This window comes from Papio anubis, chromosome 1 (assembly GCF_008728515.1).
Source record: "Papio anubis isolate 15944 chromosome 1, Panubis1.0, whole genome shotgun sequence".
In the NCBI taxonomy this organism is placed as follows: Eukaryota; Metazoa; Chordata; class Mammalia; order Primates; family Cercopithecidae; genus Papio; species Papio anubis.
In genome coordinates, this window is record NC_044976.1 from 197265745 (window position 1) to 197337833 (window position 72089).

The following is a 72089-nucleotide window of genomic DNA, read 5'->3' on the forward strand; positions in this document are numbered from 1 at the left end:
GTGAGTGAATTAATTAATGAAGCTCAAGGAGCATGCAGCCCAGAGAAACAGTACACTCTTATGCACCAACTGGGCATTTGATAAATATGCCAACTAGCTGACTAGCGAACAGAGCAACTCTGTAAAGATAACAAATTACATCACTTTTCCCTGGCTAGATTGATTACATGTATTACCGCGGCTATTTCTTTCCTGCAACATTTTTCATTATAGGGAATATTAATGAGTTAACAAGGACCCTATCTTTGTTTATCTCCTTTCCCATTTTAACAAGTAATTCTGATGCTAAATGACAAATCTCTGGATTTATAATAGCCTGACCACTGTAAAAATAGTAGTATGGTGCAACTTTTTAAAAATTCTCTGTATGGAAATAATTATTGGAATTACTTGGTAAAATCTGAAAGCACATCAATAACAAATACTATCTATTTGTAGGTAGAAAGTGTTTACAGGTTTCTGGCCACAACTTTTTAAACTATCTGTATGTAGCCTTTAAAATGTGCAATGTACTATACTAAGCATCAGTGGGGACAGAAAAAAATACATAAAATCTTGCTACCTTACCTCATGATACTTACTACTTGTCTGTGATAGAAAGATATGTCCAGGTGAAAAGTTTAGATGTCAGAATAATAATATAGATATTGTTAATGTCAAATTTGTTTAAGTTAATATGTAATAAGCTTGACTTAATTTGTAATACATACAATTTTCTTCAATATATTTTATTTTAGAGAATACGAATGAAACACATTTATGTATGTGTATATGTGTGTGCATGTATATGCATATACAAAAAATATTGTATCAGTATCAGTATAGGAAGATAAATACCAAAATGTGACAGTGATTATCTTTGAATGGTAAGATTCTGAATAATTTGAAAGTCTTCTTTTATGTTTTACTGTATTATCTAAAATTTTACAATTGTACATACAATACCTTTGTTTAGATAAAAATATTGGGCCATGAATTGCAACTACCACATGAAGAATAGAAAAGGTAAATGCTAAGACTTCAAAGGAAGAGAAGATAACTGGGGCTGGAATATTTAGGAAAGGATTGTGGAGGAGCTAGGCTATGAACAATGGTAGAATTTGGGTAGTTGAAGATAATGGAGAAAACTCGCAGCCACACGTAAGTATCACCTTTCGATCAACACAAAGCAATCCCACAGGTTACTTTGGACCATGACAAACGTGAGTCATAGACCCCTCAAGAGCTCTGACACTGTTTTCCCAGTACACATGTTGTTAATCCCCTGCCTTTTTCTATTGCCATCTGGCCTCAATATCTTGCTCTTGTCCCATGTTTGTAATTCTATAAATGGTTTTTGAACTTGACTTTTGCAATTAGTTTTTCCTCTTTGGCTTCTGCTCTTTTTCAAGGGTATGGACTCACATGCTTCCCTCAACCCACATTAAGTAGCAAATCTAACCACAATCAGCCCCTAGGACATATAGCTCTCCTCTAGTGCTAACTAACCCCACAGTGGGGTCCAGACACAGGAAATGGAATGACCAAGTTTGTAATATATAAAGCGTGTTTAGAAATCAGTGTCAGAATTCAGAGGTAGGGTACATCTAGGAAAATTGAGGACAAAAGCAGATTCACACTGTGAAAGACCTGAAAAGCCAGTGTATTAGTTTCCTGTTGCTCCTATAACTAATGACCACAAATGTAATAGCTGAAACAACACAGGCTTGTTCTATAGGTCGCAAGTCTGATATGGATGGGCTAAAATAAAGGTATTAGCAAGTTGTGTTTCTTTTGGGATCTCTAAACAAGATCTATTTCCTTGTTTTTCCAACTTCTAAAGACTGCCCACATTCCTTGGCTCATGGCCCCCTTAAATCTTTAAAGCCAGTGATGACCAGTAGAGTCCCACACCACATAAGTCTGATTGACTTTTCTTCTGCCATTCTCTTTCACTTTTAATGACCCTTGTATTATATTGGGCCCACTGAGGTAATCTGGGATAATCTTCCTATTGTAAAGTCAGCTGACTAAAAACTTTAATTCTATCTGCTCCCTTAATTCTCCCTTGCCATGTAATATAACATACCCACAGATTCCAGGGATTAGGATGTGGACATCTTTGGACATTATTCTTCCTACCACAGACAGATTAAAGATGTGATATTGTCCTCTAAATAACAAGGAAAATATCTAAGAGTATAAAAAAGTGACAATGTAAAAGGAAAATTAGGGTACATAAAATGCAGTTTGGCTTATTTTATTACCAGAAAGTTAAATATTGCCTCTTTAAATGATTAAGTTCTAACTCATATCATCAGAAGATCCATGCCCACTTTTTGCAACTCTGTTTTAACAAAGGAAATTGGGGTCATAGAGATCTAAAAGTGGCAAGTTGCACACTAGGTTGACTAAAACTTAAAGCTACAGAATTATCTGATGAGGACAATGCTCTTCTGTTTTTAACCTCCCAGGCTCAAATATTCTGTGTCTATACACAGAATGATGCTTTCATTTGTAGCAGATGGTGGTAGATTTGACTCAACTTATCTCAATTCTCCATCATACTATTTCTCTCCATCTTCCCATGACTTTCTGCCACCCCCCAAAATTAATTTCAGACAGGCCTTTGTGCTTTGGCTGACATTCAAAACTGTCACCTCCACGTACACATTAACTCCAAGGCCTCTGTCATTCCTCACATTAAAATTCTATCACCAGGAGTCAGCACAGCTTGACTCAGCAAGCTAAGGGGCTGGTTCTGAGCAAGATGCAGTGACAGCAGGCTTCATGTGTGACAACCCCGGTCAATTTGACAGCGATAAGACACCCTCCTTAGAACCAGTTGCAGCTCTTGTTGACCCAAGTGGGAAGGTTATCCTTCTGAGCGATTCTCTTTCCTTCCCATGAGAAAGAAAGGCCAGGGGTTACAAGACAAAGGTTGTGAATACTTTATAGTTAACTAATCACAACAGTGAAGAACAATTAATACATTCCAGAATCTAGGTTTACATACTAATTGTGAAGGATAACCATTTGTTGACATAAGAGCAACTCTTTAAAATGACAGCCCAAGAAATTATAGCCATAGTGTAGGCGATAGGCTATTGGCAATTCTGTGTAGAATCCTTGTATGAAAACTGATTTTGAAGTCCACCCAGGGAGGCTTCCTCAATTTATAAACGACATTGAAAGGTAACGTGTTTTCCCAGTGATTACACTATTAATCACCACCAAAGGAACTTGTTTTCCCAATCCTCTGCATGCCTGCTCTTTCTCAAGCAGTCCCCCATTTCAAAGGGTTGTACAGAAAGTGTCATTATCTGTGATTGGGGAAAACAGTTAATGATAATAGTTTAAGCATTATTCACTCACTCACCTTTTCAGACTAACCTAAAACACCCACAATTTTAAACACGACACAAAACAATTCATTTCAAAATTTACTTCCTCTATGAACTCTTTCATGATCTCTTCCCATGTCCCAGAAGACGCAAGTGTCTCACTCCTATGTGCCATCACTGTAGTCTTTTTTCTTGATTCAATTCAATTTTGTCACATGTAAAACACTTACATAATTTAAAAGTCAAAACCACACAAACGTACACTCAGACAACTTTTCTGTCTATCTTTGTCTCCTTACCCCCAGTCCTCCTGCTTCCTATGGGGAATTATTTCTATCCGTCTCTGGTTTATTCTTGCCCACCATAGTTTTTGGATACCTCAATCCTAAAAGCTGCACTCTTTAGGTACTAATACAGAAGGGCTGGGCTCCCAGCTAAATCCCACCCTTAAGCCTGGAACTGCAGCCTTAAGTGAAAACAGCTTACCTCGCTTTTCCACCCAAATGTTGCCTTTTTGGCCTGCTCCATCCGTACCCTGTGCCCATAAAAGACTCCAGCTGGCGGAGCAACACAAGCAGCTGAGCATCAAGGATACAAGTGGCTGAATGGCAAGCAGAGAAGCAACTGAGCGTCAGAAACTACAGATAGAAGCGGCTAACTGCAGATGGTGTGGCTTCTGAGAGGGGCCCAGCCGGAGACGACCGGGCTTCGTGGAAAGAACATCTTCCCATCCCCTTTCCAGCCTCCCTTTCCCTGAGAGCCGCCCACCTCTCAATAAAGTCTTCTGCATCCGTCACCTTTCATGTGTGACCTGATTCTTCTTGGATGCTGGACAAGAACCCAGGTGCCGAGAGGGCGGGGGCTTGCCACCCTGACCCTCCTCTAAACTGGTTGGCACTTAGCCATCCCCAGACAGCAGGGCTGCAAGTGCGTGGCTGTAACACACCTGGATGCTGCTGTGGGGTCCGCACAGAGCCTGCTCCCCGAGACAGGAGTGACTGGCTGGTTCCAGTGTTAGTTCCCTCTGGTTCCCACACTCGCTGCCTGCTGCGAGGAGTGACCAGTGGAGGGCTGAGTGAAATGAGCCACTCCATTTCCCGCCCGCGAGGGGATTCAAGGGAACCATCCCATCTCAGTACCTTATGAGAGATACGTTTTTCTCTCCCATGAGATTGAAAATCTCCTGATAGTGGGAAGAACATTTTCTTCGTCATTAAAATGATAGTGCCTACAACAAGTTTCGAACACACAAGCTCTCATTAAATGTTTATAGTCTGTTGAATGAAACCACCTGAGGACTATTGCCTTCATAGGCACAAACACATCCTGTTCAGTTGGCTGAGTTTTCATTCTTAAGTGACTGTCATACTAAAACATCACAATGTCTGTCATTTAGGAGGACAGTGGGAGAGAAAGACTCAAGAGGAAAAGAAATTGGGCTTAGACTCAGCAGAAGTGGAGTTGGGTTCTGCCTTTTTGAGGAATGAGTGTGAACTTAGGCCAAAGCACTGAAAATCCCTGAACCTGTTTCACCGTTGGTAAAATGTGGTTGGTAATAAAGCATATCACCAAAGGTCTGTGAAAATTAAATTAGATAATCTATAAAAAGAAGCTCTAAACTTTATTCCCACATTTAGAATGGTTAAGCATTACTCTGTTTTTTACATAATAGGCATGCTACATTTGTTGCAATCAAGTATGGGTTGCTTTGAACTCTTTCTCCTAATGGAATACCCGTCAATCATAAGAACAGGTTGCCTATGATAAACTGTCCACAGAGCTGTCTCTAGCTGCCTTTTAATTTGATTTTCTTTTTCATAGAAATTTTGAGCAGAAGACATCACAAAATCACCATTGAAGGGGAGATGGGGGTAGAGAGTAATGTAAGGGAGAAGGAATTGGGAGGTAAGGAAAAAAGTCACTGAGTTCAAGCACTGTTATCCCAGACCTGATTTTCTCCAGAGTCTGTTCATAGCCATCCCAGATTTCTGGCACTTAATACCACTAAAGTTGCTTTTGGAATACCTGATACCATTCCAAACTTGGTGTATCAGCAGAAGACTAGCCAAATATACAAATAAGTCATAAAGACAATGTTTAGGAGAGACTTCAGTATAAGATAGAGAAAGCAGGTGTAGACTTGAATAATTCCATTTCAACAAGCAAATCTGCTCTGGCACATGGTAGCTAGTTGCCAAAAGAGGGTCACCATAAAAGCAATGAAAGCAGTGAGAAGGTTTCTCTTTTTATGCTAACAATAACTATTTCTGTAACACTTCAAAATTCACAAAGATATTTCACATGCATTATCTCATTTGTGCCTTTATGCAATGTTATTTTCACCCAGTGTTGCAGGTCGGAAAGCTTAAGGGATTTAAAGAAGCTCATATAACCCTTAAGTGGTAGAACCAGGATTCAGATGCAGCCTTTTTGACACTAACTTGAAGTTTTAAATCCAGAACTGCAGTGACAAGGACTAGCAGACCCAGTTGTCTGGTGCTGATTACTTCTCTCTGCCTCATTGTGGACATAGCCTCCTCCCTTTAGGTTTTGTGCTCTGCTGCATCCATTGCCTGGAACCCCCACCTCACCTTTTTGGCCTATATGAATCCTGACTAGTCCAAGATCGCTTTTTAAAAAATACTATGAGTTTTAAAAATTTTATGGCCCAGCGCAGTGGCTCACATCTGTAATCCCAGCGCTTTGGGAGGCCGAGGCAGCTGAATCGCGAGGTCAGGAGATTGAGACCATCCTGGCTAACACGGTGAAACCTCGTCTCTACTAAAAATACAAAAAATTAACCTGGCGTGATGGCAAGCACCTGTAGTCCCAGCTACTCGGAAGGATGAGGCAGGAGAATGGTGTGAACCCAGGAGGCACAGCTTGCAGTGACCCAAGATTGCACCACTGCACTCCAGCCTGGGCAACAGAGCGAGACTCCATCTCAAAAAAAAGAAAAAAAGAAAAATTAGTAAGTTTTCAGAGCAGTTTATCTTTACTGAAAAAATTCATCAGAACACACAGAGAGTTTGTACATGTTCCCTCCCCACCCTTTTCCTATTATTTATAACTTGTATTAATGTGGTACATATGTTAAAATCGATGATTCAACATTGATGCATTATTAGAAACTAAAATACATGGTTTACAATAGTGTTCAATCAATACAACATACCGTAGCATTGTACATTCCATAGGTTTTGACAAATGTATAATGACATGCATCCATTATTACTGCATCACTTAGAATAGTTTCGTTGTCCTAAAATTACCCCAAGCTTCACCTGTTTGTCCCTCTCTCCTGTCTCCTTAAACCCTGGAAAACACTGACCCTTTTAGTCTCAATAGTTTTGCCTTTTCCTTTGTCATATAGTTGAACTTATACAGTATGTAATCTTGACAGATTGGTTTCTTTCACTTAGAAATATGTTTTTATGTTTTCTTCTTCTTTTCATGGCTTAACAGCTCACTTCTTTTTAGCATTGAACGACGTTTCATTGTACCACAGTTTGTTTAGCCAGTCACCTATTGAAGGACTAATGAATTGTTTATTGATTTGGACAATTATGAAGAAAGGTGTTATAAAAATTCACGTACAGGGTTTTATGTGAACATAAACTTTCAGCTCCTTTAGGTATATACCAAGAAGCATGATTACCGCATTGTATGATAAGAATAAGTTTAGTTGTATGAGAAACTGCCAAACTGTCTTCCAAAGTGGCTATACCATTTTGCATTCCCACCATCAATGAATGAGAGTCCTGCTGTTCCAAATCCTCATCAGCATTTGGCATTGTTAACGTTATAAATTTGATCATTCTAATCTGTGTGTAGTGGTATCTTGTTGTTTCAATCTGCATTTCTCTAATGATAAATGACCTTGAACATTTTTCCATTTGCTCATTTTTTATCTGTACATCTTTGATGAAGTGTTTATTCAGATCATGTACTCTTTTTTAAAAAATTGGGTTGTTTGTTTTCTTATTAGGGCCAAGGCCACCTTTTCTTTGGAAAAGGCCATCCCAGCACTCCTTGTGGCTCATGTGGCCTGTATACCAGTTAGAGCTCACATGTTACTGAGCTCACTGTTACCTTACTTGCCATGCCTCATCTGATTTCCCTAACTTGCTGATAAGTTTCTGCAAGGGATCACTTTTGTACATCCTTGAAGTAACCATAATATCTAACAGCATGTTTTGTACAGAGTAGGCTCTCAGAATTTATTTTTAACTAACCAAAAGTTAATGGCCAGGAAAGCAATTCGTTTAAAACTAAGACTGTCTCTTTCATCAGAAAGGATGGAGTTAAGCAGAATAAATGAGGTATCAGGATATTTGTGGTTTAGTTAGTACTCTGAGAGGAACTTATTTTCTGACCTTCAGTTTTTTTGGGTTTTTTTGGTTTTTTTTGTAAAATATCTAGTATCAAGGGCCAATATTATATGGTATTATATGGCTATCAAATCACTTTGGAAGTTTGTGAAAAGAGAACTAACTTTTATCCTCTAAAAATGTTATATCTTTATCATTTCATCCCCAACTCAAAGAAGGCAGAAGCAAGATTAAAGTTTGCTTTATTCAAGGACCATAAATTTGCTGGAGTTAGGACTCCAAACAATTCAATCACCTCTTAATTAACAAAATGTCTTAATTAAGCAGAATATCTTGTGTTTAATAGAGGCCGGTAGAGAATATAGGGTTGGAGGCAACATTATAGACATAAAACAAAAGACTTAAATAGAGTCCACTCTGGTAGTACACTAGGTCCAAGCAACCAATAATCCTATTCATTCATTCAACTGACATTTATTTATTCATTTACTTATTCATTTACTCTGTAAATAAAAAAGTAAAACTCAGTGTTCTTTGTATTTAAGTGTGTATGCTCATGTGAAAAATGAAAATTACCAGAGTCTGCAAATTGGGCTTTGTGAGGTCATGAGGTGAGCCTCAGCCAATGAATTCCAGATGTCTGTCTTCGCAATTTCTTTGGGTGAGGAAGGATTCTGGTAGTCAAGACAAGACCCAAGAGAATAGTACAGCTAAGATAAAGGCTGTGCCAAGGACCTTTTCTGGTATTGGTTACTTAAGTTGTCCAGGGAGTTCATTTTATAAGAATATTTAATGTACCAAAGCCTTTAGATAGTTGTGAATTATGAAATACAGGAGTAGGGAGAGATTGAAGGAGTAGAGAAAAACTAAAAACAAATCTACAAATTCCAAGTGGTACAAAATCTCTTCAATCTTACTAGTCTGTTTCAACACATGAAGCAAATTGGTAGGTAGCTTTGGCAATCTCTTACGTATGGAGAGGCCGGAATGAACTCAGAAACTGTGGTTCTGCCTACGCTGTCCATTAGTGTGTGGCCATGGTTACGCCATTTTATAGTATGGAGTCTGAGCTCACCTCTGGATAAGAAGGCTGTTAAGTCCCCTATTTCTATCTCAAGATTGCTGAGAGAAATCAAATATTATTTATGTTCAAGTGTGTTAATTCAATAAAAGTATATAAAATATGGGCCATTATCACTATTAGCACTGAAAATTGATCTTAGAATCTGGAATCCTATTAATAATTAATTTGTTTATAAGGTTAACCTTAGAAATTCCAACTAATATAAAAGCAGACACTATTCATTTTTATAGTTGTTAAAGGAATAACAAATAGCTTATTCAGCTTTTTAAAACTCTATTCTTTTCTGTCAATATTTTGATTATGTTTTTGTACCAAGTTAATAGAAAGTTTTAACTTTATTTCAGTGTAACTCTGACCTATTTAATTGAAAATAGATATGTTAAATATAAAACGAAAATAATTTTGGAAGGCAAAAATGCACTAAAATGACTGATGCATTTAATAATGTGAAAAATATTTCAGATAACTAAAATGCATTCCAGGCAGGAAAATATGTGCATTAAAATTTTAAATGAGTTGCCTTGATGTCCAGGGTTAGGTGGGTACCTCTTTTCATCCTTCAGTAGGTTCTTTGGGCCCTCAAAATGAGATTACTTATACTTTATCTCATAATTTATCTACATGGTAAGTGTTAATAGTGCAGAGAATGTTTTATATTTAACATCATTTTTCTGAATTAAATATACTGGGATTACCCTTGATTGCAGGAAACACAGATTGTCATGTGTATTCGTCAGCTTTCTCTAGGCTAAAATGCAGTAACAAACAATTCTAAAATTTCAGTGACTTTCAACAACAAAGGCTTGTTTCTAATGCACATTACATATTGGTGGCAGCTTTGTTCCTTTTTCATGTGTCTTGTTTATTCCAGTATCTAGAGTGGAGAGGAGCCTCTCTAAACTCAAGGCAGAGGGAAAGGGCAAAAAGATAAGCTAGAACTTTCTAATGACTCTAAAACTCACATTTCCTTGGCCAAAACAAGTCCTTAGGCCAAGCCTAGTGTCAATAGGGGAAAAACAACTTCTCCAGGAAGGCACTTTGTCCCATGGCAAAAGATAGTATAAGCCCCCTATAGGGAAGGAGCAGAAATAATTGAGAGCAATAATACAATTTGCCATACCACCTCTCATAGTTTTTTAGAAAGATATGTATCCTTTGATATAGGAGAGATTATAGTTGGCATCGCTCCCTTCTTCCCTCTACCTCTTTCCTTCTCTTGTTCTCTTCCTCTCTTGCTCTCTTATTTTCTGTGTCCAAGTACCCAGCTATGGCCCTAAATGATTCATTCTTTGTTCTGAAATACAGATGAGGATGTACCTATGCAAGGGTAGCCAAAGTTGGATACAATTGTGTGGTATTGAGTGGAAGACAGAGACAAACTTTGGTTTGAATATATATTCATCACAGAATTACAGTTCTGTGTGTCTGTAAACACAGAACAAATCCAAAGAGACTAGATGAAGACTTTTCATATTTAATGTTTACAGGAATCACTTGAAGACCTTATTACAGATTCTGATTCCGTAGAACTGAAGGGAAGCCAAGGATTTTACATTTCACAGAAGATTCCTGGTGATGTTGATGCTTCTGGCCCAGGGACTACACTTTGAGTAGCAACGGCCAAGATGATCTCAGAACTTCTTTCAAACCCTGCTACACTCTGAAGTCATTTCTATTTGTTTCCCCCATTACATGGCTTAAATAAACGTACATAAACATTGTACATAATATAAGAAGGTTAAACTTTCATTAAATTGTCTCTTCAGGAAAGAGGGAGAGTTGTACCATCTTTGTGCCCCTAACCCACAGTGTTCTGCCGTATGAATAACTGATACTGCATGGCATTGGATAAATGAATTACTGAGCTTAGATGGAGACTGAGGAAAAGACTGCAGAATAATACAATGAAAACTTCATGAATATCATAGTAAACATTCTTCCTGAAGAGTTGGCCTTGCTCCCTTAGCAGACTCTGTGCCCATTGGAATAGCATGTTTTTTGCTAAACCTTTGCTTACACTTCAACGCACATCCTTGCCTCAGGGACGTCACCTGATTAAGATTTAGTATCTTAATCTTGGGAATGGGCTTCATTTACGAGGAAGGCAAGGCCATTCAATTCCAATTAACTGCACAGTTCTTGTGTAAAAAACAACCTTAAACTTTTAGACTATTTAAAGAATAGCAGAAGCCCCCACCCTTACTTTTTCATAAAACAGAATTGTCCTGACATGGCTTTCCTGTTCTTTTGAGTCAATAGGCTCAAATAACTTAAAAATAGATGTTGGTTTTACATTTATCATTTGAACAAACATGGGAAATACAGAAATAATTGCTATGGAATTCCGGGTATAGTTTTTCCATCTCTACAATTGGCGAGGTGGTTCTTAGAGAACAGTAGACTACGTAAATGCATGTGCTGGGGATGTGCTAGCATCTAGCCTCGTAAGACATAATGTCATCTGAGGCTAATCTCACTCGGAGGGCACACTAGTGATTTCAAAAATGCTGCATAGGAACACAATGATGTTTACTAGCTCAGTGAAACGCTCTCTCCTGGGAACACCAAATGATTCTAAGATGCTCCCAGGACTTCATTTTTACTTACTTATACAATCTTTTTCCTATTCCTATTGTGTGCTGGCGAGAGGTAGGAAGCTGAAGATTAAGGGGTAAACCAGTAGGGAGAAGGAAAGGGTCCTGAAAAGACGACTGAACTAGAAAATTTGGAGATGTAGGTTGTAATTTCACATATACCACTAATTAGCTGTGACTTGGGCAATATATACATGACAAGCCTCAGTTTCCTTATTTGTAAAACAAGATGATTACAAGGGTTTTCTAAAGACCTTTCCAATATTATCCTTCTAAGAGGAAAAACAGTAACAATATCAGGTGCTTTCATTACATGGAAAGCTGTAATGTGTAAGCATTTAGGCTGCATAACATATGCAGGATGGTCCATGTGCATACAGAGATGAACTAAACAGGGAGAAAAAAAAAAGAGAGAGCCTTGTCACAGAGAGAGATTGGAACTGGAAGTCAGGAGACCCATTTTATTCATTTATTCATCATTCATTCATACAACATACATGTATTCAGAAATAGCCTCTGAGAGCCAACTGTTTGCAGTCACTACACTTGGGACTGTAATATGACAGTAAAGAGACAGACTTTTCTGCCCTTTTGGAATTCATATTCTCTGGGGAAAGACAGGTAACAAGTAAATAAAGAAAGAAACAGGATAATTGAAGATTGCTATAAATGTCACAGAGGAAATAAATGTGGTACAGAATCCCCAAGTAGCAAAGTGGCTTGATGTGTTCAAGGAAGAGAAAAGGAGCCAGTGTGTTTAAGAAGGCACTGAGCGCGAGAGAGAATATAGGAGATAAAGTTGCAGTTAAGTAAGGCTCAGGTCATTCAAGGCCTTAGAGGTCATAGCAAAGATTTTAGATTTTAAAAGCCAAGGGAAACCATTGAAGGGTTCTAGGAGAAAAGTGACATCTTGATTTAAATCAATCTTTCTGGCTTTTGTGTGGCAAAAGAAGAAGATATTGGACATAGGAAAAAAGAATCACTATGGACTCCTGGTTTTTTATTTATTCTTTCACAATCAGTTAGAGCCAATTAGAGTCACTTTCTTTTTTATGTTCAAATTTTCTTAAATATGGCCTAGGGTGAGTAGTAGTGAGGGGACGTGCCAAAACGAGTGTTGTGACTTTGGATATGGGCCATTTTCAGCGCCATTTCTCTTTCCCTACGCCCTAAAACAAAATATTCCCTTTATACATTCCCTGATCCAGACCCAGAATCAGCTATTTCTTCAGGATCCCAGCTTCCATTGAGTAGGAGTGATATCAAAAATCTAAAATTTGGGCCCTGAGTGCACTCACTGCTATCAGGTGTCATTGTTTCCAGGTCATTTTACTAAAATTTCAGTATATTCAGAAAGGCTTCTCCTATTCCCAAACTATAAATAAATTTACTCATGTTTTCTGATACTTTTTATAATTTTTTTCCATTTTAGATATCTGATTCATGTGGAATTTTTTCTGACTAATATTGTGATATTTGTCAATTTTATCTTTTACTAAATGGCAATCTAGTTTTCTCAACATTGTTTATTAATAGGTCGTGTTTCCCCAAAGATTAAATATGCTGCCTTTATCATTTGCCAAATTTGAACAATTCTATTTATGGACCTTGCTGTTTCATTGTTCAGTCTGTCTATCCATGTGCCATGCTATCCATGTGCCATGCTAGAATATGTTGTCATATTTGTTAGGGTTAGGCCCCCGTCATTGAGCATTTTTTGCATGGTATTCTAACTTCTCCATATCCCTGCCAACACTTGTTATTTTCTGTTTTGTTTTGTTTTTATAGTAGCCATCCAAATGGGTGTGAACTGATATCTCATTGTGGTTTTGGTTTGCATTTATCTGTTGATTAGGGATGTCTAGCATTTTCACATATGCTTATTGGACATTTGCATATCATCTTTGAAGAAATGTATATTCAAGTCCTTCACTCATTTTTAGAGTAATTTGATTTTTTGTTGTTGTTGAGTTATAGTAGTTCTTTATATATTTTAGATATTAACCCCTTATCTGATACATCATTTGCAAATATTTTCTCCCATGCTGTAAGCTACCTTTCACTCAGTTGATTGTGTCCTTTGATGAATAAAAGTTTTAAATTTGACATAGTCCCTTTTGTCTATTTTTTCTTTTGTTACCTGTGCTTTTGGTGTTATGTGTGAAAATCATGGGCAAATATAATATCATAAAGATTTTTTTCTTATGTCTTCTGGGAGTTTTACATTTTTGGATCTTATATTTAGGCCTTTAATACATTTGAGTTAATTTTTGTATATGGTATAAGATAAGGCTTCAAATTCATTATTGCACATGTGCGTATTCAGTTTTCCCAATACCATTTGTTAAAGAGACTGTTTCCCATTGATTGATCTTGGCACTCTCATTTAGGTTTGTTTCTGGACTCTCTTCTATTTCATTAATCTATATGTCTGCCTTCACATGAGTGTCATACTATTTTGACTTTAATAGCTTTATAATGTTTTCAAATCAGGAAGCATACATCCTCCCACTTTGTTTTACTTTTTCAAGATTATTTTAGCTATTCAAGGTTTCTTGAGATTCCATGTGCATTATAGGATGATTTGTTGCTATTTCTGCAAAAAAATAGACACTTGAGATTTTGATGTGGATTGTGTTGAATCTATAAATTGTTTTAGTTAGTATTGACATCTTAGCAATATTAAGTCTTCCAATCCATAAATGTAGGATGTCTTTCCATTTGTGTCTTCTTTAATTTCTTTCAAAAATGCTTTGTGGTTTTCAATGTATAAGTTTTTCACTTCCTTGGGTAAGTTTATTCCCAAGTATTTTTTGAGGCTGTTGTAAATTATTTCTTAATTTATTTTTTAGATGATTGTTCATTGTTATTGTATGAAAAGACAACTACTTTATGTGTTGATTATATCCTACAACTATGCCGAATTTATCTATTAGTTCTAACAGTTTTTTTCTGAGTATGGGATCTTTAGGGTTTTCTACATATAAGATCATGTTATGTGTGAGAAAAGATAATTTTACTTCTTCCTTTCCAATTTGGTTGCTTTTATTTTTCTTATCTAATTGTTGTGCCTAGAACTTTAAGTATTACATTGACTAGAAATAGTGAAAGTGGGCATCCTTGTCTTGTTCCTGATCTTAGGTATAAAGCTTTCAGTCTTTCACCATTGAGTATAATATTAGTTGTGGACTTTTTATATATCATTGCAGCTTTTTTCATCCCTGTAGTTCATCAGGCAGGAGCATTACAGCTCTTTTGCTCCCACAGTTTGCTGAGTTCTGGGTATTATCTCATGACCAAGAAGAATAAGGTACACAGACGCCAGAGAATGGGGTAAGGCAGAGTAGAATTTATTGAGTGAAAGAAAAGCACTTGACAGGAAGAGGGACCCAATAATGGGTAGCCATCTGTGAGGCTGAGTTTGGGGTTTTTATGGGCTTAGAATGGAGAAATACATGTGGATTGGTTTATAGGTAGGCTTGGAGAAGGCACTATTTGATTGGTTAAAAGGTAGAATTTAGAATGAGCCAGTAGAGAGAGAGTGGGCAAAATGGGGATGGAAGTTCTCACTCCAGTCCATGGATTCTATCAGAACTGGTAGGTTGGTTTTCAGGCTTTAGAGTTTCCTTGGCTTGAAGGTTGAGTTTCACTAGGGACCCGTCCCTGTCTGTCTAGGAATTTGTCTGTCTCCTGTCACTATCAACATGGCTTTTATTACATTGAAATAGTTTCCTTTAATTCCTACTTTGTTGACTGTTTTTATCTTAAAATGTGTCAAATTTTGTTAAATGTTTTCTCTACATCAATTCAGATGATCATATATTGTTGTCCTTAATTCTGTTAATGTGATATAATGAAGACTATTGATTTTTAAACATTAATTTAATATTCTGAAACTGTACTAAAATTTTATTAGCTGTGTTGTATTTCCGTGGATGTTCATGGGTTTTCAAGACATACAACCATATCATATTATCTTCAATTAGGAGTATTTTTAACATAACTTTTCTAATTCTTATGTCTCTAATTTTGTACTTTTGTCAGAATCTGTGTCCTGAAATCTCCAGTTCTATATTGAAGGATAGTGAAGTGGCATTCTTGCCTGGGGCTAGACTTCAGAAAGAATGCGCTCAGTATTTTTCCATTAAATATATACCAACTTTTGGGTAAGATACACACCTTTTATCATATTGAAAAATACCCACTGGTTACTTTTATGATGTGTTTCCATTGGAAATGTGAACTAAGTTTTGCAAATGCTTTTTCAGTATACATGAACATATAGCTTTTCTCCACAGGTCTATTAACATAGTGCAGTATATTTGCAGATTTTTAATTCTTGATCTATCTTGCATTTCTTATATAAACCCTCTTTTGTCCTAATGAATTATTATTTTGCTAATGTGCTGTTGGGCACTGTTAATATTTATTTTAGACTACTGAACCAACATTTGTAAGTGAAAATAGTCTGTAGGTTTGAGGAAAAATATATTTTTTACATTCAGTTTTGTTGTTAATGTTCATTCTTTTTGTCAGAAACGTTTGGAAGATCATTTTTCTATGTTCTTGTACAAATAGAATGACCTGGATTTGGAAATTTCTGTAGAATTCCTCTGTGAAATCATCTTGACCTTCTGATTTTTTTGAGATTGAGAAGTAACAGTTGACTTTCTCTATTTCTTCTATAATACTTGGTCTGTTTTCTTTACTGGAATCAGTTTTGACAAATTAGGTTTTCCATAAAATTCTTCACTTTTTCATTACTTAGATCTTCTCTGTTTCAATGGTTATTTTTCTTTGTCACTTTTTATCTTGTATATTTGTGCTTTCTCCTCTTACCCCTTTCTCATATATAATCTTACCTTTTTTTATTAGATTAGCTAGTGATTGTCCATTATGTTTATTTTTTAAACCAATATTTATTTATGGTATGACTATTTTTCTTTTTCTACTTCATTGTTCTGTTTGTATTCTGATTTCTCTTCTTTGCTCTCTTTATTCTGTTTTCCAAATTTATTGTCATTGTCCATTTTTATTGACATATATATTTAATACTAAGATAGGATAGTTCCCTTGACTCCCTTTGCGGGTAACAACTGAAGTAACTTATTTCACTCAGTCTGCCACTGGCCACTTATTGCAGGTTTAGCTGGGAGCCCAGCCCTTCCATATCAATACCATAAATTTTTTCTGATCACTGCTTTAATTGTATGATTAAAGACATGTGATTCGGAATCACAGCTTTTTATCATTGTTTTTTATAATACCTGTTATATTGGTTTGCATTTCCTCACTTGAGTCCAGTTTTCTCATAATAATCACAAAATTTTATAGTTTATTAGCACTTTTTATAATAAATGTTTATACTTTATTTATAATTCACCACTAACGTGGTGAATTGGTAAATTTTTATAAATGTCCAATATGCATGAGAGAATATTTACTCTCTATTATTAAGAGGGTGAAAATAAATCCATCTTATTTACTATGTTGTTTGTGTCCTCTCTATCCTTATTTATTTTTTATCCACATTACCTTTCTCAGGCTGAGCATGGCATGTCAAGTCACCTGATGTTTATGTGCTTCTTTCTCTGCATTTCTTCTAGTTTCGGCTTTAGGAAGGTGGCTGATAGGGGAACGTTTCTATCTTGTCTTTGCTTTGAATTGTGGCCTTTGCCTTTATAAAGCTTTCTTCTTTGTGTTGTTTATGCCTTTTCTGTTCTGAGTTCTAACTTGTTAGACATCAAGATCATAACCCCCAATTTCATTTTGTTTGCATTTGCTGGTACATTTTGCTCCGTTCTTTATTTTCAGGCCTTCTTCACTTCTTTGTTTTAGGTGCATCTAGTGTACACTGCGCAGAGTTGATTTTGTTTTGTGAGCCAATTTAAAAATATTTTCCTTTTAATATGTGAGTTATGTCATTTACATTCATGAACATGACTTATATGTTCCATTTCGGCTCTATCGGTTATTTTACTGTGTACATGGCACAGCTTCATTATACAGTTACTTCCACTATATGATCTCTTTTTTTGTTTTATTTTTTAATCCTTTAAATAGTTTTTGTTTTTTTGCTTTGTTTTGGCTAACTTTGTTATATATAACAGTTTGTATTCATGACCAAGCTGCTCCCTTTACTAAAGCCTGTATATAACGACTAGATTCTCTCTTTTTCTTGCTCAATTTTGAATATTCTACCTATCAGCTTTAAGTGATATTTTCTGATTCTATCCTTCCTCATTCTCCTTTCTTCTCTGCTTTCCCCACCTAACCCTCTGCTCTGGAGTAAGCTTTGGAGCCAATTCAATAAACATAAGTAGCTTATTTTCCCAATTAGTTACAAATTAAGATCTGTGAAGTTCTTTGCTTTTACTTGTATTGCCAGTCATGATAAGCATGCTTTTATTTGCTCTCCTTGTTCATCTGCAATTTTTTTTGAGGATATGTGCAGAGATTATAATTTAGGCTGCTATCATTATCTTATGGACCTGGAAACTTCTCAGATTTCATGAAAATTAAATGAGCTAATCTTTGTGAAAGTAAAGACCACTATTATTCTTTGCTGAAAAGACTCTAGGGATGTCTTTTCTTGCATTTAGGGGCAACACATTTTTCTAATTACCGTATATTAACTCTTTTCTGTAATGTATTGTGACTCCTTTAACTTCCTATCATGACTTTTGTTCTGATACATAGAAACCTTTTGTCTTGATAGGTAGAAAGGTAGAGGAGCTTGAGGGGACAGAGACATCTCAGTAGGCTTCCCTAAAGAAAGCAAGAAAGGAAGGAGCTAGAATAGCAAACACCTAAGGGAAAGAAAGATTGATGCAAAGAAAAATAAGAAGGAAATTGTTAGTTCTCTTGTAATTCTATTTAGGCTTGTCCCAGACTGGACAAAGAGTCCACTTTACTTAACATTTTCTATGAAATAGATGTTGCACTTGGCCCCTGAAGAATGTTATAATATAAAGCTAATGACTTTAGTAAAGTTTCAAATATATATAAGACAATAAGCATTAATCTAACATTATGTTTACACAGTCCAACAATTTTTAATTTTTATCCTATTTTAAACATGAGGAAAAAAAGTAAGACTCAGATTCAGAGAGGTTGAATGAACGGTTGGAAGTTGCATAACTAAAAACAATAGAGAAGAGACTTAATCCAAAAACGTATTTGCTCAAATCTCACCTACTATAATGAAACGTAAGAGGGTGAAGAAAGGCAAGAGGAGTGGCCATGACAGGTTTGTTCTAGATGCTTAGTTGTGGGGGAAGTAAGTTACTCATGGTCAGAATGGTCTGAGAAGACTTTTCAGAAAATATTAGATTTGACAGTTTCCCCTCCAGTTCAGGACAGTACCTGTGTTCTTAATGCCTGTGTATCTCATGTTGCCTGGCTGGACCTGCTATAGAAAAGAATGACTAGCATTCCCCTTGCTTTGTGACTTAACCAGGAGTGGCTCTTCCTTCTTAAAAAAAGAAACCTTGATTGGGCCTTGTGGCTCACGCCTGTAAGCCGAGGCGGGCAGATCACGAAGTCAAGAGATCAAGACCATCCTGTTCAACATGGTGAAACCTCGTCTTTACTAAAAATACAAAAATTAACTGGACGTGGTGGTGTGTGCCTGTAATCCCAGCTACTCGGGAGGCTGAGGCAGGAGAATCGCTTGAACCCGGGAGGCGGAGGTTGCAGTGAGCAGAGATAACGCCACTGCACTCCAGCCTGGAGACGGAGTGAGACTCTGCCTCAAAAACAGAGAAACCTTCTCTTTGCACAGAGACCTTCAGGCAGGAACTCCTTTTAAATAAGAGATTGTAATTAATATTATCACTGGGTCCTGAGAGAGTACCTTGATTGCATATACAGCAATGGAGAGGGACAAAACACAGATTGCCTGTTATCTCATCAGGATGAAGGTTTGCATTTGAGTTCAGCTAGAGGAACAAAGAAGATCTGTGCACCCATCTTCTGAGTCAGCCAAACCCCAGCAGGGTGTGTAGTGGTCTTGGAATCCTAAGATTGAATCTGTTATGAGAACAGAGAGGTTTATAAGTATCAGAGCAGCAGGGATGGCAAGTGGTTCTAATGGAATTAGGAGATGTTATTGACAGGCCCTGGCTCTGGAAGTGTCTCCTCAATTTCCTATAGGTGATATTTCAGAGTTAAACCCCTTATTTAAGTTAAGACTTAAGTTAAGACTAAGAGAAGAGAACCAAAGAACTACAAAGTGGTCAGCTCAAAATCCAAGCAAGTCTCAAGTAAGTTGCCACTTTGTATTCAGGTATATGACAATATGACAAACTATTAGAGCAGAAAGATTTCAAAGGAAAGTAACTCTCATTTTCATTTCGTAGATGAGGAAGAAAAATTTTTCCTGCTCGACTCCTACCCACCCTCTCCAGATAAATTCTAAACATTTGGTCCAGTGACAGAATTAAACCACACTCCAAAGCTATTAAAATCCATACCTACTTTCAAGACAGTTCTTTGGGGATTGCCCAAATAGGAGGTAGGTGATAGAGAGAAAAGCGCACAGATTGCCACTGATACCTGCATTTGAATCCTACCTTCATTACTTATTTTGAGCTGTGTGCTTGTGGGAAAAATCACTTAGTTATCTTGAGCCTTGATTTTTTTTAATCAATAAAGTCTAAAAAATAATCCTTACTTTAGAGAGAAAGCTAAGAGGAAGGAGCTCTACTTAGAGAAGATCACAGAAAATAAATATTTTAAGCTATTAATCAAAGACTGTTTGAGGCATTGGGAAAGGAGGCAGTAGAAAATGGACATTTTAGGAAAAGAGAAATTCGGAAGCAAAGTCCTGACAGACAGGAAATACAAGGCTTAGGGAGGCAGTAGTCTCTGTGGTTGAAATTTTGGTGTCATAATAAGAAGTTTAGACTGGCCGGGCACGGTGGCTCATGCCTGTAATCCCAGCACTTTGGGAGGCCAAGGCGGGCAGATCACGAGCTCAAGAGATCAAGACCATCCTAGCTAACACGGTGAAACCCCGTCCCTGCTAAAAATACAAAAAATTAGCCAGGCATGGTGGCGGGCACCTGTAGTCCCAGCTACTTGGGAGGCTGAGGCGGGAGAATGGCGTGAACCCGGAAGGCAGAGCTTGCAGTGAGCCGAGATCGTGCCACTGCATTCCAAGCTGGGAGACAGAGAGAGACTCCACCTCAAACAAAACAAAACAAAACAAAAACAAAAACAAAGAAGTTTAGACTTTGGTGGTTGTAGTAGTTGTAGTAATAGGTAGTATTCATTGAGTGTATTCCACAGACAAGGTGATATTCTAAGATTTGACATTTATTGTCACATTTAACTCTTACACTAACACCATCAGGCAGGTACTATGGTTCTAATTTTACAGATGAGAAAACTGAGACACAGAAAAGTTACATTGCTTACCCAAAGTCACATGGATACAGATTTAGCAGCTGAGCTGTGACAGGCAATGGGAAGCAAACAAGACATTCTTAAATAGGGTAGCAGAAGAGCCACGTGTGTATGTGTGTGTGTGTTCATGATATAGATAGAGTGATGGAAACATACATGCATATGCAAGAAGAAGGTATACACTTGAGAAAATAAATCCTGGACCAAGGTAAAGGAGGAAGACCAGTTAGAAGTCTACTATAATATTTCAGTTGAGAGATGACAGTAGTTAGAATGAATTCAGCCAAGGAGAAAACGATGAGGTGAGTGACAGAAGATATAGTTAGGAGATGAATTGGACAGACTTAGTAATGCAAAGTGAGAAGAAGCAAACCATTGAGGATCATTGCGAGATGAGGAAATTAGTTGGATGATGATATAAACCTTATAGGTTGGGGTTCTTTTAAAGTAGTTGTTCCCAAACCTTTAATATGAAAGTGAACCAGCCTTTCTATGACTGAATGACCTCAAGTCCCAGGGGTAAACAATTCTACAAAAACAAACGAGTGACTTTTTTCTACAGAATTAGGACAATGCAAATCTTACAGGTAAGAATCTATGAGGTATCTTCCACTTAAACTCTAATAATCTACCTTTGCAACTCTGGCCCTCTATAACCTTGGTCTCAGGAAGGAATGGCATGCAGTAGTGACAGACAGGCATTTAAGTTCTGGGTTAAAGATAATATATCTCAAGATTATTTCTTTTTGGGAGTATATGTATGCCCAGATTTACATACTGCACTGAGACAGAAGTCAAACAAGAATGTTAAAATTATCACCTCCAGGATATATTTATTATATATGTATATTTTCCCCAGTGAATGCTATCCCTTACACGTTAATCTGCACACAATGTTAAAAAACATGCAGTAAAAAAGTCATTTTGTTTTCTTTATAAAAACATCTAAATTTCAGTTATCAGTGGAATATTGTGCAGTCATTAAAATAATGCTTCTGAAAAAGTAGGTGATGACTTAAAGAAATATTTATTACATTACATGAAGTTAACATATATCAAATGCTATATAGATTCTACAAAATACCTAACCAATACTCCTCAAAACTCTCAAGGTCATCGAAACAAGGAAAGCCTGAGAAAATGTCAGAGTCAAGAGGAGCTTAAAGAAACATGATGACAAAATGTAAAATGGAATCCTAGATAAAATCCTGAACAGAAAAAGGTACCAAGTAAAAGAGCACACTAATATTTAGGTTTATGCAAACTCCTAAATATCAAAAAGTTCAACAAAGGCCTTAATACATACAATGACTACTTAAAATGATATATTTTTACTGTATTACTTGTCAAAGTCTTTAAAAAAAATTGGAGGTCTGTTAAAAAGCTGTGCTAAGTGGCTTCTATTTTATCTTTTATTTTAATGCAGAAGTGGACCCAGCAGTGCCAAGTTACCCCATAGGCAGACAAAGCACAGCCTTGAGATACGAACAGAGCAGAACAGAGCAGGGCATCAAAACCACTTATTTGAAAGAAGAAGATATTTGATATTTCTCTAACTTATGGTTTTGTACTATTTTTTATTTTGAATTAGTTTGAACCATAAGAAATTACTAAAACTTGACTATTTTTACTTGCAGAAGGTAACTTCATATAGTTCAATGTAGGACTCAGAGGAATGAGTAGTCTGATTGTGTTGTTTGGGGCATATGAAGTCTCCATCTGGCTCTGCTGCCAACCCAGTTTTATTGCAGGCTCTTAAGAAGCAGACTCTTAATTTGAGTGGTCAGCTTTGTAAAAAATATCTGCACAGTGTATGTTTTGACCTCCTTCTCTCATCTCACCTAATCTCACCTCTCCTACCCCAGAAAAAGCAACCTAGTCTGGCAAGGCCTGGGAGGCAGAGGAAGCTTGGTTACCTCTCCAACTCATTAAGCACCTGAGCAAAAACGAAGCGGATGTTGTGGGAAGTTTTTTGAAACTCAGGAAAATCTCCATCCTCAGTGGTCCTGCTAGGAATTAGTTTTTGTTTGGGGGAACCAGAGTCTACGATTTTGTGAGATATTTCCTGAAGGAGCTAAGAGTTTCAGGAGAGAGTGAGGAAACATTCTGGAATGAAGATCTGGAAAAAGTATTTGGTTTGTTAAAAGGCTCCCGTGCCCCACGTTTGACCTGCATTGCAGAATCTTCAGTAATAAGGCAGTATTTTATCCTAGCTTCCTCCATCCCTCCCTCCTCCTTCTAAGTCCTCATTTTTTTTTTTTTTTTTTTTTTTTCTGGAGTAGCAGCCACAGAGCACGGGGTGAAAAGTCGCTGGAAGGACAAGTTGACAGATAGCATTTGGGTCGCTGGGTCACTGAAAGGCGTCGTGATCTGCGCTCAGACAGAGCGATTTCCTCGGTGATTTTAATCTTTCGTCTGTTCACACGTCACGCCACCTGGACATAATGCAGAGAAATCTGGAGGCTTAACAAACCCTTCCTCTATCCCCTAAAGCTTACTTGGACAAAAAGAGAGAGAGAGAGAAAAAGAGAGAAAGACAGGAAAAGAGAGTTAACCCTCTCCCTGCCACCCCCATCAACAGCAGAAAAACCTAGGAGTGGAAAGACCTTGCTGGCAATTAATAAGCTCAGGGCTTTGCCTGAGCAACAAGGGCTCTGTCCTTATGGAGCCTGTAAATAATATAACAAGTTGCCCCATTTACTGCCTTAGACACATGTACGTGGCAGCTTTATCCTTTTTCGTTGACCCTCTGTCTACGTTTTGATTTACTTTCAAATATCATCTCATAGATTCTTGGAAAACATTTATTTTGATGGTGGGGGTTGGGGTACGGGCAGATGGAGAAAGGATGTAGAGAAAGAGCTACCCACGAAAGGAAATATTAATATCTTCCCCGTGACTGTGACCAGGCAGTCTGTTTTTCTTATTTCCCCATAAGTTTCTGAGCTATTTCCGGCCAAGGGTGTTAAAGCTTAGAATTAATGGATTTCAACAAAGTGGATGCCGATGTTCCAGAGAAATGCTTCTACTTAACTTGTTAGCAATATGCGTCAGGTCATGCTTGATAGTGCTGGAGAGTGGGGAGGAAAAGGCAGCCAAGGGACTGCCAGGAAGATGCTCCTTCAGGTTTCTTCCCTCTGGACAAATGGTGGAAAGAGAGAGTGACTCTGGTGCTCACCCCTTGCTCCCACAGAACGCTCATCATCTTCTGTTAAAGCACTTATCAAACTTTATCATGGTTATTTGCTTAGATGTCAGCACTAGACTATGAACTCCACAGGGGGACTTTATCCTTCACATCTCTCAAAGTGCCTGGAATATAATGGGACATTTTAAATATTTGCTTGTTCATTTTATCAAACAGGGCTTAAACACCTACTATTGCCAGATAGAGAGTTAGTCAATGGGGATACAATGAGGGATACGTTAGGGTCCCTTTTCTTAAGTTGCTCATAGTCTGGCCAGGGAGACAGACATGCAAAGATAACATTGATAATAACATGCTACAGATGCTTCCCTGGATGTACAGGGCTCCATGGAGGGAATCATTAAAGAGGGGGCCATTCTACTGGGGAGGGGAAAGGTGGATTAGGAAAGACACAAAGTGATTGTAGAGGTACAAGCAAGAAGCTACACAGACCAGTGGAAATGCTACCTCAACAGCCTTTGAGAGAAGTAGCAGGGTCTGATATACTAGCACTATCAGTGGGGATAAGAGAAGATGCATTAAGAGGTAAAAGGAAGGTGGTTCTACAGAACTCAGTGGCCACCAATGATATACGAGTTAAGAAATTGCTTACGCAGATAGTAAGAGTATGGGAGTCCTCAGTAAGGCTTTTCTTTTTAATGAAAAGCGGCCCAAATTATTTTCCTTACTAACAAAGAGCAGCCTGTAAAATCCAGCTGCAGACCTAGATACTGGCAGTTGTGGCAATCATGTTCAAGATGGCGACTCCATCTTCTCTTCTCTTTGCCAGCCATGTGTACAGTAAGAAGCAGACAAGATGGCGCTGATCAACTGGAATGCCTATTTGCATAATAAGATTAGCATGGGGGAAAAGCCTTCCCCACACACTATGTAGATGTCACAACTGATCAAACCAATCTATGAGCCCTATGTAAATCAGACACCGCCTCCCCAAACTGTATTATAAAATGGCGCATTAGCACCAACCGTTACTTTTCTCTGCTAGGAGACCCTCTTTGGAGTTTTCTCAACATGAGGAAGCTTTTTCTCTCTCTTTTCTTCTTTTTCTCTCTCTTTTCTTCTTTTTCTCTCCTCTTCTTCTTTTTCTGTTAAACGTTCTCCTCCAAAACCCACTCCTCATGTGTGTCCGTGTCCTGAATTCCTTCCACACTGAGACCAAGAGCCAGGGTATGTACCCTAGTCAAGGGAGCCCTTTCACCGGAATATAGAGCCAGAAGGAAAAGGAGAAGTTGGAGTTAACCTCCTTCTGGCATTGGTGACTGAGTCACCGAAACAGGGAAAAGGAAAGAAAGAAAGGAGGTCACGATAAAGGCTCTAATGTCATGGCTGTGTTTGTTAATCTCAATAATCAATTTAACTGTGTTTGCTCAGGTTATTACAATTGCCTTGGCTTTGAATAGGTACAACTTACCTTGTTGCAATTAACCCTAGAAGAACTCCATTTACCTGTGCCACAGTACAAAGGAAATATCACAGGCAGCAAATGTGTGAACTTAGATTGAGGTCTGGCTCGGAAACCCTGAGTCCCAGTTTACTCACCTCTATGCCAGAGATAAGCATTCCTTCCCTGTCTGCCTACATTATTAGTGTGTGGTGAGGGTGGAATAAGATTATGTACCTAAAAGCTACACAATACAAGAAGTGAGATATGCAAGCCCTTGTGTCCCAAGAATTTGGAGGGACACTGGCCTTTCCAGCAGAATTGGGGTCACTGACAGAAGGCTAATGAAAATTAAAATCACCAACTGCCTTGAAGTAAACAGATCTGACTCTTGAAGCTAAAACTTCTCTGAAGACGATATTTGCCAAGTGGCACTGCTCAAAGGAAAGTATCCTGTCAAATCCACCCAGCCTGAGCTCCAGATTGCTGAAATTTCGGGAGGCCCATTTATCAGAGGAAAATTACAACTTCCTTGATCAGGTCACCTCGATTTGCACAGGTGGTAACCCTAAATCTTGGCCAATTTCCAGTTTGGGTAATTCTATTTAGCTTTTCATGATTCCAGCTTCGGCTTCACTGGGGACATTGTCCTTCCCTCCTGTCATCCTCCTGGAAATTGCCATGGCTAGGAGAGATCTCACTACATTTTTGTGTGTGCTGAGTAGATTTTCCTCTGCTTTGAAATGAAGATATTTTTCTTGTTAAACCAATTTCCAGGTAACTTATTTTTAGAAACGTAGCCCCAGACCTTTTCTCACTAACCAGGTAAATTAGAGAATGAGAGACTATAATAGCTCTTCCGGAACTTGATTGTTTGTTTGCAGGGTCTGCAAAGGCAAAGAATTGCTAGTGGCCAGGCAGATCACATAAAGTGTGAAAAGGCCAGTGGGGTGCAAGACAAATGGAAGTGATAAGGACTGGGGAGTTCATTTCACATCTACACTCATTTTTTAAGAGTAAAACATTGTAGAGTATAAACAAAACTCATTCCTGAGATTAATTTGGTTTCCAGGTCACCATTTGTTAAACTCTAATAATCTAACCTGTGAATCTTACAGATTAAAAACAAATAACAGAGGCACTGAGAGAGACAATTTACAGAGCCAGTTGAAGGTAAGTCTGTGTTATTGTCACACTTCCTGTCACACAATCCACACAGCTGGGCTTCCATTCCAGGTTGCTTTCGCTTCCAACCTTTAGAAAGTTGCATTATCCTATCACAGTTTCCCTGCTTTCCTAACATTCTTTCTTACTATATCTCTTATGCTAATAGTATGCATTTTTTTTTTAAATTTTGGTAGAAAGAATCCTGGGACTTTGAACGATATGGGTCCAGTCCTGGTTCTATCCCATATTGGCAGGTTAACCTGGGCTGGTTTCTTAACTAATTTTAAGTTTACTCATTAGTGGGCACTATTACAAACTAAAGATTGCTCATCTAATTCAATTTAAAATTTTAATGCCATTCAAATTTTTAAAATTATCTCCAAATAGTGCAGTAGGCCCACACTAGGATACTATTCATTTGAAGATTGAAGTCACCACCTATACTTAGTAAATTGATATTTTCTGTAATTGAGACCCTTCCCACCAAAAATGCTGTCCATTATGCAGTAAGTATCCATTGGGAAATCAGATTCTTATTAACTGGATTAGTTCCCATTAGAATTATTTTAGAAATTGTTTTGGAACATTGTTTTTAGAGAGATTTGGGATTAAAAACTTGTTCTGTCATTTAAAATTTTTGTGACCTTGGATAATTATTAAAGCTTAGTTTCCCAATCTGTAAAATGAGAAAACAATAGCTACTTCATTAGCACAAGATTAAATGAGACTGTGTGCAATGCCCCTGGTACATATGCTAAAGTAATAGTTACATTGCATAGTCCGGTATCTTCGCTAACTCTTTCCCTCCTTTCCTACCTAACTTTTATATGACCAAAACACAGGTTTACTCTAGAGGATCTAACTGCTTTATTTTTAAAAAAGTTTTTTAGAAACACATATTTTTTCTAGTTGAAAGAGTCTGGAAAACTAAAAAATATGACATAATTTGAATGGAAGTAGCATTTGGTTGCTTAACATGAACCTGACAAATAAATAGATTTCCTTAAAGTTTCCCAGTAGGACTGTTATCCCTGTCGGTCTCCTAACTCAAACAACATATTAAAGAAGAATAAAGGATGCATAATTTTTTGAGGTCTGAACTCATTATGTGCTTTTGATTTTCAAAGATATTTGTGTTCCAAGTGAATGACAGGTGAGAAAACCTCCTGCCATACTCTCCCACATTCTCCACAAAGGGAAAATTTTGAGTGACAGTTTTGTACTCATAAGCCAACCTTTAGAGAAGTCTCCAAAGGATTTCTTTGAGCATGTGGAGACTTGGTTTAAGTATAATGGCTTGACTGGAGAATGATGAGGCTTGGACAAGTAAGTGATGGTGTGGGGACTGGGACACGATCAAGTAAGGATGAGATGTAGGGTAGGAAAAATAATCCTGGGGCTCTTCTTGCATTATCCCTTTGCCCCAATCCCTGAGGAATCCTGAAATGCTTCATCTTATGGTGGAAGTGGTATGTTTAGTTTAAAATCTTTCGGCACTCATCTAGGGACTGAGTCCACTACGTCTTTGAATTTTAAAGGAAGCTCCCTCCTCAGAGTTTGCTTCCTGGTTGGTGTTTGAACCAAAATGAGACATACCAGTCCTAGTGATGACCTTTGAATGTACAGCATACCATAATTTCAAGCACTAGAAAAACTCCTGGTAGATGAGTCCTGAATGTAGGAGCAAATAACTCTATAACTTGAACACTTTCCAGCTCAGCCACCATATTTGATAAATAGAGAAAAGAAGGCCCAGAGAAACTAAATCGATCACCTAAACTAGGAGTTGGAGAATTATGGCTCACAAACCAAATCTGGCTCATGGCCTCTTTTTGTAAACAAAGTTTTATTGAAAAACAGCCATACTCATTCATTTACATATTATATCTGGCTGCTTTCATTTTGCAAGAGCAGAGTGTAGTAGTTGCAACAGGGACCATATGACCCTGAAAGCCTAAAATATTTGTGATCTGATCCTTTACAGAAAGTTTGCTGACCTCTGGTCTAAAATCACATAGTCAACTGGTAACAAAGCCAGGACTACAATTATGGTCTTGAACCACACCAGAAGAGACAGAAATAATATGAAAATTTTTTAAAAATGTATATAAATACTTGGGGCCCTGGAAACAAAAGACATTACTGAACTTGATATATTTCTATTATTTGTATTACTGCTATAATAAATATCAGGATACTCTTCTAAATCTATTAGTCCTAAACTAAACTTTAACCAAGGTCAAAAATTAGAGATGAACTACATTAGTTCACTAGAGTCCTCCATGACCCATGCATCCATTTATCCCAGATAACTGTCAATCTGCTCATCAGACATGCTGTTGTTATACAATCTCTTTTTGTGCCTTTTAAAAAAAAAAGTCCTGTTTAAGGATCATTCAGCATCCTAATAAGGATTTCATGAAGATTAAGCAGCAAGGGCATTTAAAGAACAAATCACACCTGACAAACTTCGTAGTCTTTTACAACGTAATTTCAAATTAGCAGATGAAAGGAAGGCAAGGGATCTTATGTCTCTGCCTTTTTGTAAAACACTTGAGACAGGATCTCTCACAAAATGTTAGTGGCAAAGCTATTTTATATCAGCCTTTGCCAATTCAAATGGTCTTCAATGCTTCCACCTAGACTGAAGAGAGAGTGATGATAAATGGCAACCCAAGGAGTTTGGGCATGGATGCAGCACCTCCGAGGTTACTAAGCAATATTACCATTAACCTTGAATAGGGCACACTAAAGTCATGATCATCAAATTTGTGGGTGATATTCAGATATAACATCTCAAGGAAGGTAAAAGAAGAAAAAAAAATTAAATAAAAGTAAATATATGGACATGGACCCAGCCAAAAAATCTGTGCAGATAAATAATAAGCCAATGTCTTATCCTTGAAGTAGCTCTTCCAAATTTGAGACCCAGAAGTGACTGAACACCCAAAATATTGAATTGGAAGTTAGGGTTACTACTACTAGATGTGAAATGTTCTAGTACAGCCTATCCCTATTCAAATTATGAAGATAAAGATTTCTAAGCAGCAAGGCATATTGGTTGTTAAATAATAAAGGAAAACTAACCAATTCATTCATTTGTGTACTCAGTCATTCACTCACTCACTCTAAACTGGGTGCCAGTCATGTGCTTGTCACTGCTTTAAGTACAAAACAAGCATAGATCCTGCCCTTATGGAGTGCTTTCCTCTCTCTCTCTCTCTCTCTCTCTCTCTCTCACACACACACACACACACACACACACACACACACACACACACACGGGTTTTCTTGGGAGCTGCTGCTAAGTACTAGGAAGTAAAATAAAGCAGGATGATATACAATAGCAGAGGAGTGGGGGACAGGCTGTACTGCATTTGATGGTAGGATGAGGGAAGCCCTCTCGATGAAATGGAATTTGAGTAGAGAAAGGATGATCGAGACAAAGGAAACAGAAAGTGCAAAGGTCCCAAAATGAGAGCACATTTGATACTTGGAGAACACACAACAGGAGAATAAAAGGAAAGGTCCTGGGAGCTGAGATCAGAGAGGCAGACAGGTGCAAAGGTAAATATTATCTTGTAGGTTTTGGTAAGATAAAATTTGGTAAGGTAAAATCACTTCATATTTTATGTTCATTGAGATGAAGAGCCACTTTGAGACAGAAACTAACACCTTAAAATGATCACTCGGGTTGCTGTATGGAGAAGAGACAAGGGAGCCAGGTAGGAGGAGGAAGGCAGGTTGAGAGGATAGTACGGTATTTTAAGTGAAAGCTGATAGCAGCTTAGACTTCAGTGGAGGCAAGCAGTGAAGGTGACCAAAAGTGGTTGGATTATGGCTATGTTTTGAAGTTATATTCAATAGGATTTATCACTTGTTTGGATGTGGAAAGAAATAGAATGAAATGAATCACAGATGCCTTTAAGGTTTTTTGGCTTGAACACCAAGATAATGCAAGTTGCCATTTTACTCAAATGGAGACAACTGGGAGAAGAGACAGCTGAGGGGGTAGGAATCAAGATTTCAGTTTATACCAATTCAGTGAGTCAGAGCATTGCACACATCACTTTTCCTTATACCTGATCTTTCTGAGAACCTTCTGGAGTTCTCCATCCTAGGACCCTAAGTGGTCATCATAACTTGAAGTTTATGTCATGGTAACCAACATTAGGGAGCAAGTATTATGCCCAAGATAAAAAAGCAAACAAACAAACAACAATAACAAAAAAAAAACATTAAGAACACACAGAAAAAGCCACAAATCAGAAATATCACTGCCTCTACCAATGAAAAGCCAAAAGTTAAATCTGTTGAAAGGTTAGTAAGAAATAGCAAGGAGCAATTTGGTTTTGGTCATGCGATATTCAAAAACAGATCTTGAGGGGGGTGAATTTAGAGATGGGAAATGAAGAACAAAAAGAGGATTAGGGAAGATGGTAATTTGCATGCTGCCTTTGGAAAGTAGAGTTATGTGTGGGTTAGAATCTATTGTTCTCAAATTCAGAACAAAGATAACAAATAGTGTAAAATTGTGGCTTGTCATGATTAGCTGGTCACATTCAGAAAGTTACTTCTTTTTTGGCGCTTCAGTTTCTTTCTCTGTTAAAGATAAGGTATAAACTAGACAGCTTTTTACAATGCTCCCATCTTCCAAAATTCTAGATTATGGCCACTCCCACTGTATCATTTCTCACCTTATGACATGCACCCCTCCCATGAAGTGTGTGTTAATAGATGAAGAGGAACCGTTTCAAGACATTCATTTAGAAAGATAGTAATAGCATCAGAAAAAAGTAGAACAAAGAAAATGAGATAAAATTCACTCTCTACCACAGAAGGTTATACAAACTTTCCCTTACTCCCCCAGAGTCCACTTACCTTTTGAGCTCTACCCTATATGTTGAAGTGGGAAGTGTCCTACACAATGCAAAATGTTTGACAGCATGCCTAACCTCTTCCCATCAGATTCCAACAACACTCCCAACCTCCTCCTGTTGTATGTAACAACTAAAAAACATCTCCAAACATTGCCAAATGTCCCCTAGGGGGAAAAATTGTCTCTACTGGAGAACCACTGATCCGAGAGAAGCAGGCCTACCAGTTCCATTTTCCTGCTTGAGTGAAACACCACTGTGGGTGGCATACCTTCTGACCACGGCTCATCACACCAGCTTACAGATAAGAATACTTGCCCACCATATAAATTCCCATCCATACAATTAAGTAAGACATGGCTTGTGTATTAGCATATCCAGCTGCTTGTTTGCCTGTCCCTGATATTTCAGTCCAAGTACAGTGGTTTGGCATAAATAATACACAGTCAGCTGAAGCCTGAAAGATACTGTAAATATCCAAGTTCAAAACTACTGTGGTTTTTTCAAGTATACTACAAACAAACCACTCTTAGCTTGAGATGGAAAGGAAAAAATCCAACCCTAATGCCATTACTTAAATAGGCCCATTAAAAATGAGCTGTGGGTGAAATACGCCTTTATTAAACAGATGACATTACATCAGGAATGATGAATCATAAAGTTTCTTTTCGGTATTACAATGGTATACGACCTTTTAAACTTTAATCACTCACCTCATATTCTGCACTACCATCAGGTGTGCAGGCTTCTTGCTGATTACATTAACATGAGGCAGCTGGGGAGCTGTTGGCATCCATTCTCGACAGGCTTTTAGTAGCATGGCTCCACGACACAAAGCCAGAGCTGGGGCAGCCGCAGGCCTGTCTGGAAAGGGAAGCATGGCCTCCAGCTCACTGCCAGAGTCCAACAGTTACAGGAAACGTACTCTGGTGTCTTACATACTACTGTTCTCCCAGAAGTTGGCATAGGATCTAGCACACAGTAAGAACTCTATCAATGCTTATGGAACAAATCTCAAAGGGATTGGAATAATCTGTTACATTTGGACAGGGCTTCCAGTTTAAAAGATCATTATTCAGTTTTCCCAGGGAGCGGGTGAAGAAGGCCCAGGGTCACACTGGTAGTAACTGATGGAACTGGATTACAGTTTGTGTTCTTTCCACTGTGGATAGAAGACAACACTGTGCTGTTGATAAAAGCACAGGCTTAGCTTCCATCCCAGCCCTTCAGTAACTGTGCAACCTTTCACAAGTCATTTAAACCCCCTAAAATATACAATCCTTCTAGTTTGATTGGGAGAACTATTTGAGATGATGCATGTAAAAAGCTTGCCATGATGGGTGGCACATGGTAAGCACCCAATGAATGTTATTTATAATTATTTACAGCTTCATAAAATATCCTATGGACAAACTGAAAACTACAGAATCCTTAATGGAAAGCAAAATTTGATTTGTCAGTTACCTTGTGAACCATCACCCCTAAAATTTGATTGAGGCCCCAGTTAATCTGCATTTACCTTTCTCTCGATCTTTCTTCTTTCTACTTGTTAGGAAGCTGAGTAAGGGACAATTAGTCGTTTGCCCCTTAATAGCCTCAACCCGCAACCTGATACCAAAAGTATCCCATGGCCCCTCTTGAGAAGTTTCATTTCATGAAGTCTTTGTGTCAGTGATAATCTAACTAATATGTAAGTATTTTTAATCGTAGTTCTTCTCACCAACATTTTAAATGGCAGAGAAGAAAATATAAGGAGGTTCAAGAATTATTTTAGTAAAGGTTTTTGATAGATTTGGAAGTTAATAAAAAACAATTTTGAAATAAATCTTTTGAGTTGTAGCCATGTAAGAAAACTAACATTTTCTAAAAAGAATTATCCATTGGTTTCTGTTCAGAAACAATATGCAAGTGTGGACAATATGCAAGTTTAGATAAAACATTATTTTGCCCCAGGATAGCATATACTATGCTCCTTACAAGACTTCATCCAAAATTAGGATTTCATGTATCATTTAGTATACTTTAGCTATAAATTTCATAAACACCAACTAAAGGAACATAAACGGTAAATCACAGAAAGTCAGGAGATATGTTGATATTAGAGTTCATTATCCTGTTAGCCCAACAATGTCAGCAAGTTTCCTTCCATCTTTCATTCAGCATTGTCAGTTGCTGCTTTGGTCTCTTGCCTAGTTTCCTCCAAGGTCTCTAAATGCCATCATACCTTTTCAACATCATCATAACCAGAAGAAAGGGCTACTTCCTTAAAGAAGTCTCTTTTGTTAATAGCAAAGAAATCTTTCTCATATCGTCACCAGTGGGTATTATTTTCCGTTCCATGGGTTGGTTCTGGTTCACATAATTACCCCCCAAACTAATCATTGGCAGAGAGAGTGAAATTATCATGACTGACTTAAAACAATCATGATTCAGCCACTGAATCATGATTTAATACTCTGAACAAAGCTGAGGTTCTGCTTGCAAGTTAGAAGGTGACTGAGCAATGGCTATTGGGTAGGCAAACAATTGTCTGTTATCATCCCATTAGTCATATTCTAGTTCAGTGGTTCCTGAATCACCGTTTAAACATTCTGCTCATATGCTAAGTCAATTATATTACAATCACTGGAGTAGGACACAGCAATCAATACTTTTTGAAGCTCCCTGAGTGATTCTGAAGTGTAGAGATGTTTGGGGATAACCGTCCTAGCTATCAGTTCATGTGAGCCATGTTAGCAAGGGTCTACTGAGAGATTTCCTTTCTGGTCCACAGGGATCCTGCAGGTCCAATTTGGTCCCATTGGACACGGAAATGCCTTATGACTTATGTTGACTTGAACAGAATATGACAATATGTCATCATACCACTACAGAATCAACACAGCAATCCAAATATGAGAGAAAACCAAAAGTTCCCCAAAATTAGCTGAATATTTTAAAGTATTAAATTTTTTATTGTTTTACAAATTTTAAGCCAATTTTTCATTTCAAAATGATGATTAAAATGGGATAAAATAGCTCTGCATCATAACTTACACTAGAGAGTTTCAGAATTATAAAGATCACCTAACACAACCACTGAGAGGTTAGCTTTACATGACATTTTACAAGGCAAGAATTTTTTTACCCATTTGGTCACTGCTGTGTCCTCAGTGCCTAGATGAACATCTCATACCATACCTGGGTTTATGACTCCTTGCTCAATTTCCTCACCTGTTATATGGGGACATGAATACCTTATATGTCCCATAGGAGGAAGGAACAACTGCATTTTGAAGAAGCAAAACTGAGAACCAGTTCTAGCACTACCAGCTGAGCGACATGCTACAGAGTCACTTAATCTCCCTGAGCTTCTGCAGGAAGATAAATTCTATTTTGTACCTCAAAGAGTCTCTATGGGACTCCAGGGTGGTGGTGTATGTGAAAGCGCCTTGCAACATGTACATTCCTATACAGATAGGAGTGATTATTTTAAAGGAGATAAACATAAATGTTCAATTAATGCAAGACAAAATTCAGAGTGCCTTCCATCTGAAATGTGCTTTTCTCTTTCTCCCTCTTCCTCTGTCGCTCTCAAAATGTTAATACGGGTCTCCTCTATAAATAACGATAGTGGCATACTGACATCCAGATTTAAACGCTGCAGCACAGCACCCTGTACAAGGAGAAGGCTGACACAGAGCTTCTATTTTTATATGTTTAGTGATATATCCAAGTGTCACTCAACAACAACAGGAAAGGAGCGACTGAGCCGATATCATTCACTCATATCTTCACCCCTCCCCCGCCTACCACTCCGACACATCCGTGACAAGCGCTGCCTGGCTCCACCTGCTCACCACCTGTCAATATCTGGGTTGAAAAAAAAAAAGACTCCAGCACATGACTCTTAATTTTTATTAGTATAAATATAGATATACTAAATAATAATCTATGCTCAGCACTTACATTGCAAGGCCACAAGAATTCCATTGCACTACTTCTTGAAATGTTCTATCTCTGTATCAGATGATCCCTGCAAAGGCTACTCCAGACTTTCTAAGATGGAAACCAAAATAGATTGTGGCATTCAACTGAGATCACTGGGGAAATACAAGGAAATACCATGGACTCTGATTACAACTTCTGTGAGGACATAGGACCAATTCTCCTGACTTCAGAGAAAGGTGCTCCTATGATTTTATCTCCTAACTGAGCAAACCAATGCTATGACCCCTCCCTTTTCCTCACAAACCTTTCAGAGGCTACACTGGGGCGTATTATCAGGACAGGTAGGGGTAAGAGCTTCATCAGCTGAAAATCAATGTGGCTCATCACAGTCTCAAAACACCTAGGAATGTGTCATACACAAAAAGATCAAAGCCGCCCCAGCAAACAAGTGACACGGAAACCCAACAGTGCTTGTGGCCAGGAGAAGAAGTGAACACACACCTTAATAATTCATTATTTGGTTGTTATTCAATATGCTACATGTGATTTATAAGTTTGCTTGTTGTAGCAATTTGATTGAAGTAGCTAGTCATAGCAAAACAGAGACAGCTATGAAACCAGACAATCATAGGTTCAAATCCTGTCTCTGTAAGTTCCTGGATGTGTGACTTCTGAACATGTTATTTTACTCGTTCACATTTGTTTCCTCATCTGTCATAGATATGGCAATACTTGGAAGATTATTGTGAGGATAAAATGAGAGTATATATGTAATATGTACTACAGTGGCTGGTTTATAGTAAGCTATAGCTAATACAGTTGTCCCTGGTCCTTGGGTATCTGCAGTGATTGGTTCCAGGACTCCCTGAAGATACCAAAATCTGCAGATGAACAAGTCCCTTATATAACGTGGTATATATAGTGTTTGCATGTAACCTACACATTCTCCCATATACTTTAAAATTACTTTAAATCATCTCTAGGTTACTTAGAATACCTTATGCAATATAAATGTTACCCAAGTGTCCATCAACGGATAAATAAAGAAAATGTGGTACATGTACACAATGGAGTGTTATTCAGCCTTGAGAAAAAATGAGATCCAATAATTTGCAAAAACATGGATGGAACTAGAGATCATTGTGCTAAGTGAAATAAACCAGGCACAGAAAGACAAAAATTGCATGTTCTCAATTATTTGTGGGGTACAAAAATCAAGACAAACTCATGGAGATAGAGAGTGGAAGGATAGTTACCAGAGACTGGGAAGGGTAGTGAGAGTGGTAGGGGAGGTGGGGATGGTTAATGGATACAAAGAAAAGTAGAAAGAATGAATGAGACCCACTATTTGATAGCACAGCAGGGTGATTATAGTCAATAATAACTACTTTGTACTTTTTAATATAACAAAAAGAGTGTAATCAGATTGTTTGTAACTCAAGGAATAAATGCTTGAGGGGATGGAGACCTCATTCGCCATGATGTGCTTATTTCACATTACATGCCAGTATCAAAACACCTCATGTACCCCATAAATATATATACCTAATATGTATCTGCAAAAATTAAAAATTAAAAGAATTTTAAAATTTTAAATGGTGTATAGTTTTTGCACTGTATTTTAAAATTTGTATTACTTTTATTGTTTCTTTGACATTTTCAATCCACTGTTTAATCTACAGATGTGAAACCTGTGGATACAAAGGGCTGATTGTACTTCTTTTAACCTGAGTGCATACAAAAATGCTGTTTTAAGCACTTTCTAAGGTATTTCTAAGTGTTTTAGTAGACTTAGTGGTTTCTTTCTCTCTAAAACATTACTTCTACAATTGAATTTTACCCAAGATAACAATGTGGAGCCTAAGACTACTCTCTATTTGTTGTTCCATGACATAAATCTTAAAGAAAAGGCACTGACTTAAAGCTTAATGAGTCTATCCAGAAAGAAGCTATTGTTCCAAATCTAGTACAAGAATTTTGGCTAGCATGGACTATACAAACCACAAACAAAAAAACAGAGGGTGGAACAGGATTGTGCTCAAAAAGGCAGGCGAAGTTCTGGGTGGGAAACTCCACTTCTCTCTCTCTCTCCTGGGAATCACTGTGCCCTGAGTTACTCAGGGCCTGGGGCTTGGTGCTTGGGACTCATAGAAAAGTGCCCCAGGGCAGACCTCTAGCTCTGTATTCAAGATTATTCTTCTGTGCTGGAGTTAGAGCACTAATCTTGCTCTGGCTCCAGCACTGTGCTAGAGGAGTTAGTTGAGAAAGGGTCAAGTAGGGGCTGTGGTGCTGAAAGCAGTATAGCAATAATATTAGCAATACAACCATGTTACCTAAGTGGAGGTACCAGCGTATTGTCATTTTCACCCCCAGAAGACTTAGGTGTTTGGAGGTCTTCTCATCCTATGTTCACTCAACAAGAAACTAACAAAGCAGATAACAGTGTTGGTGCACTTACCAATATGAAAAAAATTTCATTTTTCTAAGTTAAGATCTGGCTTCCTAAAGGAAAGATGATTCATATATATTTCTGGAATGTTATATAATCTAGGCACTAGAAAATTTAAATTTTTTATTTTTATTTAGCCTATGTATTTGGATAATGGTGTTGTCTCAAATGTACTAATGAGACCATTGAGTTTGAAGAATATTAAGTGGTTAAAATCACAGTATTAGCTGCAGATCTGGATTCAAACCGAAGTCTGCCTGACTGTAAAACCCCTAATATAAAACCACTGTCACTGTAATTACTGTGAAGAATAGCATCCCACTATTGAAGACTTTCTAATTTGTCCCTGTTGTCAACTGGGTCATGTTTTACCTTCTCAGCTTTATGTTGAAAATTTGCTACTTTGTCAACAAAGTCTTATTTACAATGAAGCTAACCACCAAAAAAAAAAAAAAAGTCCTTATGAAAATAATTACAGATGCTAGTAAGTACACAGTACCAAAGAGATGCTCAAATATATGCACTACCTTAAATTTGAAAGAATTAGAACTAGCAAAAAATCAAACAAAACAAAACAAAACAAATGAGCAATATCTAGGGTGGGAACTGGGGAGACTAAGAAGGTTTCAACACAATTGAGAGCATATCTTACAAACTAAAACTTCAAATAAGCCTACTTACTTTTTCCCCGGGTTCATAGAACTCAATACAGAGTCATAAATCAGTCATATAGAAAGGCACGTATGTAGCATAAAGCCCTAAGAAGAGATTATACAAGTTCTTAGTGAACATCTCCAGTGATGGACTCACAAAATCCTAAGGTAACTAAGGCCTTTTCCAAAAGCTCCAATTGTTAGCAAAAAAAAGTTGAGTCCCCCTTATTCGGCCAGTACATTATAATTCTTCCCTCTCTGTCTGTCTACACAAATGCCTACTACACCTCCTGAATAGAACATCAAGAATCTACATCTTACTTGAAAGATTAAGTGCCAATGTGTCTACTGATGCATTTGTGTGAATAGTGGTTGCTTCTTTCTGCTGACCATGAATTCCTGCCTCCTAGGGCTACATAACTAAATGTTTTTCCATAGAACAAGCAGAGATCCCTGGAACAAAAAGAATTACAAAGCATAAAAGCTTTCAGCCGAAAAGAGGAACGGAAAAGATGCCAACTTGTATGGAGATGTGGAAGTGAGAAAACCTTTGATCAGTACTTCATTAGAGTATTCAAGAGGAAGAAACTTGGAAGCTGATGGAAAAATCAAGCAGCCTAGCATAATCATAAGCTTTACATGCTCTTTTCAAAGGGTTTATTTATTTATTGAATTTTTTTTCAATTCTCTTGTTTGTTAATTTCTGTTCTGATTCTAAGTCTATTGGTCAATCGGTGCTGAAAATAAAATGGGACCACGTGACCTGAGAATACTCTGCCTTATGAGTATATGGGTACTGTATGACAAAGTCAGGCTTAATGGTGAGGGTGAAGGGATGAGAGAATTGTAGGTGAAGGAGAAGAACACAGGAGTCGAACACTGACAATGATATCAAATCACTACTCGGAAATTATTTTGCTGGAAGATAGTGAGAGTGATTATCCAAAACCCTGTGGATTAGGTATTATACCAGCCTCTACCCTCTGGCCTTCAAGGGTTTCCATAATTTTTACTCTAATAGCCTGAGCTATCACTCCATTTCTGACAAAATTAAAGATTGTTTAGTCAAACGAACTCTAAGGAAAGATAAATTCGACTCTAACTAATAGCATATTTGTGGAAAATAAAATTTTATTACACTTGAATGAATTCACTATTAGGGTGATTTACCAACAGAATGCTGGGATGTTTTGTCTCTGAAAATATATTATTTCTTAAATTTTATAATTGATAGACAAGGTACAATCATAATTAAGTAGCACTATGAACTAAGCATGATGTCTTTCTTAATAATAATAATTGGTCTCCTAAATAGGCTGTTAAAGCCCAGATAATCTTCTTCACATCTTCAATTTTGTAAAGTTCCCCTGACAAAAAAAAAAAAAAAACCTCTACCAAGTTAGTATTCAGGATAATCCTACTTCTCAATTAGAGTTCTTAATATGGAAAAAAGTTTTCCTGTCCCAAGAGGATATTCTTAAACAACTAGTATTGGTGAGTTTGACCCACTTTCCATAAAATAGATTTTTCCTTATATTTATCTTATTCCTCCCACTTTTCTAGTCGTTTTCCCCTCCCTTCTCCTTTTCATATAACTTATTTTCTCAAGCTGTTCTCAGTTAGGCAGTGTCTGCAAAGAGCGCTGATGTTTTCACTCTGAAAAGTCTCCAGTGATTACACCCAGTTTCTTTCATGCTAGAACTACATATTTATCAACCCCAGAGAGCAAAGATGAGGCGGCACCAGGGTAGTGAGTGATGTGAATTGCTGTCACAGCAGAAATTGTGTTCGGGGAGGCTTCTAGATAGGAAAAAAAAAAATCTTCCAATTAGGGAGGGGCAGACAGCACAAAGAAAGACAAAAAATGGATGAGAAAAAAAAAAAAAAGGAGGGGCAGCAAGAAAGCAGTGAGCAATTAGAGAGGGCTCAGTGGTGTGCACAGTTGCCAATCCCTGCTGGAAATGCCCTCCAGTGGCCAGAAGTGGGTCGTAAGTGTAATGAGCCAGGCAGCCTGACATCTGGACTCTTTAGTCCAGCCTCAGATTTCCACCTGGGTATGACAACTTCAGAACTTCAGAGCTCAAAGGTAAGTGGAAGATTTTCTTTGCTTGTTGTCTCCTTCATCAGCCACATATATTCCTATGTGGGGCAGGGCTCATACTTCTTGGCTACATAGATAAAACCAGGGGAAGCTACAACCCAGAATGGGACTCTCACCCCACTCAAGGCTGCACTGATTTAAGGGAAAACTTGCTCTAACCCCTTTCTAAGCACATCACCTACAAGTTCCTAATTAGCAACCACCCCAGGCCTTTTAATTTTTAGAGTTGCAAATAATGCTCATTTCTAATAGTTTATTTCCTCCAACAGCAGTCAACATTTTTGCAAAGACTATTTGGCTTCAAGAAAACTGGACAAGAGTGATGCACTGTTCATCTAAACCATGGCCACTGCTTGGGAAACTTCCAAGAGCACTTTCTTCCTGGCAGTGGATGAATACGGTCATTATCAAACACACATATGGCAACCACATTTTCTGAACACCCAACAGGCATATTGGTCTAACAATAGGACAAAATATTTGACATTGGAGAAATGGAACCCATGTTACTGATGCTTTTTGCAATATTAACTAGTCCATCTTTACTATCTTCTCCATGTCTTTCTTTCAAATTCTGGATGGAGAATAACTTTCCTTGTATATATTTAATTTTTCTTATCCTGAAGCTTTAACCCTTACGCCTCTACCATTACCCTTTGTCTTATTGCCTTACAGACACCACTGACCTCTGTAAAAGGTGAGTGTAAGAAAGTCTAAATGCTTCTTCGTCAATACTACACCATTGCACCAAATATGACACCAAGTGGTACACAATCGAAACAGGAAAAAAGGGCAAGACACACACCAATTCCATCAGATTTGCTTCAGTTTCCTGAAAACATTAGATAACAGAACTCTGGATTAAGAGGTTGGGCCCAAAGCTGCATAAGCTTTCCTCCATTTTCTAACATCTGAGAAACTATAAGAGAACATTTTTGCTTTCAAGAAATTTGTGCAAGGATCCTAGATCACTCTATTGATATAAATTATAAACTGCTTACAGTTTGCCTTTGGCATTTCTGAAAATTTTGTTTCTTTCTAACTGTCCCTTTTCCCCACTATGTCCTTTTCTTTCTCAGTAAATCCAGGGTGGAGTCTGAGAGTCTGCATTTCCAATGAGGCCCCAGGTATTTCAATGCTGCTTGTCATAAACCACACTTTGAGTAGCAAGAAACTGAATAGTCAAGATATAAGACAGGATAAGTGTACAAGGATATGTACATTTTCATAATTTCCTGAAGAGTACCCTTTTAACAAGGACTGAAGAAATGGCTCTCTCATGACTGAGGAGTGGTGAGTGGATAAAACGTGAGATTTGGAGTCAGACAACATGAGTTCTCAAAATAAGATTTGGCATTTGCTGAGTGATCTTGAGTTATGAACTTAATATTTCTGACTCTCAATTTTAATCTGTAAAGTTAGGAATTATAAAAATACCTACTTCTTCTGTTGGCTATAAAAATCAAAAGGGATAAACTATGATATGGACTTAAAGTAATACTCGCTTGTTAATATAGGTGAATCATATGCCTTAAGTAGGCCATCGCAGGAGGTAATTTTAGGCAAAGGGTGTTTCCCATAGCCCACCAAATCACAGCAGCAGGCCCTGTGCTTATTCTGCCACTTTAATGGGCAGTCCTAATTGACTACAAAGAAATCTGTAAAAACAAATATCACAATTAAGACCTATTGATTTATGCAGGTGACTTTATTTTCATCAGTTATCCAGTAGTTATGGAGTTATTTGATATGTGTTTTTATCTTGTACATATGTTTCCCGAGTTGTCTCAGGCCCCATAGCTTCAGTAAAACTAAGATAAATAGCTGAGCATAAATTCTCAAGTCTGTTCATTGCTCTACTGTATCTCAGTCTTTTTACTATTATGTTTGTTTAAAGGCAGGTTAGAAATGCTTACCTGTCCCAGAGGAAGAGTAATGTGCTTGGTGCTTAAAATACCCAGCTGGTTGGGATTGAGAGCGACTCATAATATTCTTTGCATGATTTCCTAATTAAAGGAAGGTGGAAGCCACTTTGTCCCAGAATAGTGAAAATCAAGTGGATGCCATCCCATTTTCACCCTGGACTAACACAAGGAAGGGCCGACTTACAATGTCCTGAATGACCTTGAGGGGCCATCTTACCCTGATATTGGGCTCTCCCGGCTATGTAATAATCCTAAATTTTTACAAAACAAAAATGCTTCCAGAATATGGTGTCCAGCTCTATGCAAGATGAAATCTAGGAGTTCACAGTGTGAGGAAATAGAATTGGCAGGTGTTACCAGATTCAATCCATGAGGCAAGCAGCATGAGAAAAAGCAAAGATCTAGTATCAGAAGTTAATTAGAAGATGATGAGAGCAGAAGCTAGGAGGTCCCAAACACATATCTGACAAAACCACATCAAGGAGAAGTGCCTAGAAAAACCAGTGAGGTGACTGAAGATGGCAAAAAGCAGTCCTAAGCATTTGGCAACTCTGCTCAACTTCCCTCTAACTCAGAGATATTTGTATTAGGCTTAGCACACACCTACTGCTTTTGCTACTGGCATTTTACAGGCACCATCCAACACCTAAGTAAGTGATATATCCCCTTGCCAGGGACCCAAGTTCATCATGCCCCTGTGTATTTTAAGCTATTGGAAATTTTAAGCTATTGGAAAGTAGACTTATATTTCTCTTTTTTAGAGATGAGGTCTCGCTCTGTTGCCCAGGCTGGGGTGTAATGGCAGGATCATGGCCCACTGCAGCCTCAACATCCTGGACTCAAGCAATCCTCCTACATCAGCCTTACCAATTAGCATTTTAAAACAACTTTTTGTAGAGACGAAGTCTCACTATATTGCCCAGGCTGGTCTTGAATTCCTGTCTTCAGTCCTCTTGGCTCAGCCCCTCAAAGTCAGACCTATATTTCTCTTCCACCCCTCAATTTTACGCACAAAGCAGAGATGCAATAAATTATAGGTGCGTGAAAATTCTTGATAAAGCCTCATGCTGAAGGCGTTTGGAATGAGAGTTTCACTGATTTGCTGACCTAGTTGCACCCATCATGTTCAACTTTTTAAAAATCTATTTAGAAACACAGGTCTTATCAGCAAAATACATGGGGATATTGCTGCTACTGGGTTCTTTGCCCCAAAAAGCAAATAATTTTCTGTAACTTTAGACAGTTTCCAAAACTGAACTCTTGGGCAGCTGAAGCACTAGGGCTTTTACAGAAAATTGGACATGCCAGAAAAGAATACATTCTTCTCTGCAGTAGAAATTCTCAATTTCTTGCTTCAGGTTGATCAGAGAATTTCTCAACTACAAACTTCTAACTAGAATTGAGTTTTTCTCTTGCCAATTCAGATTATGATAAATATCTACCATACCGCTATGTCTTATTTGCTGTCAGGAAGGGACTCAGCAAGTTGGTGATGTGAGAGATTCCTTTTTGGTATTTGGCAAAACCTGATTTCATCTCTAGTTGTCTTTATTTATCCCTCCCCACTAGATTTTGGCTGTCGTAGATTCAAATGACATCTTTAAGGGGAGAAACAAAGAATTTGCAATTGTTTCCCAGCAATGTGCAAATTGGCACTTAATCGAGAATTAATGGTGTGCTAACTTCTCACTGCAGCCATTCCCACTGCAAATTGCACTGAGACTGCTTGCACTTTTGACTTTGACATGCTTTTTATAGGGGTACATGAGTAATTTGATCTGTAAAAGAGAGAGAAGATTCCACCTCCTGAAGGAAAAGTACTAATTAGCAGCAAAATCTAACTGCTTTTCTCCGGCGGGGTCTCTCTCTTGCTATGTTTGGCTTAATGCAAACTCCTGCCATGCTGAGTTTCTGCATTGGATTGTCCAATACAGCCTATTTCATTTTAATTTCCTTTAGCAGAGTTGATATTCAATTAGCCACACCAATGAAGGGATGCATTAGCACACATAATAATCTCTTAACTTTGAATAGAGCATTAGCATTTACAAAGCACTTTCACATTTGCTCTTCATAACCTCTGTATTTAGCGACAAATACAAGTCCCATTTTACAGATGGAGAAACTTAAGTTCGAAGATATTAAGGATATGTCTGAGGTCACATAGTAAGCTACAGGGCATAGAGAACCCAGATTACATAGTTTTTAATTTGTTGCTTTTTTATTCTGTCATGCCAAGAAATGGTATGATTAAGCTCATAGCAACACCTTCCTTACGCCTACTTCCACATCATTCGTTTATTCATTTATTTTTTCAACGTAAAGTTTGGCTAAACAACAACACTATATAATACATCCTAAATATTCTTGGAGAATAAGAAAATGCAACATGGGATTCTCAGCTTTCAAAAAATTCTCTAAAATATGGAAAATATATAAAAAATATAAATGATGATGTTAGGCAAAATATCCTTGAGGGTAGAAGCTATATCTAATTCATCATTTTACCCTTTCACCGTTCCTAACATAACACAGGGCCTAGCAGATAGTCGGCACTACATAAATATGTTTCAGAAAGAAATGAACAGCCATGCCCTATCTCCTTGCATTTGCTATGTCCTTTTCTTTATTTTTAATACGAATTTTTACTATCTGTTAATATATCTTTTATTATTTGTCTATTCTCTGTGCCCTCCACTGGAACGTAGGCATCATGAGGATGGGCATTTTGTCAGTTTCATCCATGATCTATGTCAAGCAAGGAAAACAGTGCCTGGCTTTTTTTCACCAGATGGCCCAAAGCAAAATGATATCATTTGAAAGCCGGCTTGGTTGGGTAGAAGAGCTTGGTTGGCTAGAAGAGCTTGTTTCCTTGGCTTTGAAAGCCGTAATCTGACTTTGGAAGCCTCACTCCTCTGAGTGTCTAAGGAGAGAAGTGACCTCGTTCATTAAAACAAAAACTTCTTTCTTGAGAATTTGCTTTTTTTCCCAAGCATGCTAGTACAATGTGGAGAAGAAATGATATTTATACACAGAGCCACAATACTGTCCCTTTCCCCTTGGTGTGACTTCAGATGACCTCCTGCCTGAGATGGACCACTAAACATAGAAAATATCACAATAACTGTCTTCACATTCCAGAACTGGCTCCCTGTGGATTTAGACCCAGCTTCAGAAAGCAAATATACAGTCAAGTAGGTTCAAGGAATTCAGTGCCACACCAAAAAGCTTGGGACCCTGGACCACAGTCTGATCTGTGACAAAAATATCCTTCTCAAGATTCTTCCTACAGTGGGATTGAGGGATTGAGAAGAGGAGAAGAAGCCTTTGCCTCCAGCTGTGATGATGTGAGATCTCCAGCTGTGTCAATTCTCATTAGCACCCAGTGGGGTGGGTGTGGCGACAGGCACATGGAAGACTTGGCTTAGAGCCCAGCCTAAGAAGTCCCTTGAGATGGTCTGTAATAAACCTCCTGGGATGGGTTGGGAAAGTTAATTATGATGTAAAATGTAGTGTGACTACTTCGAATCAGAAGCGGTTAGAGAGTCTGAAACATTATTTTTTCAGAATTCAATTGTTTTATCAAGCAGGGAATTTTCTGTTCATGGGGCTTTACTACAACAAGTGTGGTTAGTATTATAGCATGAAATCTTTGAGAGTAATTGAGACTTTCAGAGCATTGCTGTTTCACAGGACAGGGACCTGTATCTTCTAGATTGTGCTGTCCCATTCAATAGCCACTGCCCTCCTCAAATCTATACGTGGAAAACTACTCCCCAGGGGGCCTGTATTAAAACTACCCCCCAGGGGGCCTAATTACCCCTTGGAGGTAATTAGGTCATGAGAGCACCAATCTCGTGAAGGGAATTAGTGTCCTTACATCCTAGCCACTATACCACCAGGGAAGCCAAAGATTAGTGCCCTTATAAAAGCAGCTTGAGGGAGGCTGTTTGTACCTCCACCATGCAAAAACGCAGAAAGAAGGTGCCATCTATGAAGCAGAGATACCTTCACCAGACACCAAATCTGCTGGTGCCTTGATCTGGGACTTCACAGTCTCTAGAATTAAAAGCAATAAATTTCTGTTGTTTATTAAATTACCAAATCTGAGGTATTTTGTTATAGCAGCCTGAACAGTCTAAGACAGTTTCTAACCACATGTGACTATGTGAGCATTTGAAATGTGGCTCATGTGACTGAGGAACTAACTTTTAATCTTATTTAATAAAAAGTAATTTGTATTTAAAATGGATACTCAATTCAGTTGTTGGAAAAGTTTATAGCATATTTGGAACAACCTGGGTATAAAAATTATTTTTTCAACTGTAAATTTCATTAACTCTAAATATAAGCCAGGCATTTCTGATAAAAATTTAGTGTCTGGATCAAATGTGCTATAAGTGTAAAATATACACAGTATTTGAAAGACGGTACAACAAAAGTTAAACATATCACAAATGATTGTCTATATTGATTAAACATTGAAATACTATTCTGAATATATTGGATTAAACAAAATATATTATTCAAAGTAACTTCATCTGGTATTTTTAAATGTGGCTTCTGCAAATTTTAAAATTATAAATGTGGCTCACATATTTTCACAGGATAATTTTTTCTAGATAACTATAAGGTACTATTATGGGCTGGCTTATGCTTCCTGCATTCATATGTTGAAGTCCTACCCCCTAATATCTCACAAGGTGACTGTATTTGGAGACAGAGCCTTAAAGAAGTAACCTAATTACTTCTTTAGGTTAAATATAGAGTCTTTAAAGAAAACTATGTTAAAATGAGGTTGTATAAGTGGGCTCCAAATCCACCACGACTGGTGTCCCTCCTTAAAAAAGAGGAAATTAGGTCACAGGCACACATGGAAGGAAGGCCATATGAAGACACATTGGGAAGACAACCATGTATAAGCCAAGGAAAGAAGACTCAAAAGAAAGAACCCTACCAACACCTTGATCTTGACCTCTAGCCTTCAAAGCAGTAAGAAAAAAATTTCTGATGTTTAAGCCAGTGGTCCCCAAACTTTTTGGCCCCAGGGACTGGTTTTGTGGATGACAATTTTTCCACAGATCAGAAGGTAGGAGGGGGATGATTTGGGGATGACTCAAGCACATTACATTTATTGTGCACTTTATTTCTATTATTATTACAGTGTAATACATAATGAAATAATTTTACAATTCACCATAATGTAGAATCAGCGGGAGCCCTGAGCTTATTTTCCTGCCACTAGACGGTCCCATCTGGGGGTGATGGAAAACCGTGATAGATCATCAGGCATTAGATTCTTATCAGGAGCACACAATCTAGATCCCACACATGCACAGTTCACAATAGGGTTCACGTTCCTATGAGAACCTAACACCACCACTGAGTTGACAGGAGGTGGAGCTCAGGCAGTAATTTGAGCAACAGGGAGCATCTGTAAATACAGATGAAGCTTTACTCACCCACCCCTCACCTCCTGCTGTGTGGCCTGGTTCCTAACGAGCCATGGACCAGTACCAGTCCCCAGTCTGGGGGTTAGGGATGCCTGGTTTAAGCCACCCAATCTGGGATACGCTGTTACGGCAGCCCTAGCAAACAACTATCACCAAGCAAGTACCAGAATAATAGCTACTAACTTCATGTTACTTGTTCAATGTCTGTCTCTCCCATTATAAGGTCTATGAAGGAAGGAATTGTACCTTTCTTAGGCACTCTGTATTCCCAGCACTTGGCACAGCTCCTGTCCTGTAGTAAATGCTCAATAAACATTTGATAACTGAGAAGGCAATTACCTAACTCATTTAATCCATGTAAACAGCTAATTTGGTTGACTAGGGAAAAAAAAAAAAATAATCTGTGTTTCATTAGCATGGGTTTATAGTCTGAATTTTTTTCAGATAAATTGTTGATCTGTGTTGACCCAAATATTGTATTTCAACAATTGGTACTGGTCAATTGTTTTTAAATCATCAGCTATTATACCAGGGAAAACACTCTTTGAGCCTGTATATATATTCATAATTAGGCAATAGACTAGGCTTTTTATAAGGAAAAACCAATCTATCACATTCGTGATTTTCTCACTAATATTTATCACATGAGGACCCATAATTATGTATTGATTCGTTGAATTAAGGCAAAAGTCTTAGAGCTGGAAGGGTCATTCAGGGTCCAGTTATTCCTTCAATGCAGGGTAACTGTTGCAATTTTTTCTGGCTGCTATAACAAAATACGTTAGATTGATAAAAATGTATTTCTTACAATTCTGGAGGAGGCTGGGAAGTCCAAGACCCTCATGACTCAGTAATCTCTTAATGGTCCTACCTCTTAATACTGTCTCATTGGAGAATAAGTTCCAACATACTAACTTCAGGGGGACATCAATATTCAGATCATAGCAATAATCTACTTCAAAATCTCAGTGGGACACTCAGTTTTGATGGGCACTTTTCTCCTTCAGTTTTCTCATGTTTGTACTTTAGAATTCTGTCTCCAATCCACTTGCCTCAGCAGTGTCATTGTTATATAAATATCGCCTCCTTTTTAGAACTTATATCCCTGTCTCAGTGTAGACTCCCTACCTGTCCAGGTGGAGGCACTGAAGAGCCATCTATTTTTGTCTGGCTTTAGCAGTAATAAGAAACCAACCTGGATTCTGAAATGCCCAAAGAATTTGCATATCTATGGTTGCAGCATGGAGCTGTAACCTTTCTATCTAAGCCCGCTATATTCAGATGTATTTCATTCTGTAAGTAAGTAGCTATTAAGCGCATACAATGTTTCTGGCTCTGGACATACAATTATGTTTTCTATTTTCAAAGAGTTCACATTCTATGGAAGGGTGCTAACAGTAGGTGTGGAGACAAGATGTGGTGAGATGTTTATGGAACAAATAATTCACAAATAAATATATAATATGAAACTGTAAAATGTTATATAAGCATAATTATTACTAGCAAAAATACAAAAATAAAATAAGAACCATGGTTGAAAGATAAATTACTATGAAGAAAAAGTGTATAAGAACATGTAACAAAAGAACCTGACCTAACCTCGGCTGTCAGGGAATGCAAAACTGAGATCTGAAGAATAAGTTTGAGCTAATTATGGTGAAAGGCAGGAAGGAAACTAGAGATAGTGTCATGTGTAAATAGCCTATGAAGGAAAGAAACACGGGGCGTCTGAGTGTTATGAAATGAAGATGGATTGCTTGCTAGGGTTCAGGTTTTGGAGTCCCTGGTAAGTCAATTGGGAATTTTCCTCTTTATCATAAGATGCAACATTTTACCTAAGGTGTAATATGACCATACTTATGTTTTGTAAATGAACGTTTTGGTTTTTGAATAGAAAACTAACACAAGAAGATCGAAAAAAAATGAAGGATGCACATTATCTATACAAGAAAAGCTGCAAAACTTTAATGAAAGAAATCAGAGAAGGACTAAGTAAATGAACGGGTATTTTATTTATTTCATTTTGTTTCATGGTTAAGAAGATTCAATATTGTCATCTTGCCAGTTCTTCCAAATTTGATCTATAGATTTCAATGCAACCCCAATCAAAATCCCAGAAAGTTATTTTGTAGGTAACAGCAAACCTACCTATTCTAAAGTTAATATGGAGAAGCAAAAGACCCCGAATAGCCAACACAATATTGAAGCAGAAGAACAAAGTTGAAGGACCTACATAAAGATAATCAACTGATCTTTGACAAGGAATTAAAGACAATGCAATGGAACAGAGATAGTCTTTTCAACAAATGGTTCTGGAACAATTGAACATCTACATGCAAAACAGTAAATCTAGACACAGGCCTTACACTTTACAAACATTAACTCAAAATGGAAAATAAACCTAAGTGTAAAGTTAAAAACTATATAAACTCCAAGAAGATAACATTGGATAGAGTCTAGATGATCTAGGGTTTGGCAATAACATTTTAGATAAAACACCAGAGGCATGATACATGAAAGAAAAAATTGAGAAGGAAGACTTTATTAAAATTAAGAATTTCTGTTCTGTGAAACTTAAGATAAAAACAGAAACCACAAACTGAGATAAAAATATTTTCAAAATACAAATCTGTTAAAAGACTGTTCTCCAAAATATACAAAGAATACTTAAAACTCAACAATAAGAAAACAAAAATTCTGATTAAAAAATAGGCCAAATATCTTAATAGACACCTCACCAGAGAAGATATTTGAATGATAAATAAGCACATAAAAAGATACTCCACAGCATATGTCATCATTCAAATGCAAATTAAAACAACCATGGGATACTACTATATACCTATTGGAGTTGTCAAAATCTGGAACACTAACAACATCAAATGCTCACAAAGATGTGGAGCACCAGGAACTCTCGTGTATTGCTGGTAGGAAAGCAAAATAGTACAATCAATTTGGAAAAGTTTGGCAGTTTCTTACAAAACTAAATACACTCTTACCTACAATCCAGCGATCACATTTCTTGGTATTTACCCAAAGGAGCTGAGAATTTATGTCCACACAAAAACCTGCACATGGATGTTTTTATCATCTTTATTCATAATTGCCAAAACTTTAAAGCAACTAAGACAAGCTTCAGTAGGTGAATAGATTAATAAACTGCACACATCCAGACAATGGAATATTATTCAGTAATAAAAAGAAATGCACTATGAAGCCATGAAGAGGTATAGAGGAAACTTAAATACATATTATTAAGTGAAAGAGCCAATCTGTAAAGACTACTTCTGTATGACTTCAACTATATGACATTCTGGAAAAGGTAAAACCACAGGGTGAGTAAAAGTATCAGTGGTTGCCCAGGATTAGCAGAAAGTGAGGGAGAGATGAGTAGTCAGACCATGGAGGATTTGTAGGGCAGTGAAACTATGCTGTAGGATACTATAATGATGGATACATTTCATTATTAATTTGTCCAAACACATAAAATGTACAACACCAAGAGTCAACCCTAATGCAAAATATGGACTCCAGGTGATAATAATGTGTCAGCGTCAGTTCATCATTTGTAACAAATGCACCACTCTGGTGGGGGATGCTGATAATAAGGCAGGCTATGGATGTGTGGAGATGAAGGTATAAGGCAATCTTTGTACTTCCTACTCTATGTTGTTATCAACCTAAAATTGCTCTGAAAAATAAACTCTATTAAAAAAATGTGAAAGTGATCAAGTTAGGAAGTTTGCAGTAGTTCATGTGAGAGACAATGGTAACTAACGGACTGGAAGTAAGAATTAAGACAAATGGATAACTTTGAGGGTCTTTTAGTGCAGTGCTTCTTATACTTTAATGTGCAAATGAGTGACTTAAGAATTTTGTCAAAATGTAGATTCCGATTTACTAAGTCTGCAGTGGGCTCTCAGACTCTATTATTCTAATGAGCCTCTAATGAGCAAGGGCAACTACTGTTCCTCAAACCAAACTTTGGATAGCAAGGTTTTCAAAACTATAAAACTCCAAGAAGATAACATTGGATACAATCTAGATTATCTAGGGTTTGGCAATAAGATTTTAGATACAACATCAGATTCATGGTCCATGAAAGAAATAATTGAGAAGCTAGACTTAATTAAAATATAAATTTTTTAGTGGAATCTTGGTGATATAGCGTAAGTGGGGAACAGTAAGGTTTCTGTGGGAATCTGGACTTTATATAAATTACCTGACAGCCAAGGTTAGGTCAGTTTCCTTTGTTACATGTTCTTATATACTTTTTCTTTGTAGTAATTTCTCTTTCAACCATGTCTCTTCTTTTATCTTTATATTTTTATTTGTAATAATTATGCTTATATAACATTTTACAGTTTCATATTATATATTTATTTGTGAATTATTTGTTCCATAAACATCTCACCACATCTTGTCTCCACACCTACTGTTAGCACCCTTCATATAATCTGAACTCTTTGAAAATAGAAAAAATAACTGTATGTCCAGATCCAGAAACATTGTATGACTTTATAGGAATTTTGACCATTTTGCTGATTTTATTTTTGGGAACAGAGTCTCGCTCTGTTGCCCAGGCTGGAGTGCAGTGGTGTGATCTCAGCTCACCACAACCTCCACCTCCTAGGTTCAAGCGATTCTTTTGCCTCAGCCTCCCGAGTAGCTGGGACTACAGGCACATGCCACCATGCCCGGCTAATTTTTGTATTTTTAACAGAGACGAGGTTTCACTATGTTGGCCAGACTGGTCTCTAACTCCTGACCTCGTGATCTGCCCCCTTGGCCTCCCAAAGTGCTGGAATTACAGTCCTGAGCCACCATGCCTGGCCGGGTCTCCGATATTTCTATGAGGAGATGCCTACTGGGAGATATTGAGCTGGATAAACAGAGTTTATACAGAAGAAGTTGTGGGCTCGAGATACAAACTTTTGAATCATCCTTATACAGGTGAAACTAAAGATTTAGATGTATATGCAACAACAAATGAAAAATAGAGTAGGCAGTGAAGAGAGCCTAGAGTCAGCCATAAGGAGAAACCACACATGAAGGAAAAAAAAAAGGCAAAGCAAAAGAAAACTAGACATCTTGTGTTATGGACACCAAGAAGATATTTCCATAATGATAGAGAGATCAAGAATTGAACGTTGCTGGCAGATTAAACAGGATTAAAATCAAGTTATTTTGATTAATTGCTTTCATCTCAGCTGCTTACTGGGACTAGCGTTAAGTGCCACCCTTTTCACTCAGCATCCCTTTGTCCTCTTTCCTGAGACTGGACCCCATTAACATGTACTTCCCCCACTCCCACAGCCTCAGATGGACTAATTGTATTAGTCCATTTTCACACTGTTATAAAGAACTTCCCTGAGACTGGGTAATTTATAAAGGAAAGAGTTTAATTGACTCATAGTTCTGCATGGCTTGGGGGGGCCTCAGGAAACTTACAATAAAGGCAGAAGGGAAAGTAGTCACTTTCTTCACAAGGCGGTAGGAAAAAGAGAGGGTGAGAGAGGGTACTCGAAGAAGGAACTGTCAAACACTTATAAAACCATCTGATCTTGTGAGAACTCACTCATCATCATGAAAACAGCAGGGGGAAAACGCCTCCATGATCCAATCACCTTTCACCAGGTCCCTCCCTCGATATGTAGGGATTATGGGGATTACAATTTGAGATGAGATTTGGGTGGGGACACAGAGCCAAACCATATCACTAACTTAGTGATCTTGAAATTCAACTATTAAAATTAAAGAGTTATAAAAAGGAAGGAACCTGGGATTCTATTACTGCTTAGATAAAGGCCAGTCAGAAATATCCGTCTTACACTTTGTCAAGAATTAATAAGTTTGCAACATATTTGAGTAATTATATATTTTAGTGTTTGTCTTTTATGGCAGCTAGCAATACTTTATCAAATCAATGGAAGAATGCATGCATTTTCAATTATCAGCTTATAATTCAAAATGTATTTTTTTCCCAATACTAGAGGCACAAGGCATTGGTTAATCAAGTTTGTGTGTCTGTGACAGTCTGATAGGGAACTTGGTTTATGTTTCTGAGTCCTCAGTAAATTAATAGTTTAGAAGTTACATATTCTGAGTTTTAAACAACTAATTTAGAATGAACTTTCAGAACCATACCCATTTCTAAGTAGAGAGCTGCCTACATGGCAAAGGATTTGTTGCTGAATGGTCAATTTGATATGCTTGTCATAACTACTAAACTATCCAGGCATGGTCCATTTATTTCAGTCAACATAATGCCTGATTATTATTGAAGAAATTGAATCAATAGATCTTACACATTGACCTCCAAATGGTCACTCTGGACAGTTGTGGAAACTCAACCAATTCAGTTGCCTGAAAAAATAATATTGTCAAACGAATTATTTTATCAGTCATTTTTGTTTTTAGTGGAGAATTACATGGTTTCAACTTAGAATAGGATACGGTCCACTAACCTATGCTGACCAAGATGTAAAATTTGTGAAGTGTTATATCACAAAGCTGATAGGATATAGGAGTTGAAGTAAAGGCACTTTTTAAAACTGAAATAAAATTTATATCAAGTACTATGTATTTAAAACAATGATAGTAGTGATGTACTGGGTGATTATAGCAATGTCACAAGGAATAGGAGGCAGAATTGAAAATACTGTGTTACAAGGTATCACACAACATATACAGTAGCTTAATGTTATTTTAAGGTGAACTTAGATTATTACAGATACATATTATAAACTCTAGGTCAACCACAAATGTTTTAAAGATGTATAATTTGTATGCTAGAGAGAAGATAAAATAGAATTATATCAAACATTCAATTAAAACCACAATAGGCAGGAAAAAAAAGAAGAACAAATGCAATGGATAGGAAACAGTTACAAACATGGTATGTATTAATCCAACTAAATTAATAATCATTTTAAATGTTAATGGTTTAAAAACACTAATATCAAGACAGAGATTGCCTAAGTGGATTTAAAAACAAGACCCTGCTATATGCTGTTAGTAAGAAACTGACTTTAAACATAAAGGTTTGGGTAGGTTAAAAATAAGGAGATGGAGCAACCCAAGTGCCCATCAATTGATGTGTGGATAGATAAACAAAATGTTTTATACACACACACACACACACACACACACAGTGGAATATCATTAAGCCTTAAAGAAGACGAAAATTTAGACACATGCTACAACATGGATTAACCTTAACATTATGCCAAGTAAAACAATTCCGTCACAAAAGGATAAATATTGTATGAACTTATTTACACAAGGTACCTAGAGTAGTCTAATTCATAGACAGAAAGTAGAATAGTGTTATGCCAGGCATGAGAGAGTGAAGAATGAAAAGCTTATATTTAATGGCTACAGGGTTTCGGTTGGGGAATAATAAAAAGTTTTGGAAACAGATAGTAGTGATGGTTGCACCACAATGTAAATGTACTTACCGCCACAGAACTGTACACTTAAATTAGTGTGTATATATATATATATCCATCCACATAAAAAGTAAAAAGTTGAAATAGCTGTATTAATTTCAGACAAAGCTAACTTCAGACAAAGAAGATTATCAGCAATCAAGAGGTGCATTGCATAATGATAAAGAGGCTGATTATCCAAGAAAACGTATCATTCTAAACATGTACTTACTACAAAGTGTCAAAATACATGAAGCAAAATTTGACAGAACTGAAAGGATAAATAGAAAAATCCACATAATAGTTTGAGATTTCAATACTTTTGTCAGTAATTAATAAATCAGGAAAGCAGAAAAGCAGTAAGGATATAGAGGACTTGAATTACTATCAATTAATTTGATTTAATTGACATTTATAGAATTTTTTTTCAACAACAGGAGAATACACATTCTCAAGCTCACATGGAGTATTTAGTAAGATATACCTCATTCTGGATCATAAAACAAACTGTAACACGTTTTAAAGAATAGAACTTACATGAAACATGTTCTTAGAACAGGAATTAAATCAGAAATCAGTAACAAAAAGTTAACTGGAAAGTATTTGGATATAAAATGACACAATTATAAATGACCCATATGTCAAAGAAGTCTCAAGAGAAAGTTAAAACATTTTGAATGAAATTAAAATGAATACACAACTTATCAAAATTTGTGGAATGAGGCAAAAACAGTGGTTAGAGGAAAATTCATAGCTTTAAATATATATATAGGAAAAGAAGAGAGATGTTTGTTTCTTTTTTAAGATGGCTGACTAGAGGCCTTTCCAGCATGCTTCATTGACTTGGAAAAAAACAAAATAATTTCACTTTTTGAAAATTTATCCAAGAAGGAACACAAGAGTTAAACAGAAAAGCAAAAGGAAACACTGCAATCTAGGAAGGAATAAAAGAACAGGCAGCCCATGTGGCCAGGACCAGCTGAAAACAGGGTGTGAATCCTCGAAACGGGAGCAGGTGAATGTGTCTCTGTGGTTCACTTTCCTACAGGGGAATTGTGCAATCCAGGCCATAGGAGTGCACCTTGACCCTCCCTAGCCCTGGATATAACTTGGGAAGTAGCCGGGAGACTGTGAGAAGAAACTATTCTGGAAAGTGTTTCACTCACTCCCCCAGACCTGAGCACCTACAGGAGAATACTATATTTTATCCTAGCTTTTAGCAAGCTGTGCAGGGTCCTGGGAACTAGTCGCAGTGGCAGTTTTTGGCATTAGAGACACTTGGGCTTGAGCATGGAGAACTGAAGCTCTAGCAGAGGAGGGACTTTCACAGCCAGAACTGAAATTTGAGGGCAGTGTGGGCTCCAGCTGCTGGTGCTGGAATTAGGCTCTCCAATATCCCTGGGCCTGGAGCAGAAAGAGTGGCCAGAAAGTCACAGTATTGACACTGGTGGTGACATCTAAGACCTGGGACTGCATTGCAGACTAGAAACTGATGTAACTAACTGAATATCCTTACTACCTGCCACAGCTGAAATAGGGGAGGGAGCCTCATTAGGTCTGGGGCACGAGAGGAAAGTAGATTTCTTTCCCACTGGCGAAGGCCGTGGTACTAGGACCACTCCTTGCTGAGACCCTGGTGCAGCAGCAGTTGCTTCTCACCTAGGGATTTTGCCAGAGACCTGAGGAATGCCTCACTGCACCTGTCAGGACTAGTGCTTGTATCTGCCATTGAGAGACCTGAGTGCAGGCTTCTCTGGTCCAGTTCTGCCTAGCTTTGTACCACCTCCAGAGCATGGGACCCAGGGTCCTGGGTGATCCATGGCCCGACTCACCACCTGAGACAACCAAACTTTTTTTTTTTTTTTTTGGCTAACAGGGGTTAGGCACAAACCCTACTGCTACCACTGCAGTTGGTTCTTACTTGCAAGCATCATCTACTGGAAGTATGGCCACACAGCCCATTACAACTGCTGACACAAGAGCATGGTGCTCAGGAGTGAGAAAATCTCACAACCACTGCTAAACTCACTGCTTACACTATACCAGCTGGTCACAAAACCATAAGCCTGCTCACTTCTACTACAACTTTCATTTGAGAAAGCCATCACAGTAAGGCTATTTATAGCCATGAAAATTACACAGAGTCTTTACCACCACCTGCTCCCAGAAGCAAAGTCAAATCATCCTACCCAACATACAACATAGTCTCAGCATCAAGAAAAATGTCTCCCCCAACAAAAGTAAATTCAAAAATAAGAAGCTATTGCTACTCCAGATGTGCTGAAACCAATAAATATACAGGAAGCATAAAAAAGCAAGGTATTATGACCCCCTCACAGGATCACAGTAATTCTCAGTGATAGACCCTAACCAAAAAAAAAAAAAAAAAAAATTCTTAGAATGCCAGATAAAGATTTTAAAATATTGATTTTAAAGCTCAATGAGATGCAAAAGACATATGAAAATTAATACAGAGAAATTAGAAAATCAACTCAGGATATAAATGGGAAATTTATCAGATATAAATATCTTAAGAGAAACCAAACAGAAATTCTGGAAGTGAAACATTTATTGAAGGAATTATAAAGTGCATTAGAAAGATTTAAAAATAGACTAGACCAGGCAGAAGAAAGATTCTCACTACTTGAAGACAGATCTTTTGAAATAATGCAGTCAGACAAAAATTTAAAAATAAGATAATTAAAAATAAGCAAAGCCTTTGAGACATATGGGAATACATACAGCCATGAGACTTACAAATTCCCAATATTCCTAAGACAGAAGAAAAATTGAAAAGCCCTGAATTTTATATACATTTATTTTTATATATATTTATTTTATATATATATATGTATTTATATTATATATATTATTGTGTTTAGGGCCTATTTTTTTTAAATGATAAACATTTCCCAAGTCTAACAAGAGACTTAGACATCCAGATACGGCCCAAGGATCTCCAGAAAAGTACATTGCAAAAAGAAATTCACCACAACATAGTGTAATCAGTGTATCTAAAGTCAACATGAAGAGAATTTTAAAATTGGCATGACAAAAGCATCTAGTCAACTATAAAGGACACTCCATCAGACTAACAGGAGACTTAGCAGAAAACTTATGAGTCAAAATTAAATAAGATAGCATTTTCAAAATGCTAAAAGAAATACAACCTCTAGTCAAAAATTTTATATCCAACTACATTAAGATTCATAGATGAAGAGAAAATAAAGTATTTCCAGATAAGCAAACACTAAAGGAGTTGTCACCACTAGACAGGCTGTACAAAAATGTTCCAAAGAGTCCTAAGTATGAAAGTGAAAAGTCAATATTTGCCATTGTAAAAACACATGAAAGTATAAAACTCACAGGTCTTACAAAACAATCAGACAAAGGAAGAAAATAAGGGAATCAAGTGGCAACATGACAGAACTCCACCAAACCACAAAGACAGTCTGAGAAAAAGAAAGAAACAAAGAATTGAAAAACAACTAGATAACAATTAATGATATGACAGAAACCTCACATATCAATATTAATCTTCAATATAAATGAATTAAATGCTCCATATGAATGATTTAGATTTGTGCAATGAATGAAAAAACCATGATTCAACTATATACTAACAAGAGATTCATCTTACCAGTAAAGATACATATAAATTGGAAATAAAGGGCTGGAAGAAGATATTCCACACAAACAGAAACCAAAGTCAAGCAGGAGTGGTTATCCTTAAGTCAGATAAATCAGTAACATAACAAAACAAAACAACAAAAAAAGACAAAGTAGAAAAGTATATAATGGTAAAGGTGTTTGCACCCAACATTGGAGCAACTAAATTCATAAAACAAATATTAATAAACCTAAAGAAAGAGAGAGACAACAATATAATAATATTCAAGGCTTTTAAGACCCCACTGAAAGCACCACACAACTCATCAAGACAGAAAATCAATAAAGGAACACTTACATAAGTTGAACTTTAGACCAAATGGGCCCAACAGACATTTTTATAACATTCTACCCCAAAACTGTAGAATACATTCTTCTCATCAGCATATGGAACATTCTCCAAGATAGATCATAAGTTAAGGCACAAAACAAGTCTCAATAAATTTTAAAAAGCTGAAATCATATCAAATATCTTCCCAAATAACTACAGAATAAAACAATAAATTGATACCAAGAGGAACTTTACAAGCTATATAAATACATGGAAATTAAAAACCATGCTTCTGAATGATCTTTGGGTCAATGAAGAAATTAAGACGCAAATTTAAAAATTTTTTGAAACGAGTGAAAAAGGAAATACAACATGGAAAGAAACCTCTAGGGTACAGCAAAAGCAGTGCTAAGAGGGAAGTTTGTAGCATTAAATGTCTGCATCAAAAAAGTAGAAAGATCAGAAATAAACGACTTAGTGCTGCACCTCCAGGAACTAATAAAACAAGAATAAACCTAACACAAAGTTAGCAGAAGAAAAGAAATATCAACAATCAAAGAAAAATATGAGAGACCAAAAAAAGAGTAATGAAATGAAAAGCTTGTTCTTTTAAAAGATAAACAAAATTGCACCAGTTGTGGTGGCTCGTGCCTATAATCCTAGCACTTTGGGAGTCCAAGACAGGTGAATTGCCTGAGCTCAGGAGTTTGAGACCAGCCTGGGCAACATGGTGAAACCCTGTCTCTACCAAGATACAAAATATTAGCAGGGTGTGGCAGTGTACACCTGTAGTCCCAGCTACTTGGGAAGCTGAGGCAGGAGAATTGCTTGAAACTGGGAGGTGGAGGTTGCAGTGAGCTGAGATCGTGCCACTGCACTCCGGCCTGGGCAACAGAGTGAGACTCCATCTCCAAATAAACAAACAACAACAACAAAAAAGATTAACAAAATTTATAAACCACTAGCCAAACTAACCAGGAAAAGAAGAGAGAATATCCAAAATTATAAATGGAAACAAAGAGATTACAACCGAAGTCACAGAAATACAAAAGATCATTAGAGACTGTTATTGACAACTATACACTCACAAACTAGAAAACCTAGAAGAAATGAATAAACTTCTGCATACATACATGAGGCTCTGAAAAACATAAAACTATGGACACGACAAATGGATCAGTATTTTCAAAGAGTTGAAGATAGAGAGGTTGAATATGTGAAGCACAGGGGATAGTTAAGACAGTGAAACTGCTCTGTATGATGCTGCAGTAATAGATACATGACACTAGGCATTTGTCAAAACTCGTAAAATTTCATAGCACAAATAGTGAACTTTAAGGTATGCAATAATTTTCTTAAAAATTATGGGATCCCAAAATGGAATGCTGAATGTGGCAATTTGACTGTATTGCAAATGTATGAAACAACCTCACCAAACAGAGTGGAAGAAAAAGGTGCTGACCTCAGTAATTTTGAAAATGAGGCTTCTATAAGACTAAAGGAAAGGAATTTTACAAAAGCGCTGCACTGTAGTTGATAAGCTCCCTATAGAGGTAAAGAATAAAATTCTGAAACCACTATACATGTGTACTAGAATTAAACAATTAAGTAAATAGATGGTGGATGGTGACTAACAGATTTCTCATTGTTAGACTGGAGGGTTAGAGTAAGCAATAGGAGAAGGCTAGAATGATCCATGTGGTAACAAATTAAAGTTGGAGGAATCAGCATGAATTCAGGCTTAGCTTAATGTAGGTATAGACAGCCACTTAGAGAAATATTTATAGCATGTGTATATACATTGGTTAGTGTGCACATTGATATTTTGTTGACTGCTAAAATAGCCCAGAAACAACACCACAGTATCAACAAGTACACCTGGAGCCCAGATCCTGGTTTCTAATACTATCCTCTGATGAAAGAAATGAGGGCTTTTATTGAATATAAAGAAATTATTGGACAAATAAATAAATAACAGAAAATAGACAAATTTCCCATGAGAAAGAATTCCAAATAATTTCTACAGCTACTCCACCTTTAAACAGGTGAATCATAACTCTCGGTTTCCTAGGTTTGTGCTGCACATAGTGATTTCCTTACAAGGGGTACAGTATGGAAAGAGAAAAACAAGAGTCACACCACAGTGGAGAAACCTCACAAGCTGTTTTATTTAGGTGATCAACATCACCAGTGATAACCATAAATAACAAAGACAAACAGTGATACGTGATATTGATATTATGTACCCTCGATATCATGTGATGAATGGCACTTTATTGCTGTGATTCTCTTCTCAAAAACTCATAATCATGAGAGAATCTAATCATCAGAGAAATATCAGACAAATGCCAATGAAAGACTATTCTACAATATACCTGATCAGTACTCCTCTAAACTGTCAAGGCTATCAAAAATAAGCAAAGTTTGAGAAATGATTACGGTCAAGAGGAGCCTAAGGAGACATTACTAAATGTAATGTTATATCCTGGATGGGACAGTGGATCAGAAAAATGACATTAGATAAAACTAAGACACTTTAAATAAAGTATGAACTTTAGTTAATAATAATGTTCCATTACTGGCTCATTAGTTATTACAAATGAAGCATACTGAAGTAAAATGCTAATAATATTGGGGAACCTGGATATATGGTATATGGAAATTCTCTGTCCTCTTTTTGCATTTTTTTATAAATATAAAACTATTCTAGAATAAAAAACTGAAACAGAGAAAGAGAGTAAGAAGCAGAATGAGAAGATGAAAATAAGGAGAAGAAGGAGAAGGAGAAGGAAGAAGGGGAAGAAGAAGAAGAAGAAGAAGGAGAAGGAGAAGGAGAAGGAGAAGGAGCGGAAAAGGAAGAGGAAGAGGAAGGAGAAGGAGAAAGAAGGAAGGAAAAGAAGGAGAAGAGGAGGAGAAGAAGAGGAGGAGGGGGAAAGGAGGAGGAGAAGTAGAAGAAGAGGAGGAGGAGGTGGGTGGAACAGAGGAGGGGTGGGAGGAGAAAGAGGGGGAGGGGGAGGGAGAGGAGGAGGAGGAGGGGAGAGAGAGAGAATGAATCTGGGTTCCATAGCGAATATAATCATGTTTTTCCTATTTATATCTTATTCGTCCCTACAGATCCACTCTGTATTTATCTCTACTCTGTTCTGTGTATTATTTGGCTTCTGGCTTCCAATTGCATTCCAGCAATGAAGATGATAGGAAGAAATCAAGGAGAGAGGCAGGATAACATAGAATGAAACTGGAGAATTAACACCCTGGAGTAAATTTCCCTGCTGGATTATGTTGAGTTGACATCTTTCCATATAACCCTCTTTCTAGATTCCTGTAATAGCTTTTTCTTTTGCCCTTCATGTCTGAAGTAGTAGTAAATCCTCTGTTAGTAGTCCAGAGGTATATACCATCCCATGTTGATTTCCTGAGCCCTGCCCACTGCTTTGTAAATAATCTATTAATCTGTCTTCAATGACCCAGCTTGTTTGTGCCATCTGAGACCTGATAAAACCTGGTGGCTAAACCCTGGATTTTCTGACATAAGCAACAATGTAATGAGAAGAAAGTCCATAAACAACACCTTTAACTTCTACGAGTCTTGGGGTTTTTCAATCTAAAGACCTGGAATCATTTTTCTGCTATCAAAAGTTGTGGTGGATCACCAATGAAATAACATGAAAAAAGATGATAAGATAAACTGCTGAACATCTGTATCACCTTTTATCGTGCCTGTTCTACATAACAGTGGTTGCTGGTACTGTGCAATCTTTAGAAGGACACACAAGGTTATTGCCCTTTACAGAGCATTTCAGGGAACTGTAGGTGAACTCATCATGGAAGCTAAGACAGCAGAGGAATGGAAGCTGTGCCTAATAAGGCTCTAGAGAGGAGGGTAAGAGAACCAACATCTGCCAGGGAAATTTCCTTCCCTCAGGAAAGAAACTGGTTACTAAATTCAAGCAGAAAGTAGACCAAGTTCAAAACCTGGTTGCCAGTTTTATTTTCAAGGAAGTCAGAAGATCATATTCAAGAAGATTAATTTATATTTTTAAATCGTTATAATTTTTTTAAAGTCTTTACCTTTTTCTCATTTACTTTACTCAACAACAAAGGGAAGAAGATATTTTCAAACTCATTCACTTTGCAGGTGAGAAACAGTTTTAGAGAGACCCTATGACCTAGCTAAGGCTATCCAACTAGTGAGTGGACAAACTGGCACTCTGCAGTCATGCTGAAGAAGCCCCTTGAAGCTGGGAAGAGGCAGGGGCCAGGAACAATGGATAGGTCACATAGAGTAGAAGTGCAGGAGAGTGGCAGGTCAGATATCTAGGAAGATAATCAGCTTGAATAGTCCTGAATACTGAAAGAGGTAAGGAAGGTACAGTAATACTCTAACTATCTTATTCTGGCACCTCTAGTTTGTAAACAGCTTAGGTTTAAATCACATCTGGGATTCTTAGGAGTTCTGCCAGATGAACAAATATGGTTTCTGATCTTTTTTTTTTGGTGTGGAATTATTATTTCCAATGGGAGGCTCAATTCCACTTGGGAACATGAATGCCCCATGGGAACATTCCAGCAGCCTTGCAGCCCAAAGTGTCAAGTGTTCTTTAACATCCAGGTGCCCTCATTTGCCTTCTCAGCAAATAAAGTTTCTCACTATTGGACTCTCAAATACCAAGCTCCTCGGTATATCATTTTTCCATTTGCAGTAACTTGAGACAGACAACTTTTTGTCACACCCGGAGGGTTTCTTTTTACTTCAATTATATAATAGGTTTCCTGGCATTTTTGTCCCCAAATGTAGGTTAAAAAGTGCTTGCTAAAATTAACTTCTGTTATTCTGCACTCACGGGGCTTTCTGGGGAAGGGCTGTCCACTTAAAATAGCTTCTAAGGGAACTATTCAGGACACTTGTAACTTTAGGTTTTATTAAATGACACAAGCTGCTGATGCTGGTTTTCCCTGACATGTAACTGAATCGCATTTGATCAAGAAAAAAAATGTTCCCTGTGTTGCTGGTAAAGTAATGGGACTCTATGGCCATGCTATACTGCCATTTTAGCAATGTAGATGGGGGTGAATGCAGTACAGTATGGGAAGGTCTGAAGATGAATGAATATGACAGCTTGGTGGAGACAGTTTGACTCAGGCTAAAGGGCACACAGGGACTTTGACCTCTCTTCTGGTGGCCAGCTGTGTGTATCTTGGAAAAGGCAGAAAGAAAGCATAAATCACAAAACTGTCCCGCCCTATGAGAATAGTTAGACATTTGATACACGCAAGTTCACAATGCTATACACTCTCACACTCATAGAGGTAAAACATAAGTTATGTATGCCTAGTCACAGAATTACTCTCAATACATAGTTTGTAGTGATTGTTCTCTCATAAAGAATGAATATATACATATACATGTTTGTGTATGTATAGATAGATATTTTTCTTTCTCTTTCCCGCTCTCTCCCTCCAAATCACACCAAATTGGAAACAAGTAGGATTAGGTGCAACCCTGGACACAAGCAGGTCTGGGTGCCAACCAAATTGCAATGGCATTTGACTTCAAGGCACTATCTATTTCATTACCATGACTGCTGGGTCCTGGGTGGCTCACACTTCTTTTTGAGGACATTCCAATGGCCCTGATCACAATTGTTCAGTAGGAGCCAGTGTTGCCATTGTGGTATCTGGGCACTAAAAGGGCTACAACAGCAACTAAAGAGGGAAAAAATAGACTTAATGACCAGAACAGTTCATAAAACGGACAGTATTCCCCTCTTCCTTTACTCCCTTTATATTATCTTGTCACCCTACCATACCCAGCTTAAATTCTATCACCCATTATTTTTTAATCATTTCATTGCATATACCCTCATCTCCATTATCTCTCTCCTTTTTATTATGCTCATTCTGCAAAAATTCTGAACCTAGCTAAATGCAACTCTCTATCTACTCTGCACCCACACTTACCCAGAAAAAATACTCAGAAAAATGCACTTTGGTCTCAATTTAAAATTTGTGATGGGAGGTAGAGGAAAAATGGCAGATAGGAGAGAGGACTAACTTGCAGCTCCCACTCAGAGAGACAGAGCAGCATGTGGAAACCCACACTGGAACTTTTGCTCCAAGAACTACCACAGACATATACCAGGAAATCTGAGAGAATCCACAGACCCTTTGAAGGAGGTGGATTGCTTCTGTAGGCTCTATGGGGCAGCTGAGGAACTGTGAGTCAGCTTGCTTTCTCAGCTGGGAGGCTTGTAGCCTGAGACAAGTTCTGAGCCCTGCCCACTGGCTGCCTGGAAACAAACTTGGTGCTGTTGGTGGGGCATGGTGGGAGTGAGACCAGGCTTTCAAGCTGTGGGCTTCATGGGAGCTGTGTGAGGCCTATGGCTGCCAGCTTTCACCCACTTCCCTGTATAATGCAGCAGAGGCAGCCATAATTCCCCTGGGAACATAACTCCATTGGCCTGGGAACCATACCCCATCCCTCACAGCAGCTGCAGCAAGACCTGCCCAAGGAGTCTAAGCTCAGACACACCTAACCCTGCCCCTACCTGATGGTCTTTCTCTACCAGCCCTGGTAGCTGAAGACAAAGGATATAATCTCTTAGGAGCTCTATGGCCCTGCCCACCACCCAATCCTCCCTATACTACCACAGCTGATATGCTCTTGGAAGTATCACCTCCTGGCTGGAGGCTAACCAACATAAAACCAGTGCACTTAACCAAAATACAGCCAAGGACCCTCACAGAGTCAACTTTGTTCCCCTGGTACCTCCACCAGAGCAGATGCTGATATCCATGGTTGAGAGAACTGAAGAGAGATCACATCATGGGACTCTTTGCAGACACTCCCCAGTACCAGCCCAGAGCCTGGTAGCTCCACTGGGTGGCTAGATCCAGAAGAGAAATCACAATCACTGCTGTTCATCTCTCAGGAAGCCCCATCCCTAGGGGAAAGGGGAGAGCACCACATCAAGGGGGGGCACCCATGGGACAAAAGAATCTGAACAGCAGCCCTTGAGTTCAAGATCTTCCCTCTGACATAGTCTACCCAAATGAGAGGAAACAAACAAACAAACAAACAAAACAGAAAAATTTCTGGCAATATGACAAAAAAAGGTTTTTTAACACTCCCAAAAGATTACACTAGCTCATCAGCAATAGATCCAAACCAAGATGAAAGTTCTGAATTGTCAGAAAAAATTCAGAAGGTCAACTATTAAGCCAATCAAGGAGGCAGCAGAGAAAGATGAAGTTCAACTTAATGAAAACAAAACAAAATAATACAGGATATGAGTAGAAAAATCTCCAGTGAAATAGATAGCATAAATAAAAGACAATCACAACTTCTGGAAATGAAGGACACAGAGAACTGCAAAATGCACTGGAAAGTCTCAGCAATAGAATTGCACAGGTAGAAGAAAGAACTTCAGAGCTTGAAGACAAGGCTTTAGAATTAATCCAATCCAACAAAGACAAAGAAAAAAGAATTAAAAAACATGAACACAGCCACCAAGAAGTTTAGGATTATGTTAAATGACCAAGTCTAAAAATAATTGTTGTTCCTGAGGAACAAGAGAAATCTAAAAGTCTGGAAAATATATTTGAGGGAATAATTGAGGAAAACATCTGCAGCCTTACTAGAGATCCAGCCATCCAAATACAAGAAGCTCAAAGAACATCTGGAAAATTCATCACAAAAAGATCATTGCCTAGGCACATAGTTATCAGATTATGTAAAGTCAAGAAAAAGGAAAGAATCTTAAGAGCAGTGAGGCAAAAGCATCGGGTAACTTATAAAGGAAAACAAATCAAATTAACAGCAGATTTCTCAGCAGAAACTCTACAAGCTAGAAGAAATTGGGATCCTATCTTTAGCCTCCTTAAATAAAACAATTGTCAGCCAAGAATTTTGTATCCAGCGAAACTAAGCTTCATAAATGAAGGAAAGATACTGTCTTTTTCAGACAAGCAAATGCTGAGAGAATTTGCTGCTACCAAGCCAGCACTACAAGAACTGCTAAAAAGAGCTCTAAATCTTGAAAAAAATCCTCCAAAAAAAATAGAATCTCCTTAAGACATAAATCTCGCAGGACCTAAAAACAATAACACAATGAAAAGAAAGAAACAAGGTATTCAGGCAGCAAATAGCAAGATGAATAGAATAGTACCTCACATCTCAACACTAACATTAAATGTAAATGGCCTAAATGCTCCACTTAAAGGATACAGAATGAATAAGAATTTGCCAACCAGGTATTTGCTGTCTTCAAGAGACTCACCTGACACATAAAGACTCACATAAACTTAAGGTAGAGGGGTTGAAAAGGATATTCCATGAAAATGGACATCAAAAGCAAGCAGGAGTAGCTATTCTTATATCAGATAAAACAAACCTTAAAACAACAACAGTTAAAAAACACAAAGAGGGCTAATATCCAGAATCTACAAAGAACTTAAACAAATTTGCAAGAAAAAATCAAACAACCCCATCAAAAAGTGGGCAAAGGATATGAACAGACACTTCTCAAAAGAAGACATTTATGCAGCCAACAGACACATGAAAAAATGTTCATCATCACTGGCCATCAGAGAAATACAAATCAAAACCACAATGAGATACCATCTCACACCAGTTAGAATGGTGATCATTAAAAAGTCAGGAAACAACAGATGCTGGAAAGGATGTGGAGAAATAGGAACACTTTTACATTGTTGGTGGGACTGTAAACTAGTTCAACCATTGTAGAAGACAGTGTAGCGATTCCTCGAGGATCTAGAACTAGAAATATCATTTGACCCAGCCATCCCATTACTGGGTATATACCCAAAGGATTATAAATAATGCTGCTATAAAGACACATGCACATGTATGTTTATTGCGGCACTATTTACAATAGCAAAGACTTGGAACCAACACAAATGCCCATCAATGATAGACTGGATTAAGAAAATGTGGCACATATACACCATGAAATACTACACAGCCATAAAAAAGGATGAGTTCATGTCTTTTGTAGGGACATGGATGAAGCTGGAAACCATCATTCTCAGCAAACTATTGCAAGGACAGAAAACCAAGCACCACATGTTCTCACTCATAGGTGAGAATTGAACAATGAGAACTCTTGGACACAGGAAGGGGAACATCACACACCAAGGCCTGTTGTGGGGTGGAGGTGGGGAGAGGGATAGCATTAGGAGATATACCTAATATAAATGATGAGTTAATGGGTGCAGCACACCAATATGGCACATGTATACATATGTAACAAGCCTGCATGTTGTGCACATGTACCCTAGAACTTAAAGTATAATAATAATAATAATAAAAGACAAAGAGGGCCATTATACAATGATAAAAGAACTATTCCAACAAGAAAATATCACAATTCTAAATATATGTGCACTTAACACTGGAGCTCCCAAATTTATAAAACAATTACTGCTGGACCTAAGAATTGAGACAGACAGTAGCACAATAATAGTGGGGAATTTCAATACTCCACTGACAGCACTAGACAGTCATCACAACAGAAAGTCAACAAAGAAACAATTGACTTAAACTATACCCTAGAACAAATGAGTTTAACAGACATTTACATAACATTCTACAGAACAACTGCAGAATACACATTCTATTCATCAGCTCATGGAACTTTCTCCAAGATAGGCCATATAGTAGGCCACAAAACAAGTCTCAAAAATTTAAGAAAATTGAAATTATATCAAGTACTCTCTCAAACCACAGTGAAATAAAATTGGAAATCAACAGCAAAGGGAACCCTCAAAACAGTGTGAATACATGGAAATTAAATAACCTGCTGCTGAATGATCATTGAGTCAACGATAAAATGAAGAGAGAAATTTTAAAATTCTTTAAACTGAATAATAGTGGTGATACAGCATATCAAAATATCTTGTATATAGCAAAGGCGATGCTAAGAGGAAAGTTCATAGTATTAAATGCATATGTCAAAAAGTCTGAAAGAGCACAAATAAACAATCTAAGGTCCCACCTCAAAGATCTAGAGAAACAACAACAAACCAAACCCAAACCCAGCAGAGGAAAAGATATAACCAAGATCAGAGTAGAGCTAAATGAAATTGAAACAAACAAAAATACAAAAGATAAATGAAACTTGAACCTGGGTCTTTGGAAAGATAAATAAAATTGATAGACCATTAGCAAGATTAACCAAGAAGAGAGAAGATCCAAATAAGCTCAATTAGAAATGAAACAGGAGATATTACAACCGATACCACAGAAATACAAAAGATCATGCAAGACTACTATGAACACCTTTATGTGCATTAACTAGAAAACCTAGAGGAGATGAATACATTCCTGGAAATATACAGCCTCCTAGATTAAATCAGCAAGAAATAGAAACTCTGAACAAATCAATAACAAGCAGTGAGATTGAAATGATAATTTAAAAGTTATCAATAAAAAAAAAGTCCAGGACCAGAAGGATTCACAGCTGAATTCAGACATTCAAAGAACAATTGTTACCAATTCTATTGACACTATTCCAAAAGATAGAAAAAGAGGGAATCCTCCCTAAATCATTCTATGAAGCCAGTATCACCCTAATACCAAAACCAGGAAAGGACATAACAAAAAAAGAAAACTGCAGACCAATATTCCTGATGAACATAGATGCAAAAATTCTCAGCAAACTACTAGCCAACCAAATCCAACAGCGTATCAAAAAGATAATCCACCATGATCAAGTAGCTTTCATACTAGGGAGGCAAGGATTGTTTAACATATGCAAGTCAATAAATGTCATGCATGACATAAACAATTTTTTTTTTGAGACAGAGTCTCGTTCTATCACCCAGGCTGGAGTACAATGGCACAATCTCAGCTCACTTCAACCTCCACCTCCCAGGTTCAAGCGATTCTCCTGCCTCAGCTTCCCAAATAGCTGGGACTACAGGTGCCCACCACCATAGCCAGATAATTTTTGTACTTTTACTAGAGATGGGGTTTAACCATATTTGCCAGGCTGGTCTTGAACTCCTGACCTTGTGATCTGCCCACCTCAGCCTCCCAAAGTGTTGGGATTATAGGCGTGAGCCACTGCACCCGACCATAAACAAAATGTAAAACAAAAGTCACATGATCATCTCAATAGTTGCAGAAAAATCATTTGACAAAATCCAGCATCCCTTTATGATTAAAATCTTCAGCAAAATTGCCATAGAAGAGACATACCTTAAGGTAAAAAAAAACGTCTATGACAAACCCTCAGTCAACATTATACTGAACAGGAAAATGTTGAAAGCATTCCCCCTGAGAACTGGAACAAGACAAAGATGCTTCTAGTCAACATAGTACTGGAAGTCCTAGCCAGAGCAATCAGACAAGAGAAAGAAATAAGGGGCCTCCAAATCAGTAAAGAGGAAGTTAAACTGTTGCTGTTTTCTGATGACTTCATTCTATACCTAGAAAACTGATAAATGAGTTCAACAAATTTCCAGGATACAATATTACTGTACACAAATCAGTAGCCCTGCTATATACCAACAGTGATCAAGCTGAGAATCAAATCAAGAACTCAACCCCTTTTACAATAGCTGCAAACAAAATAAAATACTTAGGAATATACTTAACCAAGGGGATGAAAGATCTCTACGAGGAAAACTACAAACCACCCCTGAAAGAAATAATAGATGACAAAAACAAATGGAAACATATCTCATGCTCATAGATGGGCACAATGAATACTGTGAAAATGACCATACTGCCAAAAGCAATCTACAAATTCCATACTATTCCCTTCAAAATACCACCATCATTCTTCATAGAACTTTAGAAAAAGCAATCCTAAAATGTATATGGAACCATAAAAGAGCCCACATCACCAAAGCAATAACTAAACAAAAAGAACAAATCTAGAGGCATTACATTACTCAATTTCAAACTATACTATTAGGTCATGGTCACCAAAACAGCATGGTCCTGGTATAAAAACAGACATATAGACCAAGGACGAGAATAGAGAACTTAGGAATAAAGCCAAATACTTACAGTCAACTGATCTTCAGAAAAGCAAACAATAACATAAAGTGGCATAAGGACACCCCATTGAATGAATGGTGCTGAGTTAATGGACAGGCCACATATAGTAGAATGAAACTGGATTCTCATTTCTCATCCCATGCAAAAATCAACTCAAGATGGATCAAAGACTTAAATCAAAGACCTGAAACCATAAAAATTTAGAAGATAACATTGGAAAAACCCTTCTAAACATCAGCTTGGGCAAGGACTTCGTGACCAAGAACCCAAAAGCAAACACAACAAAAACAAAGATAAATAGATAGGACTTAATTAAACTAAAAAGATTCTTCATAACAAAAGAAATAATCAGCACAGTAAACAGACAATGCACAGAATGGAAGAAAATCTTTGCAATCTATACATTCAATAAAGGACTAATATCCAGAATCTACAAGGAACTCAAACAAAGCAGCAATAAAAAAACAAACAATCCCATCAAAAAGTGGGCTAAGGACATGAATAGGCAATTCTCAGAAGAAGATATACAGGTGGCCAACAAACATATGAAAAAATGCTCAACATCACTAATTTTCAGGGAAATGCAAATCAAAACCACAATGCAATACCACCTAACTGCTGCAAAAATGACCACAATCAAAACATTAAAAAAAATAAAAAAAGAAAACAGATATTGGCATGAATGTGGTGAAAAGGGAACACTTTTACACTGTTGCTGGGAATGTAAACCAGTACAACCTCTATGGAAAATAGTGTGGAGATGCCTTAAAGAACTAAAAGTAGGTATACCATTTGATTCAGTAATCC

The 72089-nt window shown here is 37.6% G+C and overlaps 1 long non-coding RNA gene across 1 annotated transcript; it reads left to right on the top strand.

Annotated features, from left to right (window-relative positions):
- Positions 1 to 23015: 23015 nt before the first annotated feature.
- On the top strand, positions 23016 to 39793 carry LOC103879750. Its single transcript, XR_640515.4, has 3 exons — positions 23016 to 25115; positions 26448 to 26502; positions 38844 to 39793. It is a non-coding gene; the product is annotated as an uncharacterized LOC103879750 (long non-coding RNA).
- The last annotated feature ends 32296 nt before the right edge of the window (positions 39794 to 72089 follow it).